Below are 72,089 nucleotides of genomic sequence, written 5' to 3' on the forward strand. Positions count from 1 at the left end.
TTTACTGAATTCAAAACTAAACACGAATTCCTATGCGGAATAAATTAGTCATTTATCTAAAATTTTGACTTCGATAGTTTTTTTGAGTTTTCTCATTACCATCCTAGAGAATATAAAACGGTATAATTTTCCTTCACTGAGTATTTACTTATTCATTTTTCCAATATTCATGGGATTTAAACATAGGATTAAAGTGAACTCTTCTTTTGATAAAAAAATTCTTTTATGCATAAAAATCAATATTGATAAAAGCAACACTTTTGTATTAAAAAAATTCTTTTATGCCTCATTTTATGCATAAAAATAAATATTAGTGAAAGTAACACTTTTACGATTAAAAAAATTCTTTTATACATCATTTTATGCATAAAAATCCATTTTAATAAAAGTAACACTTTTATAATAAAAATATTCTTTTATGCATCTATCTATGCATAAAAATCCATTTTGATGAAAGTAACATTTTTATAATTAAAAAATATTTCTTTATGCATCTATCTATGCATAAAAATCCATTTTGATGAAAGTAACACTTTTATATTAAAAAAAATATTCCTTTATGCATCTATCTATGCATAAAAATCCATTTTGATGAAAGTAACACTTTTATAATAAAAAATATATTCTTTTATGCATCTATCTATGCATAAAAATCCATTTTGATGAAAGTAACACTTTTATAATTAAAAAAATTTCTTTTATGCATCTATTTATGCATAAAATCCATTTTGATGAAATTAACACTTAATCAATATGCATCTTTCTATGCATAGAATTTAATTCTATTGAAAATCACTCTTTTATAATAAAATAATAATCAATATGCATCTTTCTATGTATAGAATTTAATTCTATTAAAAATCACTCTTTTATAATAAAAAAATAATCAATATGCATCCTTCTATGCATAGAATTTAATTCTATTAAAAGTCACTCTTTTTTTAATTAAAAGTCACTCTTTTTTAATTAAAAAAATAATCAATATGCATCTTTCTATGTATAGAACTTAATTCTATTGAAAATCACTCTTTTATAATTAAAAAAATCAATATGCATCTTTCTATGCATAGAATTTAATTCTATTAAAAATCACTCTTTTATAATTAAAAAAATAATCAATATGCATCTTTCTATGCATGAATAAAAATGACACTTTTAGAATACACAAACAATGGGGATTACTCTTTTTGATTAATAAAAGATGAAATTTATTTCATAAATTTTTAGAAAATTTCACCATAACCTCCTTTGTATGGCTGACCATTTTTTAATTTTTCTAACCTTAATCTACTTAGGAATTATCCCCAATTGGTTTAAAGCTTTCTAAACTAATCAAATTTCACTTGTAAGAGAGAAACAGTATGAAAAGTTTAATTCCAACAATTAGATCACTTAACTAGGATAAAGATGGGCTGATTTAGGAATGAGAGAGGGGGAAAAGCCTTTCCAACAAGAAGGCATAGCATCTGTTTATCATTTTAAGATAACAAACAATTTAGAAAACCATTAAAAGAATAAAAAAAAGTAAGATTTCTTACTTACATGAAGTTCTAGGAGCTTTCCTTTGGCTCGATGGTTTGAGGGATCTACTCTCGTTTGCAACAAGAGTGGCCACCAATTCTTTAGAAGAGGGAATGGTCAATAACTAGTGAATTATTAAGAAATTCACAGTTCTTGGCTCTTGGGAGGAGTAGAGTAACAGTGCATAAAACACTATTAAGCTTCAACAAAGGGGGAGGCTTCTATTTAAAGCAAAAAGTGAGCTTCTAACCAAGCAAACTGATTCTAGAATTTTTCACATCAGTTTGGTCAATTTTTTACCATTTTTAGGTCAGTTTAGCTTACTTTTTGGAACTAGACTTGAATTAGGAGAGAGGAGAGATGAAATATCTCAATTTTTTATAATTTTAAACTCCACCACACATGTGAAGTAGGCGCCTCCTTCATGAGGGGGGGGAATTCCCATTGTGAGGTGTCAAAAATCCATTTTTTTATAGTAATTCCTTTGGTCCTCAGTCCACTCTTCATCTTATGTGAGTATTTACTCATTTTTGGGGGGATTTTCTTTATTTCTTCTATTTATCTTCACATATTTGGATGAATCTAATTGGCCCCTCAAAACCTTAATTTAAAATTTTTCAAAAATCTGGACCCCTAGGATAAGGCCTCTTGAACATATTATACTTGATTTCTAATGCACCTTCTGAAAATCTTTCTGAACTTCTATTTCGGGGGAACTTATTACAATAAGAATAGATATTTTTCCATCGAAAAATATTCAAAATTTGAATAACCTCTCTCTAGAATATTTTCTCTCTCTAGAGGCCAAAAGAGGTAGAAACAAGATCTTTTATATTTCTGAAGAGGGGATTGATTACAGGGGAAGATACTGGACATCTTGAGAGGTTGGGGAGGAATCTTACAAGTAGCCCAGAGATATGGCACCAAGGGGGGTGTTGAGAAGTGTGGTGCCATAGAGCACATGTAGAGGCATGGAGTGAGTAGAAGAGCATGCAGCCACATTACACTTGGACAGTATCCCACATGAACATATTTGTCAGAGGTGTATCCTCCTCATATAAAAAGGGTCATTTCCAATCAACAATTACAAGCTACTCTTAAGCCTGTCTATGAGTACAAGTCTTAATCTTGTAACCTAACTAAGCTTAAGTCAAGTTTATAGTTAGTTTAGGGTTTTCAATATGTGTGTAATTAGGTTCCACCCACCATAGGATTAGGACACACTAATCACCTAGATTAGGGTTTGTATTTGCAATCTTCCATAGCTACATGCCTAGTATCCATGTTTATCAACATTTGGACCATCATTACTTCTCTCTATTGTTGTCATGATAAAACCCCAATGTGCTATGTGCACCTCCCACGAGCTCAACCAAGAGTCCATTGTTGAATTGAGCCTTACTGATGCAGCTTCACTAATAGGAGCAATGCGTCACTTCTTGGACGTATCTTTGTGCTCACCTTAAGATGTGGCGCACACATACTTTGTTGTGTGGGAACCATGCTCTTCTCCCAATGAAATAGGTAAAACCTCTCCCTATCTATCAGGATGTTATTTTTCCTGCTATTGAACACATGTCAAACTGCATTCTAGTTAGCCTGAGCCTCATCTGCCATGAAACCAAAGAAATATGCCTTTTCACAACAACCATGGTTTTCCATCACCTCATTAATGCACTCTGAAAATAGACATTGGGCCTCCATATCATCTGCTTTCATTTCACATGTCGCAATTGTTAGAAGATCGTGCATATTGCGTGAAAACTCAAGTCATTTACAATGTAACACACTTGACCACCCCTAACTACAATTATATTCACATTTGTAATATGCTACCTTGGATTATACACATGACAAGCTATGGTCACCCAATCTAATGTTTGTCGGGTGTGGTCAAACTACATCCATGCATGTCGTAGGTCCCTAGAGTTAGTCTGTCACATTCGATTAACCAAATCCAACCCAAAAGCGGCGCCAATGGTGGACATCTTGAAAACAAAGAACTTCTCACCTATGGACCCTTTTCCCGCAACGAGAACCTGCTTCCATGCAAAAATTCATAAAAGTGCACTCTTGTTTCAGCTTCAGAAGTGCATCCAAGCCAAATCTCCCCTTCGAAGGCTCATGTTGGGCTGTTGTTACCTGACCTCCAAAACCTAATAATCAAATTGTTCAGGTTTCACACTTCACTTATCTATATTTTTATAACTCATTTACAAAAACATAACTATCCAACCAATTTAATTTACCAGTTGTCTTCCACCACTGGTCCCATCTCCTCTACAACGTTAATAAACTCTTGTTCCCCAATGAAATGTGAGTTTCCACAGATATTTGTACCTTTCTTTCCCCAACATTGCGATCTACTCCTAACACACTGGATACCATTTTCTTAGTGCGCCTTTGATGTGCCTGCCATACATTATGTTGCTGGACACCGATGTGTATCATTAATGGGCTCATCCTCTCATCAAAGGGCATCACATAATAGATGTAGCAATTACATGTATAACTCATTTACAAAAACATAACTATCCAACCAATTTAATTTATTATTTATATTTTTTTAACTCATTTACAAAAACATAACTATCCAACCAATTTAATTTACCAGTTGTCTTCCACCACTGGTCCCATCTCCTCTACAACATTGATGAACTCTTTTTCCCCAATGAAATGTGAGGAACCACCTTCTTGCACTAGCACTGCCATCACAATTTCTTTTGCCACACACATTTGTACCTTTCTTTTCCCGACATTGCGATCTACTCCTAACACCCTAGATACCATTTTCTTTGTCCTATCAGTTAGTGCCTTTGATGTTCTTGCCCATACATTATGTTGATGGACACCGATGTGTATCATTAATGGGCTCATCATCTCATTAGAGGGCATCACATAATAGATGTAGCAATTACATGTAGTGATGCACATCACCAGCACTAAGCAGTAATTGCAAAGGAGCTTTCCAGATGAATTCATACACTCCTCTTCAGTCAGTGCCTTTAACATGCTTGTAATAAAATGTGATGTGTTTGAGATCCTGTGGTTCTTTAAGCACGGGCAAAGCTCATTCACACACTTTAAACTACCTAGGTAATGGCTTCTTCAACACACTCTAGGGAAGGCAATGTTGGAGGTTTGCAGCTTTGAATACCAGTGGGGATCATACTTATGCTCCATGGAGTCCATTCCTGCACTGATCCCATGGTTGGTGGGAACTCAAATGCAATATCACTGATTATATTCCCTAGGAATCTCCACGACCTTGATAACCTCTTTGACATTCAACAAAATATTTGTTAATGTGCTTCCCTTCTTCATGCTCTAAAGGTATTCCAAGATTCTCTTACCACATCACATCATTCCCACATCAAATCACATCTAATCGCATCATCCACACATCAATCCATATCATCCATACATCCTTCCACATCATCCACATCAATCTGCATCATCCGTACATCCATCCACATCAATCCACATTAATCCACATCAATCCACATTATCCACACATCCATCCACATCTTCCATACATCCATCCACATCATCCAAACATCCATCCACATCAATCCACATTATCCACTTCATCCATACGTCCATCCACTTCATCCACATCAATCCACATCATTCACTCATCATACACACACCAATCCACATCATCCACATCAACTTATATCATCCACTCACATTAATCCACATCAATCCACATCATCCATACATCCATCCACATCAATCCACATTATCCGCACATCAATCCACATTCATTTCATAAGCATTCCCATTCTCATCTAATCACATCTTTTTCTATCTCATCACTTATTTCCTCATTTATCCTCATCAGATCTCATCCACTTGCATCTACCCATATATCTCATCACTTCACATACATTAACATCTATCCAGTTTACATCGCATCTTATCACATTCATTTCACATCACATCTCATTCATTCACATCCCGATTCACATGCTAACACATTCATTCACGTCCCTTATCATTCATTCACATCCGGATTCACATCACATCACATCCATTCATGTCCCTTATCATTCATTCACATCCCGATTCACATCACATCACATCCATTCACATCCCTTATCATTCATTCACATCCCGATTTATATGCTATCACATTCATTCACATCCTATATCATTCATCCACATCCCTTATCATTCATATCTATCCAATTTACATCACATCTCAATATCGCCTCAATTCTCATTCATATTCATCACATTTACATCCACATATATTCTCCCACATACGTTCACATCCATACTTATCACATACACATCCTCATCTATCTTTTCTCATACATCCACATCCATACTTATCACATACACGTCCTCATCTATCCTTTCTCATACATCCACATCCATACTTATCACATACACGTCCACATCTATCCTTTCACATACACACATCCACATCCATTCTTTCACATACATCCACTTCTATTCTTCACATACATCCACATCCATCCTTTCACATACATACATCTACATCCATTCTTTCACATACATCCACTTCTATTCTTCACATACATCCACATCCATTCTTTCTTTTATAAAAATCAACTTCAGTGGGAATAACACTTTTATAAAAATCACTTTTTACATCTATTTATTCATAAATTCAATTTTAAAGAAAATAACACTTTCAAAATAAAAATAAAAATAAATTCATTTATGCATCTTTCTATGCATAAATCAAAATTAATGAGAATAACTCTTTTGAAAAAAAAAGTCTTTATGCATCTTTCTATGCATAATTGATGAGTATAACTCTTTTGAAATAAAATTAAATTCTTTATGCATCTTTCTATGCATAAAATCAAAATTGATGAGAATAACTCTTTTGGAATAAAAATAGATTCTTTATGCATCTTTCTATGCATAAAATCAAAATTGATGAGAATAACTCTTTTGGAATAAAAATAGATTCTTTATGCATCTTTCTATGCATAAAATCAAAATTGATGAGAATAACTCTTTTGGAATAAAAATAGATTCTTTATGCATCTTTCTATGCATAAAATCAAAATTGATGAGAATAACTCTTTTGAAATAAAAATAAATTTCTTTATACATCTTTCTATGCATAAAATCAAAATTTGATGAAAGTAACGCTTTGATAATAAAAATTTCTTTTATGCATCTATTTATGCATAAAAATCAATTTTGATGAAAGTAACACTTTTATAATCAAAATAATCCCAATATGCATCTTTCTTATGCATAGAATTTAATTCTAATGAAAATATCACTTTTATAATAAAAATATTTCTAATATGTATTTTTCTATGCATAGAATAAAAATAACACTTTTACAATACACGAGCGGCGGTGGGGATTACTCTTTTTGAATAATAAAAGATAAAACTTATTTCACAAAATTTAAGAAAATTTTGCCATAACCTCCTTTGTATGGCTGACCATTTTTCAATTTTTCCTATCGTTAAGTTACTTAAAAATTATCCCCAAATGGTTTAAAGCATTGTAAACTAATCAAATTTCACTTTTAAAAGAGAAATAACATGAAAAGTTTAATTCCAACAATTAGATTACTTATCTAGGATAAAGAAAGGCTGAATTTAAGAAGAAGAGAGGGGGAAAGCCTTTCCAACAAGGCATAGCATCATTTTACATTTTTAACAAAACAAAAATTAGAAAACCATTAAAAGGAATAAGAAAAAGTAGGATTTCTAGCTTACATGAATTTTTGGGAGCTTTCCTTTGGCTTGATGGTTTGAGGGATCTACTCTTGTCTACAACAAGAGTGGCCCACCACCAATTCTTTAGAAGAGGGAATGGTTACAAACTAATGAATTATTAATAAATTCGCAGTTTTTGGCTCTGGGAGGAGTAGAGTAACAGTGCATAAAACACTATTAACCATTTACAAAGGGGAAGCCTTCATTTATAGGAAAAAGTGAACCTCTAACCAAGCAAACTGATTCTAGAATTTTCCAGATCAGTTTGGTCAATTTTTGACCATTTTTAGGGCAGTTTAGCTTACTTTTTGGATCTAGTTGAAGCAGGAGAGAGGAGAGATGAAAATATCTCATTATTTGTGAGTTTAAAACTCAACCACATGTGAAATAGGCACCTCCTTCATGAGTGGAATTCCCCCACATTGAGGTGTCAAAAATGCATCATTTCTCTAAATATCTCTTCTTATTTTAACTAATATCCTTGTCCTTAGTCAACTCTTCATCTTATGTGAGTATTTACTCATTTTTGGGAGGATTTTTTTTATTTCTTCAATTTATCTCCTCCCTACATTTGGATGAATCTGATTGGCCCCTCACAAACTTAATTTAAAATTTTTCAAAAATCTGGACCCTTAAGGATAAGGCCTTTTGATTTCTAATGCACCTGAAAATCTTTTTGAACTTCTGTTTCGGGGGAATTTATTTTAATAAGAAGAGATATTTTTCCATCCAATAATATTAAAAAATTGAATAACCTCTCTCTAGAATATTTTCTCTCTCTAGGCGAAAACAGGGTAAAACAGGATCTTTATTTTATTTCAGAGAGAGGAATAATTATAAGATCAGAAGGGGAGGTTCTTACACCTGAATACCTCAAAAGCATGAGGGAGGAATCTTACATCCTATCCCACTTCAAAAACGCGAGATGTCCTCATCTCGCAAAATTAGAGGAGAAATCTTTTTCTTAAGATCCAACTAATTCTGGGGTTCCTTATAGTCTGGTGAACCCAACAAAATCCTGGGATGATAAAGATCCCTTATATAAAATTCATCCATCAGATAATAATTCACTCACATCATAACATTCAAATCGTTATCACAATAATGGTCCATTAGACCAAGATTTCTATCTGAACAGTCCTTCATGGAAATTTTCAATTTTACAGATTGTCAATTTGACACCCCTTATATAAAATTCATCCATCAGATAATAATTCACTCACATCATAACATTCAAATCGTTATCACAATAATGGTCCATTAGACCAAGATTTCTATCTGAATAGTTCTTCATGGAAATTTTCAATTTTACAGATTGTCAATTTGACACCCCTTAACTTGATCCACTGGGTCAAGTGTTAACAGCAGCAATCTACCCCAGCACAATCCACTAATCTCATAGTGATTTGTTGAAGTCATTAACGTCATTCCAGCTACGAACATTATCAAAGAGACTCGTCCCATTCATCCTCATTGTGGTTTTGCTTAGTTTATTTCATTTCAACCAAAATTCAAGAATCTTCATTTTTCAATCAGAATCCAAATCAACTCATCAGTTCTCAACCAGAATTTAAAATCATATCAACCACATTTTAATTCATCACCTGGATAGTATTAATGCTTCTAATTTCAAGTCTTAGATTTACTCATATATATTGCCAGTAAAGAGCTGTAGTTATATCCTCGGTATATACAAGTAGTCACGGTCCTTGGAACTATAAGGTAAATACCATAGTATTAATGCTTATAATTTCAAGTCCTTGGAACTATAAGGTAAATACCATCATCTGGATAGTATTAATGCTTATAATTTCAAGTCTTAGATTTACTCGTATATATTGTCAGTAAAGAGGGAACTATAAGGTAAATACCATATAGATTTACTCATATATATTGCCAGTAAAGAGCTGTAGTTATACCCTCGGTATATACGGGTAGTCACGGTCCTTGGAACTATAAGGTAAATACCATCATCTGGATAGTATTAATGCTTATAATTTCAAGTCCTTGGAACTATAAGGTAAATACCATCATCTGGATAGTATTAATGCTTATAATTTCAAGTCTTAGATTTACTCGTATATATTGCCAGTAAAGAGCTGTAGTTATACCCTTGGTATATACGGGTAGTCATGGTCCTTGGAACTATAAGGTAAATACCATCATGTCCAGGCCTCAAGCAAGTCAAGGATTCCATACAATTGTGGTACTTCCATCTGAAGACCCAATTACCAATTTACAAATTTCAGTTTGAATATCAATTTGTATGAATTTTATCACACAATTACAACCCTTTACTGCTTCTACATAAATTTTTGACATTTTTGGCTTCTCGGTTGATCCTCATTAGCCAATTTGCTCTGATACTAGCTGTGAGATCCCTTTCCCCACCGCACAACGAATTTAGGGGTGCTAGCAGGAGAAGTAGCACTTCTTGCGCGAAGCAACGTCCCACACTCGGGCCCTCGCCCACGGATATCTAGACAAGAGACTAATCCATCGGTTCTTCCAAATCCGAATCTGGAAAAACTTCCCTTGCTCAAAAAGCACCGGCGATTCCTCTAGGATAACTTTTCTCTAACGAAGTCAAAAGCCTTAACTAACTCAACTGATCTAACCGAACCCGTAAGTCCCATAGTCAGATGAGGGAAAAGATTGTACTTGGATCATAGAGACCAACGCTTTTTTCCTCATTGTGAGAGGCATAGCCTTTGATTCTTTTCCATAGAACAATTTTTGACTCGGATTTACTTCATTTATCGAACCAGAACAGAATTGAGTCTCAATTTAGGGATCCATAAGTCCAGCCTAACCCCATTGAGTCCCATGGGTTAGCCAACCGCCCAATCACTGTAGTGATGGGATCCAATTAAGAATTTTGTTAGGTTGTCCTGGGTACCAGGGAAAAGAGTTCCTAGGCCCCCTAGTAGCCAGATATTCATGCAAACTTTAAACTAGTCACACCACTTACACACCCACCAATATGAAATTGCTTTTTTCATAAATTCAACAGTCTTTAAAACAATCATTTAATGAAACCATAGTGTCACTGATCATAATCCTTTAATTATCCAGTTGAACCCTTATTTCCAACATTCCTTTATCAGTGTACCCATGGCATCATTGGCAACTAGAACGCTCACCACCTGTTCACTCAGCGGCCTTTTCGATAGTTTCTAGCTCATAGTAACCGAATAATTTCACATATCAAAATGGAATCTCCGTTGAAGATCAGCAAGGTCAACCAACGGATCCATATAAAAGAGCCATGGACTCATCTGTTGAGGACTAGCAAGGTCAACCAACCAGATCCATGCCCGAATTCAGAAAACCACTCTTACTCCTTGTTCCAATATCTTCCCCGATGTACGTGTGGGTATCTTCAGCGACCCAGAGCCCAAGCACCGTATGGTCAGCACCCTCTAGGATCCTTCACAGGTCACCTAGCGCTTCACTCATAGGCCGCTTCCTTGGTCCCTCATCCACTATACCCCACTGGAAGCTCACCATTTGAATCAAACCGAGGATGGTCAAGACCTCGGCCGACCTTGCTACGCGAGACGTCCTCTGATGACTCTTCGTCAGCAGTTGCAACTTTAACAGATAGGTCTCCACCACGACCTCATTCACAAGATGGTCGAAATGCTTTCCCAGCATTCTTGACATAAAACAGTCATTTAAAAAACAGATTTCACATACAAATACAGTTCCAACAATATTTCCATCTTTTCTCATTACTCTGCATCCTTTCACATTAGACCCCATCTTTTCTCATCTTACCACAATTTTATTTTCTTCATCGATCCCTATCACATCACATCATTCCCACATTAAATCACATCCAATAATCACATCATCCACACATCAATCCACATCATCCATACATCCATCCACATCATCCACATCAATCCGCATCATCCATACATCCATCCACATCAATCCACATTAATCCACATCAATCCGCATCAATCCGCATCATCCATACATCCATCCACATCAATCCACATTAATCCACATCAATCCACATTATCCACACATCCATCCACATCTTCCATACATCAATCCACACGTCAATCCACATCATCCAAACATCCATCCACATCAATCCATATTATCCACACATCAATCCACTTCATCCATATGTCCATCCACATCAATCCACATCATTCACTCATCATACACACACTAATCCACATCATCCACATCAATTTATATCATCCACTCATCAATCCACATCATCCAAATCAAATTATATCATCCACATCATCCATACATCCATCCACATCAATCCACATTATCCGCACATCAATCCACATTCATTTCATAAGCATTCCCATTCTCATCTAATCACATCTTTTTCTATCTCATCACTTATTTCCTCATTTATTCTCATCAGATCTCATCCACTTGCATCTACCCATATATCTCATCACTTCACATACGTTAACATCTATCCAATTTACATCGCATCTTATCACATTCATTTCACATCACATCTCATTCATTCACATCCCGATTCACATGCTAACACATTCATTCACGTCCCTTATTATTCATTTACATCCCAATTCACATCACATCACATCCATTCACATCCCTTATCATTCATTCACATCTTGATTCATATGCTATCACATTCATTCACATCCTATATCATTCATCCACATCCCTTATCATTCATATCTATCCAATTTACATCACATCTCATCGCTTGAATTCTCATTCATATCCATCACATTTACATCCACATATATTCTCCCACATACGTTCACATCCATACTTATCACATACACATCCACATCTATCCTTTCACATACATCCACATCCATACTTATCACAAACACAGCTATCCTTTCTCATACATCCACATCCATACTTATCACATACACATCCACATCTATCCTTTCACATATACACATCCACATCCATTCTTTCACATACATCCACTTCTATTCTTCACATACATCCACATCCATCCTTTCACATACATACATCTACATCCATTCTTTCACATACATCCACTTCTATTCTTCACATACATCCACATCCATTCTTTCTTTTATAAAAATCAACTTCAGTGGGAATAACACTTTTATAAAAATCCCTTTTTACATCTATTTATTCATAAATTCAATTTTAAGGAAAATAACTCTTTCAAAATTTAAAAAAAATAAATTCCTTTATGCATCTTTCTATGCATAAATCAAAATTAATGAGAATAACTCTTTTGAAATAAAAACAAATTTCTTTATGCATCTTTCTATGCATTAATTGATGAGAATAACTCTTTTGAAGTAAAAATAAATTCTTTATGCATCTTTCTATAAATAAAATCAAAATTGATGAGAATAACTCTTTTGGAATAAAAATAAATTCTTTATGCATATTTCTATGCATAAAATCAAAATTGATGAGAATAACACTTTTGGAATAAAAATAAATTCTTTATGCATCTGTCTATGCATAAAATCAAAATTGATGAGAATAACTCTTTTGAAATAAAAATAAATTTCTTTATGCATCTTTCTATGCATAAAATCAAAATTGATGAGAATAACTCTTTTGAAATAAAAATAAATTTCTTTATGCAGCATCTTTCTATGCATAAAATCAAAATTGATGAGAATAACTCTTTTGAAATAAAAATAAATTTCTTAAAATTTGATCAAAGTAAGGCTTTTATAATAAAAAAATTCTTTTATGCATCTATTTATGCATAAAAATCAATTTTGATGAAAGTAACACTTTTATAATCAAAATAATCCCGATATGCATCTTTCTTATGCATAGAATTTAATTTTAATGAAAATAACACTTTTATAATAAAAATATTTCTAATATGTATTTTTCTATGCATAGAATAAAAATAACACTTTTAGAATACACAAGCGGTGGGGATTACTCTTTTCGAATAATAAAAGATAAAACCTATTTCATAAAATTTAAGAAAATTTTACCATAACCTCCTTTGTATGGCTGACCATTTTTTAAATTTTCCTATCCTTAAGTTACTTAAAAATTATCTCCAAATGGTTTAAAGCATTCTAAACTAATCAAATTCCACTTTTAAAAGAGAAAAAATATGAAAAGTTTAATTCCAACAATTAGATTACTTATCTAGGATAAAGAAAGGCTGAATTTAAGAAGAAGAGAGAGGGAAAGCCTTTCCAACAAGGCATAGCATCATTTTACATTTTAAACAAAACAAAAATTAGAAAGCCATTAAAAGGAATAAGAAAAAGTAGGATTTCTAGCTTACATGAATTTCTGGGAGCTTTCCTTCGGCTTGATGGTTTGAGGGATGTACTCTTGTCTGCAACAAGAGTGGCCACCAATTCTTTAGAAGAGGGAATGGTCAAAAACTAATGAATTATTAATAAATTCATAGTTTTTGGCTCTCGGGAGGAGGAGTAGAGTAACAGTGCATAAAACACTATTAACCATTTACAAAGGGAGAGGCTTCATTTATAGAAAAAAGTGAGCTTCTAACCAAGCAAACTGATTCTAGAATTTTCCAGATCATTTTGGTCAAATTTTGACCATTTTTAGGTCAGTTTAGCTTACTTTTTGGATCTAGTTGAAGCAAGAGAGAGGAGAGATGAAAATATCTCATTATTTGTGAGTTTAAAATTCAACCACACATGTGAAATAGGCGCCTCCTTCATGAGGGAAATTCCCCCACACTGAGGTGTCAAAAATGTATCATTTCTCTAAATATCTCTTCTTTTTTTAACTAATATCCTTGTCCTTAGTCAACTCTTTATCTTATGTGAGTATTTACTCATTTTTGGGGGGATTTTCTTTATTTCTTCAATTTATCTCCTTCCTACATTTGGATGAATGTGATTGGCCCCTCAAAACCTTAATTTAATTTTTTTCAAAAATCTGGACCCTTAGGATAAGGCCTTTTGAACACATTATAATTGATTTATAATGCACCTTTTGAAAATCTTTTTGAACTTCTATTTTGGGAGAATTTATTTCAATAAGAAGAGATATTTTTCCATCCAAAAATATCTAAAATTTGAATAACCTCCCTATAGAACATTTTCTCTCTCTAGGCCAAAATAGGGTAAAACAAGATCTTTCTTTTATTTCAAAGAGGGAAATAGTTATAAGATCAGAAGGGGAGGTTCTTACACCTGCACACCTCAAAAGCCGGACGGAGGAATCTTACAGTTTTGGCCAAGTGGTTGATCAACACATCTCCATGAATTGGGTCGAGAATCACTTGGATGATTATCATCACTGCCTTCCTAGAGTGCCTCTATGTCACCTCCTCGCAAACCCTGCAATTGGTACGAATTAGGATTGGTACGAAGGGTTGATTAAAAGCATGGAAGAGATTACATACCAGTTAAAAATGGTGATGTTCATTCACTACAAAAGGGATTGGGCTCATACCCGCGCTCCTAGCCGCTCGTGGAAAATGACTTGTGGAAAAAAAGTAGCGGGCCCGTGTATTAGCGCGTGTATCATCGCGGCCAGAGACATGCGTGTAAAAGCCCGTGTATAGATGCAGTCAGACGCGCTGATACAAGGGCTTATACATGTGTTTTGTCAGTGTAGCTGTGCTTATACACGCGCATTTCCCAGAGTATCCGCATATATACACGTGACTTTTACAGAGTTGACGCGTCTATACACGCGAACAGAGAGCAAAAAAAAATCCAGAGAGTGCTTTGGTACCCGAATGCTGTTCCAGCATTCCAGCACCCAATAGCACTCTCTGGATTTTTTTTTTTGTGCGTTACACCATCCACGAGGAAGATTTAGTGCATTGTCATTACACGATTCAAGAACGACATGAATGTATACATTGTCAATACACGATTTAAGACAGACATGAATGCAATACTATCAATTCACGATTCAATATTACTATCAAAATTTTATGTGTACACATATATACAAGGGAGTCCATATGTCGAAGTAGCTGGCATGGCTTCAATTATAAACAAATATATACAAAATCAAATTGGTTTGTCTAAAAAAGCCCATGGCTTCAGTTACAAAAATATATATACAACCACATCCTCAATATGGAATGTGATACTATAAGTCTGAGTACTACTCAGACCCAGATGATGACCCGCTGCTCCCTCCATGATCAGATGAACTCACATCGGTATACATGTTTGATGAGTAGTGCTCACGTCCAGTAGGAGCAGTGGCGGCGGGTGGATCATCAGTGGCAGGAGCATCAGCAGGTGCAGCAGTAGCTTGTGCTTGTTCAAGTAATATATCGTATATAAGTATATATATATATAATTCAATAAACCAAAATCATTTGTTTAGAGTTTTCAAGTACCTATCGACCGTATGGTCTCATGGCCATCTCAAACTGCGCATCTGTAATACGTCCCTCGTCTCTGAAGAGGGCCCACATGTCACATCTACTATGCCGGCGAGCATACCCAGTATCGTGGGCTATGGGCTTCCTCCCCATAACCCGTCCTCGCTGTATCATAATCAACATAATTTGTAAGATTAAAACAATTATAGAATCAATGAATTAAGTAAACAATCAAATAAAGTGGCAAGATACGAACTCTGCCTCCCATGACTCGACGCCGCCAGATCCAAAATGTGAAGATCCAATGGTCTCCATCTGGATCCGTCGTGCCTCCACATGTTGCTTGCTCTTCACGCCACCCTCTGCTCGTTTCTTTGCCTCCTTCCACTCGCGTTTGTGCACAATGGCAGGTTTCTCGGTAGGATAGCCACCCGCAGCTACATTTAGCCCATCATCGTATGCGAGTTTCTTAAGGTGAGATCTTTTATTACTTAAGATCTCCCTTATTCGCGTCCTTCCCCATACATCCGAGAATGTTGCATGTGGGGGATTGGGGTACCGACTATGTACAACATCTATCACCTCCCCAACTAATCGGCTATTTTGATCTTTAAATCTAATAAAATAATTTTTGTACAAGTTTGAAACTACCCCACGCATGTACTCCATTACCTCTTTCCCTCTCGCATCCATCACTACCCCGCCCCTATCCGTCACATCATAGTAGATCACTCCCTCCACCTCTCTCACACCTCCTCATCATCACTGTCTCCTCTAACTCTTCTCCCTCTATCTCCTCTCTCACCGCGTGCCCTACTACCTCCCCCACCAAAGCACCCGCCGCATGCTCCACTCCCACTCTTCCTACTACGGTGTTTGCTCTCCTCTGTACTGTGGGTGGAGTCACGACTGGGGGATTGTGTACGTGACTGTGGCTGTGAGGGAGTACGTGATGGTGGCTGTGAGCCGTGATGTGACGGTGCCTGGGAGGGTGTGCATGAGTGTCTGGGAGACGGGGTATGTCACCTCGGTGGGCGTGGAAGAGGAGAAGCTGCATGCCGTCTCGTCAGACTCGCAGGCATAGACGGTAGTGGAGTGACATGGATACTCGAGGGCGGGTTATAGATAACAGGTAATCCAGGAGGGGGATGGGCATACATGTACTCTATAAGCTCAACTCTGTAAGCTCAACTGGACCAGGATGGCACCCAAAATGATTTAGCATCTCCATCATCCAAGTGCCGTACACAAATGGATCGGATGAAGAACCTGGATCCATGAAGAATCTGTAAAAATAAAAGTATATACATGAAGAAAAACACTCTATATATCAAAGCACAGTCGCCATGAAGGGAATCACTCTATGTATCAAAGCACAAAGATGAAGATTGAAAGCACAAACTTTATGCAGCATCTTGATCAAGGTTGTTCCTATACATGCTTGATGATTCCCCATGATGACAACATGCAAGCTAGCACATATGATTTTGTGAAGGCAAGCCATATGCAGATGGGATCATCTCTCTCTTGAGCTAGATCAACAAGCAAGACACGCAAGCATGGGTGAACTTTAAGGACAAACACAGTCGCGTGTAAAAACCCATCCAAAAACGTGTGTATCTACGCGTGAACAATGTGTGCAAACAGGGTACACGCAGACATACACACGGCCTGCGCAAAAACTTTTTCAAAAACGACCGACCACCGATAAATCTTTCTTATAAAGAAAGCCCAAACTGTCACTATCGTTCACAAAAATACTGAGGCAGGCACGACCAGAGAAGGACAGAGACAATCGCATAAGAAAAAGAGACAATCGCATAAACAAATGGAAGGAAAGAGACAGGACAAAGGACAAACTGACTCACCTCTTGAAAAGTGAGTCTTCTTTTTGGCTGGTTTCCTTCACCCGTGTCTGCTCCTTGCACCCATGTCTGCTCCTTGCACTTGGCTTTAGTTCTCTGTTGGAAGAGGGAAGATTTGGCGGTGACGAAGGAGAGGAAACATGAAGTTTGAAAATGGTTTTTTGGAGAAGGCGGCGGGTTATTTTAGGTATAGACAGGTGGTCGCATGTAGGAGCGCGTGTATATTCGCATGTCTTATAAAATAGTCGCGTTCATACACGCGATTTTAGACATCTAGACGCGATGTTACACGTGATTTAAAACAGTGAGACGTGCTATTACACACAATCAACAGAGGATATAGAGACTTTTTATACTTTCATTAAAAACTGATTATGATTATGTGTTTGCTCTTTTGTACATAGGATGTCATCAACCTCCTCAAGCAGTTCTGGTGAGGATGAGACAATGCGTCATCATAATCGCGATGTGTGGTTGGGACAAAGGATCAAGTGTATGTGTAATCGATGTCAAGGATGCATTGTACGAGCGCATCGAATTACCTTGAATCACATCTCCATGTATGGAGAATGGAATCAAACAGGTTTAGAGGTGAGTAGATGTAAATTGATAGTATTCAAATGACTCATGGTGTCTAAATTAATGGAGTTGTAATATATATACTCTAATTGAAGCAGGATGCAGTACCACACCCTAACATGGTGCCCTACTCGCTCGTGAGGAGAGCATGCAAAGCATCAACGAGATGATGCTGGAGGTTCGGGATCTATTGTCAGAGATGAGTGGGAAAGGGATGACAATAGCCCTGCACCCCACGAAGTTGTGGAAGAGGAAGTGTTTGATGATATGGTGCGGTATCTTTTTAGGGATGATCCCAAAGGTATGGACGACGATGATATGGAACAAGAGCATCTTTACAAGGCTTCATCGACACCGGTTTTTGAAGGGTGCACATTCTCTATTTTACGTGCTTCACTTGAACTACTCAATATACAAACAGTTTATGGATGAAGCAATGCAAGTCTTGATGCATTATTGAAGTAAGCATTCTAACTTGCAAATTTGAAATAGTGGTTAAGGGTTTAGGGTTTAGGGTTTAGGGCTAATTGATGATATTGGATGCAGGCTATTATTAAACATGCTTCCAAAGGGGAATAGACTACCCACCTCAAGAGACATAGAGGTGCTATGTGTGACATCTCTAGGAGGATTGGATTATGATCGCATACATGCATGCGTCAATGATTGCATTCTCTTTCGTGGGACGCATAAGGAGGCTCGACATTATCCCACTTGTGGTGAAGCAAGGTATAGAACAGATGTGAAGAGTTTTGATGTACCTCGTAAAGTCTTGCGACACTTTCCTCTAATTCCTCGCATCAGACACATGTTCAAGTGCAAATCCATACCAGAGCTCATGTCATGGCATTCCTTACATCGATCGGATGATGGCATGTGGAGAATTCCCGCAGACACTCCTGCTTGGAAGCATATTGCAGATGAGTGGCCTAGCTTTAAAACAGAGCCCAAAAACTTGAGACTTGGCCTAGGTATGGATAGAGTGAATCCATTTGGTTTCAAAAGCACCGCATACAGTGTGTGGCCAGTTGTGTTGGTGAATTACAACCTTCCACCATCAATGGCGATCAAGAAGGGAGATCTTATGTTATCCCTTCTAATTCCAGGGAAACATAAAGTCAAGCATATGGATGTTTATCTCGAACCGTTGATTGATGAGTTGGAGGAACTATGGAGAGGTGTTACGGTGGTGGACATAAGTAGGCCTCCCTCCTCTCGACACTTTGACTTAAAAGCAGTGTTGATGTGGACAATGCATGACTTCCAGGATACAACAATTGTTCTGGTAAGATTACACGCGTTTTTGAAACCAGTATACACGCGAATTTAGATGCCAATATACACGCGCTGGTACTACACGCGTTTCTGAAACCAGTATACATGCGAATGTAGATGCTAATATACACGCGCCCGATACTACTCATATACATGCGCGACCATACACGTGCCCGTAACTTATCGTGTGTATCGAACGCGTGTATGGCAGCAATGTCTTGTAGTGATTGTGTCTGAGGATTTTCCTGGCCAAGAGCCCCTTCCATTCAACCATCCAAGTGCCCCTTCCATTCAACCATCCAAGTGCAATGAGTCATGACCTATCATTGTCTGCAGAGTTTGACATGATACTAGAGCAAACAAAAAGATTGGCAACACATGGTTAGGAAGATGTTTGTTGTCTAGGATGGCAACCATCGACTCAAAGCATGGCACGAATGGGCAAAAACCACTCGAGTTGAAAGAGGGAAGGTTCCAAAGGTGATTTGTAGGGTGAGCCGATTCATGCAAGAGGAGGAGGTTGAGTTCCTATTGTGGATTGAATCTTGATGTCTTGTGATTGAAATGAACAAACATCTTATATGTCATCATTAACCTTACTTATTATGCATGCCAAATTGCTAAGGGTCACTACCGTTCATGTGCCGAACACAACAACACACGATATATTTATGATGCAGTGTGTGGGCCTTGCCAATCCACAGTCATTGTTGTCAAAGTTTAGTGACGCGAATTGTGCATGGGCCAAGAAATCTCTTAGGCATCGGGGGCCTAATAGATCCTCGGGGGGGTCACTCACAAAAAATGTGAATATCACGTGCGTTCAACAGAAGCATAATTTTAATTTATGAAACTTACAGAAATATATTTACATAAGGGTATGATTTAAATTTTTTTCAAAAAAAATTACAGATTCGTAAAGAAAAGGGGATATTATATAGATTAAAAAATTCACAAATAAGGGATTTAAAATATAGGCCTTGAACGCACGCGATAGGGATATTTTACATATAGTGACCCCCCCGAGAATAGATCGAAGTGGCTGAAGCTTCCCATGGCACTTCTCTATGAGTTGGTGTTCAAGGTATGTGCATTCCTCGTTCTCAGACTACAATAAAGCCATATTTTGATTTCCAAAGATATTTCTAAAACATAAATGCATTGCAGTCTGAGTTCGATGCCACATACCAAGCGAAGGTTGGTGGATTGCAGTCTGAGTTCGATGCCACATACCAAGCGAAGGTTGGTGGATTGCCTGAGAAAGGGAGTGAAGAAAACATTCAGAATACAGAAATGTTTGATAAGAATTATAAAGATGCCCTAAAGGAGACAGAGGTGCTATTTACAAAGAGGGGACATGAGCTGGCACAAATTCATAGCCCCGACTGTGGGGCAAAGAGTTTTTCAAGAAGGTAATCTCGTACTAGGGTTGCATTGAAAAGGCACCTCAAGCAAATTTTCTACTCCCAAGCTAGGAGAGATCGCTCGGGCGCATAGTCCAAATGAAGAGTAAGATCATACATTTTCTCTCGACGCATTAAAGTTTTTTTGATATGTATCTAGACACATAAAGCCAGTTCATACTGAAAGAAATATAGGCTTGTTGACATATTTAGAGGTGGTGATTTTGTAATGAAAGACACCTAGATTCCTCCTTCCCTGATAGAGCATTCTTTGTGTGCATACATCGTCATGTGTACTAGTTCCACTTGACCGAGTACACAATGATGTGTCGGGGGAGACCTGCCTCTATAGCTCATCCAAACACACCACCATAGGGAGGGATCTATAAACTAGCAGCACAACACTAGCACAACGTAGATCTAGAGCACCAATCCACTCAGCTGATATCCTCTATCCTCTAGCTGACATAAAGAAGCTCTCAAAACCCCTCAAACCGGTTCAGCTAACTCCTCCAAGCTATCCTCCCAAGTCAGTCCTACCTTCAATAGCTCTGATCTTCACTTAAAACCCCTCAGCTAACCTTAGCTGACTGAGTTCTAACGTATCTACTTTAGCTGATTCCGAATTAAACCTCAACACCCCAGTGTTCACTGACACCTCTAATCCCTCAAGAAAACCTTAAATCCTACCAAGATCCAATTCCACACCCCCAAGGCTGATAACAACTGTCTGCCCTACTGACCCTGGAACATTTCTCCCCTTCAATTATGCCAATCTGATTGCTACTCAGAGTGACTGAATATCTGACAGTCAGACAAAAAATGCTATATTACTTCCCTCCAACAACCCACAAAAGTATATCTACCCTTATATAACCTCAATTGACTCCTTCTGATACTGAGGTGACCCTAGCTGACACCTGTTGACCTGCATCATCTCCTCCTCACTCTGTTGATACCTAGACCACAATCCAGCCCATAATCTATCATACCGACTCTATCATACCGACTCTTGACTAAACCCAGATTGTCAAACCAGACTCTGAATGCTTTAAACAAGTTAAGATCCACCTTTCAATAACATTAGCTTACTAACCCAAACACACAGCTGACCCATCTAACTCTGTCAAATCTTGCTGACTCAAAACTAAAGCTTTATGACACAGACCTGACTTAGCAATCCTCAAATCTTACTCACACATGTGTTCTCTTAGCAATCTAAAACAGCACAATATAAACCAGAGCATAAACAACTCATCAATAAAAACTATAGGAAACTTTCTGTATATAGATGATGTAAAGAGCCTGTCTCAACAATCCTGAGACTTGGGGATTAAACACAAAAGAAAGATCATCAAGAAACCAAGGGATCCTTCATGAGATTATCCCTAGCAAAAACCCTTTCAAAAAAAAATTTCGAGAAAAATATATTTCAATTAGTTAAAGAAAAATAGCCGCAAAGGGCTAAGTACAACCACAATAGGCTAAATATACAGCCTCACCTCAAATAAGGGTGGGAGACAAATGATCAAAGGGAAAGAGATGCTTCTCCTCCGGCTGGCCACTCTGTGAGGAGAAGGCTATCTCATACAGGGGGAGGGGGGGGGAACAACCATACAAGTGGTCTGTAATGCCAAATAGGGTCACCGCCTCTATCTGTGTGAGGAAAGGGCCAAGCCTCCAAAGTCTCAAGAAGGCTTCCCGCCACTTTTGCATCACGTGGTCAGAACCTCAGCCTACGAACTTCTTTTATCTCCTCATCTCAAAGTTCTTAATGCCTTCTATAGAAAAATGTGCCAAAACCAAATCATGGAAAGACAGTAAAACTTCAGTGGCAAGATACCGTTGGCTTCTAAGTTACGCTAGCTCCTTCCTTTATATAAGTCGTAACTTTTACTTGCCGCTCGCAGTAATCTTACTTCCATCGATCTCCTTTCTTTCTTAATCTCCTTCATGGCTTGGCAGTAGGAATTGGTTTTATCCATGATGATTTCTCACCTTCAAGACGCAAGCGAGTCTGTGAAGAAGGATTTTATAGAACTGTATGAGCACTCACTTTTTCCTCACTTGGGAACTTCTGTAGCTCAGACCAAATGGCGGACCTATCAAGACATAAACTAGGGTAACACCGTGGGGTCAGCAGCACTTTCCTAATAATGTCCGCCTGGCTATGGTTATTGAAGCTTTGGGTTTGGGTCCCCAATACTATTGCGTGATGAGATCAAGGCATATTGGGTTTTCTGAGCGGGTCTTCTTACTGGCGTGTTTTCTTCCTCATCAGAAGATATATCTTTACCCCGTTTTTGGCTTGCCTCTCAGAGGTCCTTTTGTTAGATCACCTCATACCACTGAGGTAGGTGCGGCAATAACCAGCCGAATTATTCCCATAGATGAGTTACCTTATACGTGCGCAGCTTGTGAGTGCTGCTTTTGTGACCATATGATGGACGGGCTTATGGAAGTATAAAGAGTTCTTCTATCTTTACTGTATATGTTCCAAGAATGAATAAAGTTGAAATCTTGTTCTTGTCTTGAATCTTGCTCTCTTTGCCAAGACTTTTCTTGGTGGTTAATCTTAATTAAATTTTTTCTCTAAGTCTCATATTCGTGCATCTTGTGAAATTATCCCAAGTTTGCGAGATGAGGACATCTCGCATTTTTCAAGTGGGAGAGAATGTAAGATTGCTCCCTAGCCTCTTAAAATGTCCAGCATATTTCCCTGTAATCAATTCCCTCTTCAGAAATGTAAGAGATCTTGTCTCTGGCTATTTTGACATAGAGAGAGAAAATATTCTAGAGAGAGAATATTCAGATTTTGAATATTTTTAGATAGAAAAATTTCTCATATTATTAAAATGAATTCCCCTGAAACAGAAATTCAAAAAGAACTTTCCAATGTGCAATTGGAATTTATTGGAAATGGGTATAAAGGACCTTAGCCTAAGGGTCTAGATTTTCAGAAATTTTTGGATTATGGTCTAATTAAGGTTCCTATGGGCCAATAGCATCAATCCATGTGTAGGGAGGAGATAAATCCAATTTGTAAAAGAAGATATCCAAAAATGAGTAAATGCTCACATAAGATGAAGAGTTGACTATGTACAAGGTTTATTAGTAAAAAACTATGAGAAATATTAAAAATATAAGATATTTTGGGTATCCAAAAATGAGTAAATGCTCACATAAGATGAAGAGTTGAAAATGTACAAGGTTTATTAGTAAAAAACTATGAGCAATATTAAAAATATAAGATATTTTGGGTATAATGATTCCATTTTGACACATATGTAAGGAAGGGGAGTCCATTAAAGGAGGTGCATATTTCACATGCTTGAATGAGTTTAAAACTCATAAAAATTATGATATTTTTATCCCTCCTCTCTCTTGAATCAAACCAAATCAAAATGGAACCAAACCGAATCAAAAAGGAACCAAACTAGATCCAAATCTAGTCCAAACTCAACCAAACTGAATCTGGAAAATTCTAGAATTCAATTATCTTTGGTTAGAGCTTCCCTCTCCTATAAATAGAACATGAGTCCTTTGAAAAAAGGAGGAGAATTTTACTATACTAAAGTTATGCTGAAATAATGCTAATTTCTACTATTCTCTAAAATTCTCTCCAAATTGAAAAAATTGGAGCTTCTCTCTTTCTTCAATCCCCATTTTGTGACTCCATCAACATGCTAAACCAATTGATTGGTTGGGGGCCTCTACCGTGAACAAAGAATCAAGCAATTTGTAAGGTAATTAGTGAATTTTGATCATTTTCTATAATTTCTCAATGTTTCTCTCTTCTCAACCCCTCTCAAGCTTGAGAAGCTTAATTGGAATGGTTTTTGAATGCTATTGAAGTTAATTGATGAATGGTAGTACTTGAATTACATAAATTGATGAATGTTATTGAAGTTAATTGATGAAAGATAGTAAAGAATTACATAAATTTTCATTTATGCTTAATTCTAATGGTTTTTGTGTAATTTCTCTCTCTCACTCAAAGAATGGTCATTCTCATGACCTATTCTCAATCCAAGTGAAGCTTTTCATAAAGCTTTTCCCTAATTTAAGATTAATCTATGCTTGTTGAGGCCAAATTAATGGCTTTTTTCTATGCTTTTAGTTTATGTATTTCTTGAATATTGATGATTCAATCCATTATGGATTAATGATCCAATTAGGGATCATTCTAATCATTCCCTTAATGATAAGCTTTATCCTTCAAAATAATTTGAGATTTATCAGTCATAGCAGCGGAGCTATGGTAAAATTTTTATAAAAATTACACATAAAATAATTTCATTCAAAGCATGAAAAGAGGACTTCCTACCATATTCTAGGAATTATCATCCTAGATTAATTGAAAGATATTCATTGTAATCATAGAGAAATTGATTTTTATATTATGCTTAATTGGATTTCATGCATAGAGGTATGCATAAAAGATTATTATTTTAATGTAAAAGTGTTACTTTTATCATAATTGGATTTCATGCATAGAGGTATGCATAAAAGATTATTATTTTAATGTAAAATTGTTACTTTTATCATATTTGAATTTCATGCATAGAGGTATGCATAAAAGTTGATTATTTTATCATAAAAGTGTTACTTTTATCATATTTGAATTTCATGCATAGAGGTATGCATAAAAGTTGATTATTTTATCATAAAAGTATTACTTTTATCATAATTGAATTTCATGCATAGAGGTATGCATAAAAGATGATTATTTTATCATAAAAGTGTTACTTTTATCATATTTGAATTTCATGCATAGAGGTATGCATAAAAGATGATTATTTTATCATAAAAGTGTTACTTTTATCATATTTGAATTTCATGCATAGATGTATGCATAAAAGTTGATTATTTTATTATAAAAGTGTTACTTTTATCATATTTGAATTTCATGCATAGAGGTATGCATAAAAGTTGATTATTTTATTATAAAAGTGTTACGTTTATCACAATTGAATTTCATGCATAGAAGTATGCATAAAAGTTGATTATTTTATTATAAAAGTGTTACTTTTATCATATTTGGATTTCATGCATAGAGGTATGCATAAAAGATATTCTTTTTATACTAAAAGTGTGATTTTCATCATAAATGGATTTTATGCATAACTTAGATGCATAAGAGAAATTCTTTTATTCTAAAAGTGTAATTCCTACCAAATTGAATTTATGCATAAGAAGATGCATAAAAGATTGATTTTTAATTCAAAAGTGTCATTCTCATCTAAATTGATGCATAGGAAGATGCATAAAAGATTGAAATTTAATTCAAAAGTGTCATTTTTATTTTAAATGAATTTATGCATAGGAAGATGCATAAAAGATTGATTTTTACTTCGAAAGTATTAACCTCCTTAAATAGAATTTATGCATAAATAAATGTGTAAAGAAATCTTATATCAAATATAAGAATGCTCTTGTATTCTATAAATAGATATGAGATGTGATAGGATGTGATAACAGGTGTATAAGATGTGATAAGAGGTGATAAGATACTTATGAAATAAGTTAGGAGGTGATAAGATGAATTAAGATGTGATTAGATGTGTATGGGATGAGGTAAGAAGTGTAGGTGATAGGATAAGATGTATATGGGTTGTGATAGGGCGAGAATGGATGTGATGTAAAAGATTAGATGTGAAGGCATATGGGGTTATATGAATGGGAATGTGGAAATGGATGTATGTATGTGGATGTGTGGATGTGGAGATGGGAGTGTGGATGTATGAATGTGAAAATGGATGTATGCATGAAGATGTATATGCATAGATGTGAATGTGGATGTAGATGTGGATGTATAGATGTGAATGGGAATGTGGATGTGGATGTATGTGAATGTGGATGTAGATGTGGATGTGGATGTATGTGAATGTGGATGTATAGATGTGAATGTGTAATGTGGATGTGGATGTATGTATGTATGTGGATGTAGATGTGGATGTATAGATGTGAATGAAGATGTGGATGTGGATGTATGTGAATGTGGATGTAGATGTGGATGTATAGATGTGAATGTGGAATGTGGATGTGGATGTATATATGTATGTGGATGTAGATGTGGATGTATAGATGTGAATGAGAATGTGGATGTGGATGTATGTATGTATGTGGATGTGGATGTGGATGTATGAATGAGGACGTGATAGTGGATGTATGCATGTGGATGTGGATGTGGATGTATGGATGTGGATATGGATGTGTATGTATGAATGTGGATATGGGATGTGGATGTATAAATGAGGATGTGAAAATGGAGGTAAGCATGTAGATGTGGATGTATGCATGTGAATGTGGATGTGGATGTGGATGTATGGATGTGGATATGGATGTGTATGTATGAATGTGGATATGGGATGTGGATGTATAAATGAGGATGTAAAAATGGATGTATGCATGTAGATGTGGATGTATGGATGTGAATGTGAATGTGTATGTGAATTAATGTGTCGTCGATATGAGGAAATAGATGAGAATAAGTACACATTGGAATGGAATGTGGAATAAGTAATGTGGACTAAGGAGGGATAATGTGGACTAAGGAGGGATAATGTGGAAAGACGAGAGTTCAATTTAGAAACTGTATTTTGTGACTGTTTGTAAATGACTGTTTCATGTCAAGAATGCTGGGGAAGCATTTTGACCATCTTGTGGATTAAGGTCATGAAGACCTAACTGTTAAAGTTGCAACTGCTGACGGAGAGTCAATGGAGGACGTCTCGCGTAGCAAGGTCGACCGAGGTCTTAACCAGCCTCAGTTCGATTTAAATGGTGAGCTTCCGGTACGGTGGATGAGGGACCAAGGAAGCGGCCTATGAGTGAAGCGCTAGGTCACCTGCGAAGGATCCTAGAGGGTGCTGACCATACGGTGCTCGGGCTCTCGGTCGCCAAAGATACCCACACGTGCGTCGTGGAAGATATTGGAACAAGGAATAAGAGTTGTTTTCTGAAACCGGGCATGGATCTGGTTGATTGACCTTGCTGGTCCTCAACGGATGAGTCCATGGCTCTTTTATATGGATCTGTGGGTTGATCTTGCTGATCTTCCACGGAGATTCCATTCTATTACATGAATATATTGCCGGTTACTATGAGCTAGGAACTATGGAAAAGGCCCCTCTGAGAGTGAATAGGTGGTGAGTGTTCTGGTTGCCAATGATGCCATAAGTATACCGATGAATGAATGACTGGAAATAGGGATTCAACCAGAGACTTTGAGGATTGTCATCAGTGACATACTGGTTTCATTAAAGGATTGTTTTAAAGTTAGCTTATGCTAAGAAAAAGGCAATTTCATATTGGGTGTGTAAGTGGTGTGACTAGTTTTATGTTTGCATGAACTTCCGGCTAGGGGGCCTTGGAACTCTTTTCCTTGGTACCCGGGACAAAACCTAACCAAATTCTTAATTGGATCCCATCACTACAGTGGTTGGGCAGTTGGCTAACCCATGGGACTGGATGGGGTTAGGCTGGACTGATGGATCCGTAAATCGAGACTCAATTTCTATTATTATGATAGAAAAAGTAAATCCCGGATAGTAATTGTTCTATGGATAGGAATCAACGGCTGTGCCTCTTGATGGGGAAAAAAGAGTTGCTCCCAATGATCCAAGTGCAAGTTTCTTCCTTGATCCGACCGAGTATCTTTATAGGTGCAGTCGGATCAGCGTGATCAGTAATGATCTTGACTACGTTAGAGTAAAAAGTTATCCTGGTGGAATCGCCCGTGCTTTCCGGGTAAGGGAAGTTTTTCCGGGTTCAGTTTTGGAAAAACCGACGGATTAGTCTCTTGTCCAGATATATCCGTGGACGAGGCCCCGAGTGTGGGACCCTGCCCCGCGCATGAAGTGCTACTTCTGCTGCTAGTACCTCGAATCCATTGCGCGGTGGGGACAGGGATCTCACAGTTGGTATCAGAGCCAGGTTGGCTAATAAAGATCAATTGAGAAGCCAAATATGTCAAAAATTTATCAAGAAGCACAAAAAGGTTGTAATTGTGTGATATAATTCATACAATTTGATATTCAAACTGAAAATTCGTAAATTAATAATTGGGTCTTCAAATGGAAGTACCGCAATTGTATGGAACCCTGACTTGCTTGAGGCCTAGACATGATGGTATTTACCTTATAGTTCCAAGTATCATGACTACCGTATATACCGAGGGTATAACTGTAGCTCTTTACCGGCAGTATATACGAGTAAATCCAAGACTTGAAATTATAAGCATTAATGCTATCCAGATGATGATTTCGAATGTGGTTGATATGATTTTTTAATTCTGTTTGAGAACTGATGAGTTGATTTGGATTCTGATTGAAAAATGATGATCCCTGAAAATGGATTGAAATGTAATAAACTGAGCGAAACCACAATGTGGATGATTGGGACGAGTCCCTGTGATGATATTCATAACTAGAATGATGATAATGAATTCAGCAAATCACTATGAGATTAGTGGATTGTGCTGTCAAATTGCTACTGTTAACACTTGACACGGTAGATCAAGTTAAGGGATGATAAATTGAGAACTTACTTAACTGAAATTCCCGTGGAGAAATGTTCAGAAGGAAATTTTTCGGTCTAATGGACCATTATCGTATGAATGATATGATCTAAATGAATTGTTATCTAATGATGAGTTCTATATAAGGAATATTTATCCCACTATTCTGTTGGGTTGACCAGAATATAAGGAACCCCAAAATAAATTGGATCTTAAGAAAAAGAGTTGTCCTCTACTTTGCGAGATGAGGACATCGCGCACCTTTTTAAGTGGGGTAGAATGTAAGATTCCTCCCCCAACCTTCGAGGTATACAGAAGTAAGAATCTCCCTTTCTGATCTTAAAATTATTCCCTCTCTAAAATAAAAAAAAGATTCTGTTTAAAAAGGGAAGACACTTTCCCCAGAATACCTTATCAGGAACCCACTTGTTTTAAGGATTCACAACAATGAGTTCAGAAGTGAGAACCGGTGTTTTGGATGCCAAGGTTTTGGTCATCAGTTAAAAGACTGCCTGACTCTTGCCATGACAAGGGCACAGGGAAGTCAAGAACACAAATTCTGAGACCAAATCCTTCATACCAATCTAATCATGGTCCGTCTCGGACAAGATTGCTTAACTCCATTAACTAGGTCCGACCCATTGATTAGGGTCGAGATAACCAGTCAAATGCTTGACGACATAGAGCAACAGATGCAGGTAATTCTTAAAGATATAAAAGCTGCCCAGGATCGACAGAAACAGTATACAGATAAGAAGAGGACAGTCAGAGAATTCAAAGAAGCAGATATGGTCTTCATTTGAGTATGGACCAAAAGAAGTTCTTTATCTCTTGGAGAGTATAAGTAGTTATCTCCCAGATATTGTGGACCAAAGAAAGTAGGTGACTTAGCCTACGAACTTCTTTTATCTCCTCATCTCAAAGTTCTTAATGCCTTCTATAGAAAAATGTGCCAAAACCAAATCATGGAAAGACGGTAAAACTTCAGTGGCAAGATACCGTTGGCTTCTAAGTTACGCTAGCTCCTTCCTTTATATAAGTCGTAACTTTTACTTGCCGCTCGCAGTAATCTTACTTCCATCGATCTCCTTTCTTTCTTAATCTCCTTCATGGCTTGGCAGTAGGAATTGGTTTTATCCATGATGATTTCTCACCTTCAAGACGCAAGCGAGTCTGTGAAGAAGGATTTTATAGAACTGTATGAGCGCTCACTTTTCCCTCACTTGGGAACTTCTGTAGCTCAGACCAAATGGCGGACCTATCAAGACATAAACTAGGGTAACACCATGGGGTCAGCAGCACTTTCGTAATAATGTCCGCCTGGCTATGGTTATTGAAGCTTTGGGTTTGGGTCCCCGATACTATTGTGTGATGAGATCAAGGCATATTGGGTTTTCTGAGCGAGTCTTCTTACTGGCGTGTTTTCTTCCTCATCAAAAGATATGTCTTTATCCCGTTTTTGGCTTGCCTCTCAGAGGTCCTTTTGTTAGATCACCTCATACCACTGAGGTAGGTGCGGCAATAACCAGCCGAATTATTCCCATAGATGAGTTACCTTATACGTGCGCAGCTTGTGAGTGCTGCTTTTGTGACCATATGATGGACGGGCTTATGGAAGTATAAAGAGTTCTTCTATCTTTACTGTATATGTTCCAAGAATGAATAAAGTTGAAATCTTGTTCTTGTCTTGAATCTTGCTCTCTTTGAGACTTTTCTTGGTGGTTAATCTTAATTAAATTTTTTCTCTAAGTCTCATATTCGTGCATCTTGCGAAATTATCCCAAGTTTGCGAGATGAGGACATCTCACGTTTTTCAAGTGGGAGAGAATGTAAGATTCCTCCCCAGCCTCTCAAAATGTCCAGCATATTCCCCTGTAATCAATTCCCTCTTCAGAAATGTAAGAGATCTTGTCTCTGGCTATTTTGACATAGAGAGAGAAAATATTCTAGAGAGAGAATATTCAGATTTTGAATATTTTTAGATAGAAAAATTTTTCATATTATTAAAATGAATTCCCCTGAAACAGAAATTCAAAAAGAACTTTCCAATGTGCAATTGGAATTTATTGGAAATGGGTATAAAGGACCTTAGCCTAAGGATCTAGATTTTCAAAAAAAATTAGATTATGGTCCAATTAAGGTTCCTATGGGCCAATAGCATCAATCCATGTGTAGGGAGGAGATAAATCCAATTTGTAAAAGAAGATACCCAAAAATGAGTAAATGCTCACATAAGATGAAGAGTTGACTATGTACAAGGTTTATTAGTAAAAAATTATGAGCAATATTAAAAATATGAGATATTTTGGGTATCCAAAAATGAGTAAATACTCACATAAGATGAAGAGTTGAAAATGTACAAGGTTTATTAGTAAAAAACTATGAGCAATATTAAAAATATGAGATATTTTGGGTATAACGATTCCATTTTGACACATATATAAGGAAAGGGAGTCCATTAAAGGAGGTGCATATTTCACATGCTTGAATGAGTTTTAAACTCATAAAAATTATGATATTTTTATCTCTCCTCTCTCTTGAATCAAACCAAATCAAAATAGAACCAAACCGAATCAAAAAGGAACCAAACTAGATCCAAATCTAGTCCAAATTCAACCAAACTGAATCTGAAAAATTCTAGAATTCAGTTAGCTTTGGTTAGAGCTTCCCTCTCCTATAAATAGAACATGAGTCCTTTGAAAAAAGGAGGAGAATTTTACTATACTAAAGTTATGCTGAAATAATGCTAATTTCTACTATTCTCTAAAATTCTCTCCAAATTGAAGAAATTGGAGCTTCCCTCTTTCTTCAATCCCCATTGGTGACTCCATCAACATGCTAAACCAATTGATTGGTTGGGGGCCTCTACCGTGAACAAAGAATCAAGCAATTTGTAAGGTAATTAGTGAATTTTGATCATTTTCTATAATTTCTCAATGTTTCTCTCTTCTCAACCCCTCTCAAGCTTGAGAAGCTTAATTGGAATGGTTTTTGAATGCTATTGAAGTTAATTGATGAATGGTAGTACTTGAATTACATAACTTGATGAATGTTATTGAAGTTAATTGATGAAAGATAGTAAAGAATTACATAAATTTTCATTTATGCTTAATTCTAATGGTTTTTATGTAATTTCTCTCTCTCACTCAAAGAATGGTCATTCTCATGACCTATTCTCAATCCAAGTGAAGCTTTTCATAAAGCTTTTCCCTAATTTAAGATTAATCTATGCTTGAAGCCAAATTAATGGCTTTTTTCTATGCTTTTAGTTTATGTATTTCTTGAATATTGATGATTCAATCCATTATGGGTTAATGATCCAATTAGGGATCATTCTAATCATTCCCTTAATGATAAGCTTTATCCTTCAAAATAATTTGAGATTTATCAGTCATAGCAGCGGAGCTATGGCAAAATTTTTATAAAAATTACACATAAAATAATTTCATTCAAAGCATGAAAAGAGGACTTCCTACCATATTCTAGGAATTATCATCCTAGATTAATTGAAAGATATTCATTGTAATCATAGAGAAATTGATTTTTATATTATGCTTAATTGGATTTCATGCATAGAGGTATGCATAAAAGATTATTATTTTAATGTAAAAGTGTTACTTTTATCATAATTGGATTTCATACATAGAGGTATGCATAAAAGATTATTATTTTAATGTAAAAGTGTTACTTTTATCATATTTGAATTTCATGCATAGAGGTATGCATAAAAGTTGATTATTTTATCATAAAAGTGTTACTTTTATCATATTTGAATTTCATGCATAGACGTATACATAAAAGTTGATTATTTTATCATAAAAGTATTACTTTTATCATAATTGAATTTCATGCATAGAGGTATGCATAAAAGTTGATTATTTTATCATAAAAGTGTTACTTTTATCATATTTGAATTTCATGCATAGAGGTATGCATAAAAGTTGATTATTTTATAATAAAAGTGTTACTTTTATCATATTTGAATTTCATGTATAGAGGTATGCATAAAAGTTTATTATTTTATTATAAAAGTGTTACGTTTATCACAATTGAATTTCATGCATAGAAGTGTGCATAAAAGTTGATTATTTTATTATAAAAGTGTTACTTTTATCATATTTGGATTTCATGCATAGAGGTATGCATAAAAGATATTCTTTTTATACTAAAAGTGTGATTTTCATCATAAATGGATTTTATGCATAACTTAGATGCATAAGAGAAATTCTTTTATTCTAAAAGTGTAATTCCTACCAAATTGAATTTATGCATAAGAAGATGCATAAAAGATTGATTTTTAATTCAAAAGTGTCATTCTCATCTAAATTGAATTTATGCATAGGAAGATGATGTATAGATGTGAATGTGGAATGTGGATGTGGATGTATGTATGTATGTGGATGTAGATGTGGATGTATAGATGTGAATGAAAATGTGGATGTGGATGGATGTGAATGTGGATATAGATGTGGATGTATAGATGTGAATGTGGAATGTGGATGTGGATGTGGATGTATGTATGTATGTGGATGTAGATGTGGATGTATAGATGTGAATGGGAATGTGGATGTGGATGTATGTATGTATGTGGATGTATAGATGTGAATGTGGAATGTGGATGTGGATGTATGTATGTATGTGGATGTGGATGTATGAATGAGGACGTGATAGTGGATGTATGTATGTGGATGTGGATGTATGGATGTGGATATGGATGTATATGTATGAATGTGGATATGGGATGTGGATGTATAAATGAGGATGTGAAAATGGAGATAAGCATGTAGATGTGGATGTATGGATGTGAATGTGGATGTGGATGTGAATGTATGGATGTGGATATGGATGTGTATGTATGAATGTGGATATGGGATGTGGATGTGTAAATGAGGATGTAAAAATGGATGTATGCATGTAGATGTGGATGTATGGATGTGAATGTGAATGTGTATGTGAATTAATGTGTCGTCGATATGAGGAAATGGATGAGAATGAGTACACATTGAATGGAATGTGGAATAAGTAATGTGGACTAAGGAGGGATAATCTGGAAAGATGAGAGTTCAATTTAGAAACTGTATTTTGTGACTGTTTGTAAATGACTGTTTTATGTCAAGAATGCTGGGGAAGCATTTTGACCATCTTGTGGATTAAGGTCATGAAGACCTAACTGTTAAAGTTGCAACTGCTGACGAAGAGTCAATGGAGGACGTCTCGCGTAGCAAGGTCGACCGAGGTCTTAACTAGCCTCGGTTCGATTTAAATGGTGAGCTTCCGGTACGGTGGATGAGGGACCAAGGAAGCAGCCTGAGTGAAGCGCTAGGTCACCTGCGAAGGATCCTAGAGGGTGCTGACCATACGGTGCTCGGGCTCTGGGTCATCGAAGATACCCACACGTGCGTCGTGGAAGATATTGGAACAAGGAATAAGAGTTGTTTTCTGAAACCGGGCATGGATCTGGTTGATTGACCTTGCTGGTCCTCAACGGATGAGTCCATGGCTCTTTTATATGGATCTGTGGGTTGATCTTGCTGATCTTCCACGGAGATTCCATTCTATTATATGCATATATTTCCGGTTACTATGAGCTAGGAACTATGGAAAAGGCCCCTGAGTAAACACGTGGTGAGCGTTCTGGTTGCCAATGATGCCATAAGTATACCGATGAATGAATGACTAAAAATAAGGATTCAACCAGAGACTTTGAGGATTGTCATCAGTGACATAATGGTTTCATTAAAGGATTGTTTTAAAGTTAGCTGATGCTAAGAAAAAGGCAATTTCATATTGGGTGTGTAAGTGGTGTGACTAGTTTTATGTTTGCATGAACTTCCAGCTAGGGGGCCTTGGAACTCTTTTCCTTGGTACCCGCCGGGACAAAACCTAACCAAATTCTTAATTGGATCCCATCACTACAGTGGTTGGGCGGTTGGCTAACCCATGGGACTGGATGGGGTTAGGCTGGACTGATGGATCCGTAAATCGAGACTCAATTTATGTTATTACGATAGAAAAAGTAAATCCCGGATAGTAATTGTTCTATGGATAGGAATCAACGGATGTGCCTCTTGATGGGGAAAAAAGCGTTGATCCCAATGATCCAAGTGCAAGTTTCTTCCTTGATCCGACCGAGTATCTTTATAGGTGCAGTCGGATCAGCGTGATCAGTAATGATCTTGACTACGTTAGAGTAAAAAGTTATCCTGGTGGAATCGCCCGTGCTTTCTGGGTAAGGGAAGTTTTTCCGGGTTCGGTTTTGGAAAAACCGACGGATTAGTCTCTTGTCCGGATATCCGTGGACGAGGCCCCGAGTGTGGGACCCTACCCCGCACAGGAAGTGCTACTTCGACTGCTAGTACCCCGAATCCATTGCACGGTGGGGACAGGGATCTCACAAAGAGACTAAATTAATCATAGGACCGTCAGTGGATACCTTGCCCTTACTAGGACATTGCTTAGGGACAATCTAATAAACCTTCCATAACAAAAATTGGCTTGACAAAAATAAAAGAAAAGTGTATATGTTTGTGGCCTATTGCCTTGTTAATTATGGTAGGCGAGGGAGGTCTATACCTTTCCCAGACCAATGCCTTGTGTAGTAGGGAATAGCCATACCGCGGGTGCACAAACATACTCTTGAAGAGAGCCCTGTCCAAAAAAAAAAAAAGGAAAAGAAAAGAAAAAGAAAACAAAAGAAAGGACAGAAAGGCACCAAGAGAAACACTTGTGTAATCCAGGATGGTTGCCGTTGTGCTTAAAATATTAAACCAAAACACTAAGCAATATCATAATTATGTTAGATTTATTAGTATTGAACCGACATCTTTGACTTAGCATAGGCTCAGTATACTACTTGATAGTCCCTCGATTAACTGTTGTCTTTTGCCTTCTAGGAAAAGGACAATACATTTGGCATAAAACATTCTTTACTTTAGTTAGCTGCAGGTAGTAATTATTAAGGCTTGAACTAACCTATTCAATCTCTACACTGCTTCAATGTTTCCTTCCTCTAACTAATTGGACGTTTATCGCCATGTCTTATTCAGTAACATTGCTTGTTTTGTTATTGTCTGTCAGTACTTTTGCTTTCAAAAAAAAAAAAAGAACACACAAACCACCTATCTTTTGCTTATAGGTACGCACTGGTGGAGATGCTATTATTCCTTGGCGTCTACGTGCTCGAGGATGTGCGCAAAATAGGAAGGGGGGAATGTTGCGTGATGAGTGGTGATCAATGCAAGGATGCAACACAAAGATGGAAACAGGAAAACAAGAGACTTGACATTCTTATTTAGGGCTCTTGTAGAGAGTTTCAAGTTGTAGGTGAGTGTGGGAGTGGGCTTGAGAATAATCCCACATGGGGAGTTTTGGGAGTTTTAGGAGTCTTAGTATAAATAGTGGCTCATTTGAGAGCTCACACACAATTTGGGCTAAGTTCATGCAAGAGCTCCTTTGAGAGAGCTACTCTCCCTCTTCTCCATAGAGGTGAAGACTCTTCTCTCACCCCATCTACATCTTTGTATGAGGTAAATCTCTTCATTGAATCAATAGCAATGTCATGAGTCTTTCTCATCCTCTTCTCTAATCATTTTACTCTTATGCATGCTTTTAGTATTTCGTTTTTGTGTATGTGGGCTGATTTGAAGCTTTCATGGAAGCTTGATGCTTGAGTGTGTGCATGCTTGTAGGAAGATAGGAGTGGAGTGAGGAAACACATTCACATTCAGGAGAACAGCTGCCTATCTATCCCGAGCTGGCACTCCTAGTAACTAGTAACAAAAAGAAACCCACAGATGGAGGGGATGATGAGAAATCTCCTCCACAAACTCACTTCCCACAGCAGATTTTGTTGAGATATCGAGCTCAACTAGTTGCTACGGCGGACATTAATGATCTGCCTGGGTGATAGCTTCCGCATCTACACCATTGGCATGATTGCACTGGCATGATTGGTAAGATTATGGGTGATATGCGGCCAGTGGAATGACAGGCTGTGTGAGCCATTTTGGATTACTAGAGACTAGCATAGTTATAGTGCCAGCTCATTTAGTCGGGTTCACATTATGGACCAACTCTTGTATGTTGTAGTAGTTGAGTACTAATCCATATAGTGTGTACTCTTATCTTTATGTTATGTTGGTTGAGTAGAGAAGAAGAAGATAGAAGAAAATTCAGCTATCCATATCTCTCTTGTATCTTACTCTCTCTTGTGTGTGTGTTTACTTGCTAGGGTTTGAAGCTCTCCCTCTCCCCCACATTCTCTTTATGGTATGAGAGCCTAGTTTGTGTGAGAGCTAAGGAGGCAAGCAAGAGGCAAGAACAAGCAAGGAAGCAAGCGGTACTACCATCATCTCTTTCCCCTTCTTGGTTTAGGTACAACACCCCCTCAGTAGCTCTGGGAGCTACACATCTCTGATTGAGGAGCTGTCTTCGCGGGAGCGGACCTACAGGGCATTGTTGAATCCCTTCAGTCTATCAATGTATCAGTGAGGATGATGATTAGGTGAGTGTCAGTTTTAATGGGCTTGGCAAAGAGTACAAGCCATTCAAGACCTCCATTGCAGTTAGGGAGAATATTTCCAACTTTCGGGACTTCATATCTATGCTGATCATAGAAGAAAAGGCTTTAGGTGAGGATTCTTCTTCACAAAGAAAGAACACATCGGAATATACCGTTTACTCTAATTCAAGTAGAGGTAGAGGTAGAGGCCGTGGTCAAAGCCAAGGTGGTGGCCGACAAGGAAATCAAAATTCTGGACAACAATAGTCCAATGATTCACAGCAGCAATTATACTCAAGTGGAAGAGGCCAGTATAGAGGCAAGGGGAGCCAAAGAGGCTGAGGTGGTTGGCAAAGAAATCAAAATGAAAATAGCATAGAGTACTATTACTGTGGCAAACCACTAGGACACATGCAAAGGTTTGCTATAAAAAGTAGAATGACATTAAAAGTGAGAAGTTACAGCAAGGCAACTATACATCATCTAGCAAACATGGAGGTGATGACAAAAGTGAGTAGCTGTTTGTGATGTAGCACATGCTTAGTTCCATAACAGGGGATGTGTCAAAATCTCAAGATATATGTTATGTGGATTCTGGCGCCTCTAACCACATGACCAGTCATGCTGAGTAGTTTTAGAGATATGCAAAAAATGAAAAAACCAGGTTATGTAAAAATAGATGATGATATTGCGCATCCCATTGCGCATGTTAGTAAAGTGCCATTGTCTATGTAGGATGGCAAAATGAAGTACTTGGCTGATGTACTTCATGTTTCGAATATTACAAAGAACTTGGTTTTTGTTGGAGAGATGGTTGAGCAGGGTCTGCAAGTTACGTTTAATCCTCAAGGATGTTTTGTGGAAGACTTCAGAAATAAGTGTCACTTGGTTGCAAAGGGTAACAAAAATAACAGGATGTTTACTTTGGATGTGAACATGCTTGAGATAAAGGCAGCCATGTTTGCGCATAGAACAGGTGTCATTATAGATATTGACATATGGCACAAGCGCATGGTCATGTAAATGTACAGTGACTAAAGTCTATGTAGGCCCAAAATATTGTTGCAGGTTTGCCAAAGTTTAAGGTTGATGGTATGTATAAGGTATGTGAAGCATGCCAACTTGGTAATAAGCAGGCCAAACATGCTTTCCCACATGAAAAGCATGTCAGTGCAAGGCCATTGGATGTCATACATTCAGATGTATGGGAACCGACCAAGACTGCAACAATTTCAGGTTGTAGGTACTATGTTACATTCATTGACCACACTAGGAAAGTACGGGTTTATTTCATGAAAGAGAAAAGTGAGGCATTTGCTCACTTTTAGATATTTAAATCCTTGGTCAAGAAGGAAAAAGGCATGCAAATAAAATGCCTAAGATTAGATGATGGGGGAGAATATTTCTCCAATGAGTTCAACGATTTCCTAAGAAAGCAAGAAATCAAGAGGCAGTTTATGTGCAGGTACACTCCGCAACAGAATGGTATTGTAGAAAGGAAAAGCAAGCACATTGCAAAAGTGGCACGTACCTTAATGAATGAAAAGAATATGCCACATTACTTTTGGGCAGAAGCAGTAGCAACTACTATGTACATTATAAATATGACACTCACTGCAGCTGTTCATGGTAAGACTCCTGAACAGAAGTTTACAAGCATAAGACCGGATGTGTCTCACTTGAAAGTGTTTGGGTGTATTGCATATGTACATGTTCTTGATGAAGTGAAAACAAAGTTAGATCCAAAGACAGAGAAATGCATCTTCATTGGTTATGCTATGGAGCAAAAACGTTATAGATGCTATAACCCTACCACTCGTGAGATGCGAGTAAGCAGAGATGTCTTCGATGAGATGAGTAGCTGGTATGCACCAGTAGTGAAGACAATAGAAGATGCAGATGTAAGAAGTGCTGATGTCACACCACATGTAGAGCAGCAACAATCACAGGTGGTGCTGAGTGGCCTGGGAAGTCCTCGAGCAGTGGATCCAATGTTAGCCCATGGTAGCCCATGGTCAGGCAGGTTGAGGAATGATACATGTACACATGTATCATGGAAAGGGAAGGAAAAGGTAGATCAACCTTTTGTGCCTGATCTGTCAGTAGGTCACTCATATGTGGATGGTGACTCTAGTGGCTCTGAGCAGAGCCTTGATGAGGAGCTTGGCATTCTGTATGTGGTTACTCCTGGTGTAAGGAGAACCAAGGTTGTTTTGAGGACACCTGGTAGTGATCCAGGTGTACATAGGTCTATGAGGGTTAGATACCCTGTTTTGACAGGTTGAGATACGATGGATATACAGCCCATCATTATACTTACATGGTAAAATCAATACAACAGGTTGAGCCCCCTTGCTTTGAGCAGGCAATTGAAAATAAGAAATGGGAAGATACCGTGGATGAGGAGATGGCAGCATTGAATGAAAATGCAACATGGGAGTTAGTGCCTTTGCCTAAGGAAAAGAAGGCAATTGAATGTAAGCGGGTGTATAAAGTCAAGCACAATGCTGATGGTTCAGTGAGCAGGTACAAGGCAAGATTGGTTGCCAAGGGCTATGCGCAGACTTATGGCATAGACTATGAGGAGACATTCAGCCCGATTCCAAGAATGGCAACCGTGAGTGTAAGATTCCTCCCTAGCCTCTCAAGATGTCCAGCATCTTCCCCTGTAATCAAATCCCTCTTCAGAAATATAAAAGATCTTGTTTCTACCAGTTTTGGCCTAGAGAGAGAAAATCTTCTAGAGAGTGGTAATTCAGTTTTTAAATAGTTTTGGATAGAAAAATATCTCATCTTATTAAAATAAGTTTCCCTGAAACAGAAGTTCAAAAATATTTTCAGAAGGTGCATTAGAAATTAAGTATAATCTGTTCAAGAGGCATTATCCTGAGGGTCAAGATTTTTTTCAAAATTTTAAATTAAGGTTCCTATGGACCAATAAGATTCATCCAAATGTAGAGAGGAGATAAATAGAAGAATAAAATAAAAATCCCCCAAAAATGAGTAAATACTCACATAAGATGAGGATAAGGTTAATAGTTAAAAAAGAGAGATATTTAGGTGAAAGGATGCATTTTTGACATCTCAGTATGGGGGAATTCCCCTCATGAAGGAGGCACCTATTTCACAAACTTGAATGAGTTTTAAACTCCCAAATAATGAGATATTTTTATCCCGAGCCTCTCTCCTGTTTCAACTAGATCCAAAAAGTGAGCGGTCACAAATTGACCAAACTGATCTGGAAAATTCTAGAATCAGTTGGCTTGGTTAGAAGCTCACTTTTTCCTATAAATAGAATCCTTTCCCTTTGTTGAAACTCAATAGTGTTTTGCATTGTTACCCTGCCTCTCCCAAGTGCCAAAAACAATGAATTTTATTCATAATTCATTAGTTTTTGACCTTCCCTCTTCCAAAAGATTGGTGGCCACTTTTGTTTCCAAACAAGAGTAGAACCCTCAAACCATCAAGCCAAAGGAAATCTCTCAAATTCCTTAGTAAGTTGGAGATTCTTCTCTTTTCCATTCATTTTATGGTTTTTATGGTTTTTTATGATTTTTGTCTACTCTAAATTGCAAATGATTTTATGCCTCATTGAAAAAAGGCATTCCCTTCTCTTCTTTAGTAAATCCAACCATTCTTATCCTAGATGAATGATTAATGAATAAAATCAAGTTTTTCATAATATTTCTCTTTGATTGTTTACATTAGAATGATTTAAATACTCTTGGTAAACTTCTAATTAATTTTAGTAAGTTAAAATTTGAAAAATGGTCAGCCATACAAAGGAGGTTATGGTAAAATTTTTTGAAAAATTATGAAATAAATTTCATCTTTTATTAATCAAAAAGAGTAATCCCCATCGTTAGAGTATTCTAAAAGTGTCATTTTCATTCATGCATAAAAAGATGCATATTGATTAATTTTTATAAAAGATTGATTTTCAATAGAATTAAATTCTATGAAAGATACTTATTGATATTTTTTTTTATTATGAAAGTGTTACTTTCTTCATTATGGATTTTTATGCTTAAAATAATGCATAAAAGTATAATTTTTTTATAACAAAAGAGTTACTTTCATCATATTGATTTTTATGCATAAAAGAATATTTTTTAATTATAAAAGTGTTACTTTTATCATTATTGATTTCTATGCATAAAAGTATGCATAAAAGAATATTTTTTTATTATAAAAGTGTTAGTTTTATCATTATTGATTTCTATGCATAAAAGAATATTATTTTTATTATAAAAGTGTTACTTTTATCATTATTAATTTTTATGCATAAAAGAATATTTTTTTTATTATAAAAGTGTTACTTTTATCATTATCGATTTCTATGCATAAAAGTATTCTTAAAAGAATATTTTTTTATTATAAAAGTGTTACTTTATCATTATTGATTCTATGCATAAAAGTATGCATAAAAGATATTTTTTTATATTAAAAGTGTGATTTTCATCATAAATGATTTTTATGCAAAAACCTATGCATAAAAGATATTTTTTTATATTAAAAGTGTGATTTTTATCATAAATGATTTTTATGCTTAAAATAATGCATAAAAGTATATTTTTTATTACAAAACAGTTTCTTTCATTATATTGATTTTTATGCATAAAAGAATATTTTTTTTAATTATAAAAGTGTTACTTTTATCATTATTGATTTCTATGCATAAAAGTATGCATAAAAGAATATTTTTTAATATTAAAAGTGTTACTTTTATCATTATTGATTCTATGCATAAAAGTATACATAAAAGATATTTTTTTATATTAAAAGTGTGATTTTCATCATAAATGATTTTTATGCATAAACATATGCATAAAAGATAATTTTTATATTAAAAGTGTGATTTTCATCATAAATGATTTTTATGCATAAACCTATGCATAAAAGATATATTTTTTTATATTAAAAGTGTGATTTTTATCATAAATGATTTTTATGCATAAAAGATATTTTTTTATATTAAAAGTGTAATTTTTATCATAAATGATTTTTAGGGCATAAACATATGCATAAGAGATATTTTTTTAATTAAAAGTGTGATTTTCATCATAAATGATTTTTATGCATAAACATATGCATAAAAGATATTTTTTTAATTAAAAGTGTGATTTTCATCATAAATGATTTTTATGCATAAACATATGCATAAATGAAATTCTTTCATGATAAAAGAGTGATTTTCAACATAAATGATTTTTATGATGATAAAAGTGTGACTTTCATCAGAATTGGATTTTATGCATAATAAGATGCATATAGAATCTTTATAATTAAATAAGGGTTCTCCTTAATCCTCTGTTTAAGTTCCATAAAAATTGAAAAAATGAATAAGTAGATAATCTGTGAGAAGAAATGCTACCGTTTTATATTCACTAAGATGGTAATGAGAAAATTCAATTAAACTATCGAAGTCGGAGATCGAGATAAATGATTATTTTATTCCTCCTAAGAAATTCATGTTTTAGAAATCTGTAAGCAAATATTCGTCGAACGAAATTTAGAAAAAGAGAAATTGAAATAGTACCTTTCGAGTCAGACCCAAACTCTGATTCAGACTATTGACCAAGACCTAATTCCTTCGTCAATTTCAATCAATGACAATGTGCCCAGTTCTGGAAAAATGTACTCAAATCTCCCACCGAATCTGAAACTAAGTTAAGACTTTTGATTTTGATTTGAGGATCAAGTTAACAAAATTCGAGAAATTCTATTTGGAATTCAGACCTGGATCTAGAAGTATTGGGATACGTATTTAAGATTTATTCATGGTATTCAAACAAAATCAAAAGTGTAAACTTGCATAGAAACCCTATTTTCTTAAAGGACTGTCTTACGCCAAAATGCTAGAGGGAGCATTTGGCATATATGTTTATCTAAGGGAAGTTCGGTTGCAACAGCTGGCGGGGAGTGTTCGAGGGACAGCTCACGCGGCAAAAACCTGCCCAGGTCTTGACCAGCCTGGGTATGGTGAAAAATGGTGTGCTTCCGGTACGATGGGCGAGGGCCGAACGACGAAGCGGTCCCTGAGTGAAGTACTAGGACACCTAAGGAGAATCCTAGAGGGTTCTGACCAGGCGATGAACGGGCTCGCGGTGCTTAGGACATCCATTCGTATGTCGAGGAAGATATATATATGTATGTTGACGAAATGATTATTGTAATCTGTTATTGGATCTCGTTGCTGACCAGTTGGTCCCAACGGAGAGTCCAGAGTGGTACTATTTTTGTGAAACAAAGGATTGAATGGAAATTTTGAGTTATGAAATCCGTGATCATATCTGTTTCGTCAATGGATTATTTTTATATTAAAGTTTTAAAGAGGAGTGTGTGCGTACCTGTTTTCTAAAGCTAAAGTTAAGAAAGGCATTTCAATTATGGGTGGGTGAGTACTTGTTTGGATCTACCGATTCGAGTGGCAAGGTGGTGGCTTACCCATGGGCCGGATGTAGGCTGGAATCAGTGGAGTTTTAATAATCAAACTAAAAAATCTTAGGTTTACGTTAGGATTCGAGTAGTTAGTTAATTCCCTGATAAATTTCTCAATTGAGTGAATCAACGGCTGTGCCTAATCTTGATTAGGAAAAAAGCGTTGAATTTACTCAGATGATCAAATTATATCAGTGATAGTTTCCTTCTATCTGGTTTATTCAGGTGAAGGAGGATAGTTTAGAATTGATCTCGTTAAAAAAAAATCGTTAAGAAAAATTCAAAAAGGTGGAATCGTCCCCGCTTTCCGGGCATGGAAAATTTTCCCGGTTTCGGTTTTCGGACTGACCAGCCTAGTCTCGTGCCCGGACATTCGTGGGCAAGGCCCCGAGTGAGAAACCCTGCCCCGCACATGAGGGGGCTGCTTCCGCTGTCAGCTACCTAGAGTTTGGAGCGTGGAGGGGGGGCAGAGGGATCTCACAGTTGGTATCAGAGCCTAGTTGAAAGCTAATAAGGATAAACAAATTCTTATCAGAAATTGATAAAATAAAAACTCAAAAAAAGCATATTTCATAATGTATTTTCATTCCATAAGCTTCTTTAATGAAGAATTTTTAATCAAAGAAATTGTTTTTATAGATGGAAGTTCCCTATTTATCTGGTATTCCCGACCTCACCTAGTCTCAAGATATGACTGCTTCGCCTTCGAGCATCTCATTTCTTCCGCTTCAACTCGATCAAGCCGAGCTAGACTCGCATGCCATTTCGAGGATTTATATTTTTCTAACCCAGTGGAGAAACTACAGCATAAGTGGTTTGCAGGGCAGTATGTCCACGCCTCTTGTGACCGCCGTGCAATGCTGTGGCAGAACCTCTCATTGGCTATGATTCTGTTAAAACTGAAAATGGTGCGTGGCATCATTCTATATCATTCGACGCCTCGGAATTTCAGACTTTCATGCCAAGTCTACAGACTCCTTAGTTGTTTTACTCCTAAGGAGAAAATAATACCTCCCTTGTCAGTAAGTGAACATTTGTATCAGGGCATGGCTATGGCCCAATAGCGTTGTCTTATGCGACTCCCGAGGAGATTTTGAATTTTGGAGCCGAGCTGCTCTATGTACATATTGCAACTTTTATATAAATAAATAAATGTTTTCCGGAGAAAATTCCCTGTTGTATAAGTGATTGTTTACGGACGATCTAATAAAGAAAAATCTGTTATCGGACATATGTCATAGATCTCCAATAAGATCATTGTCTTGTTTAAGAAATTATTTTTCGATCTCTTAAGTCTTAGGATCTCGTAGATGATATCAGAATAAAAATTTAATAATATATAAATTTTTGGCAGAATCATGAGACGAGGAAACTGTGGCCGTCAGCCAGATCCTCTCTCTGAAGATGGCGAGCTTGACCCTGATGTTCGCAAGGCTCTTCATAGGACTCAGCCAGGACCCTTCTCAAAGGAGAAGGGGAGAACCTAGGCGAGGCTGTGGAGAAATGGATGGAAGCCATGGAAGAATATTTTGACGTCACAGGCTACAATGAGCGGAGAAAAATGGCTCTTGCCCGGTTGAAAATAGTGGAAACAGCCAGGGTAGCATGGAGGAACCACTGTGACACCAACCGTCTGGACAGAAATACTCAGTCCTAGAATGACCTAAAAATCTATGTAAGAAAGAGATTTTGTCCCCCTAGATTTTTGGAAACCAAAATGAACGAATTTTTAGAGCTAAAGCAGAAGAGCAAAACCATCGAGGAATATCACCAGGCCTTTGCTCTTCTACTCAAATATTCACCACCTCTAGATGAAGAATAACTCATGGCCAGGTTCATTCGGGGACTGAACGAACCCTTGGACACACTGGTCAAAAATGCCAAGCCAGTGTCCATGGCTGAAGCAGTAAGAATGGCAAAAGATTTTGCCAAAGCCTTTGTAGTAAAGGTCCTGCCAAAGCCCGCACCCTCTAACTTTAAAAGATTCCAAGCCCAGGGAAGTACTTCAAACTTTCCACCCCCGAAGAGGCAGCAAGGCCCAAATCATAATCAGGATGCAAGAAGGTTCCGAAGTGAAGGAAGACCCTTCCCCCAGAATACTTTCTCAGGAGCCCCACCTCTTTCAAGAAATCAGAGGGATGAACTCAGAAGTGAAAACCGATGTTTTGGGTGCCAAGGTTTTGGTCACCAACTGAAAGACTGCCCGACTCCTGCCATGTCAAGGGGACAGGGAAGTCAAGGACCCCGAGTTCAGAGACCAACCCCTTCATACTAGTCTAATCAAGGTCCATCTCGCCCAAGCCAGGGAAACCCCAAAAGAACTCCAGCCCAGCCATCTGCCTCTGTCCAGAGCAACCTCAAAACTCCTTCCCAGAACTGGGGCAACCAAAGAGAAAGATTTCCACCTCAGACTGCAGTAGCCAGAGCAGTCACAATTTCATATGTAGTAGAAGAGGAAAGAGGGCAGATTTATGCTGCAATTGAAAACCAAGGGCCTAACCAGTTCTCAGTCATCCATACTCCAGCAGAGTATCAGGGTAAGCCTTTTAAGCTTTTGATTGATTTAGGCAGTTCTCATTCATTCATTTCCCCTAGATGCTTGCGTAAGCTAGTCTTAGAACAGAAATCAGGGAAACCTATGCAAGTTGAATTGGCCAGTGGGAAGACTCTTTTCACTCACCATGAGATAGATCTGATCCAGTTCAATCTAGATGGTAATGTAAGCGACTGTCAGTTCAAAGTCTTACCTCTGGGAGTTTTTGACGGGATCCTTGGAATGGATTGGCTCCACAAAAATCAAGCTGGCATACATTGTCACAATGGAACCATTTCCTTCCATGACCTTCACGGGAACAAAGTTCAAGGAACTGGAGTTTTCGGATCCCCATACCTTCAGTTAGTAAAAGCTTCCAGGTTGCTGAAGGACTTAGGAAGAAGCAGCAAATTTATGTTGTCAAAATGAACCCAGTAGACTCAAAGCTTAAGACTAAAGAACCAAAATGGTTAAGTGAATTTGATGATCTATTCCCAGCAGAACTAACTGAAATGCCTCCAATTCGGGAAGTAGATCATGTGATTGAATTGACCCCCGGAGCTCAGCCAGTAGCCCTACGCACGTACAAAATTCCAGTTCCTGAAGCCATCAAACTCAAGGAATAGCTTAGACAACTGTTAGAACAAGGGTTTATAAGACCCAGTGTTTCACCTTGGGGTGCGCTAGTTCTCTTTCAGAAAAAGAAAGATGGAATGCTTAGACTCTGTGTGGACTACAGAGGTCTAAATCAGCTGATAGTTAAAGAATAAGTATCCTATCCCAAGAATTGATAAGCTTCTGGACAGGCTAAATGAAGCCCAGATCTTCACAAAGATAGATCTCAAATCCAGTATTACCAGATCAGGATCAATGATCAAGATATACCGAAAACAGCCATCAATACTCGCTATGGGCATTATGAATTTATTGTCATGCCGTTTGGATTAACTAAGGCCCCAGCTACATTCAATCGCCTTAATGCAGGACATCCTCAAAGAATACTTGGATGATTTTGTTAGATAGTTTTCTTTGATGACATTCTCATTTACTCAAGGAATGCAGCTGACCATGAGACTCATGTCCGAAAAGTCCTTGAGATTCTAAGGAAGCACCAACTCTTTGCCAAAAAGAGCAAATGCACTTTCTCTGCCGACCACATTGAATACTTGGGCTTTTTGGTATCCAAAGATGGAATTTCTCCAGATTTCGCAAAAGTCCAAGCAGTCATAGATTGGCCTGAACCAAAGACAGTGAAAGAAGTCAGAGGATTCTTCGAATTGACTGGTTGGTATAGAATTTTTATACCAAAGTATGCTCTCATAGCTTCCCCCCTGACTAACCTTCTCAAAAAGAATACCCCATTTCAATGGTCTGCCAGGTGTGAGAGCGCTTTTGATAAGCTGAAGACCGCCTTGGTAACCAGTCCCGTTCTGAAGGTGCCAGATTTCTCTCTACCCTTTGAGGTAGTAACTGATGCAAGTGGTTTTGCCCTGGGAGGTGCACTCACGCAGGAAGGTCATGCAGTGGCCTATGAATCCCGAAAGCTCAGAACGCATGAGAGGAATTATGTTGTTCATGACCTGGAATTACTTTCAGTAGTCTATGCCTTAAAGTTGTGGAGATACTACCTACTGGGAAAAAGATTCACTTTGATGATAGACCATCAGAGTTTAAAGTGGATAATCACTCAGAAGGACCTCAACATGCGCCAAAGAAGGTGGATGCAGACCCTGTAGGAATTTGATTTTGAAATCAAGTACCACCCAGGCAAAGAAAATGTGGTAGCAGATGCCCTCGGCAAAAAAGCCTCCTTGCTTGCAATTACTATAATATCAAATCCTTTGATTATTGAAGCAAGTGAGAAGATCATGCAGGATAGATTCTTTGGCCCTATTGCTACCCTACTTATGCAAGAAAGCAAAACTCTTCAAGAGTTGAACAGAGTTCAAGGGTATAGCCTGGGATGATGGCATTATGTATTATAATCGCAGGCTATGCATTCCCAATGATGAGGGAACCAAGGACCAAATTCTAAAAGAAGCCCATGACAGCCTTATAGCAAGACATCCAGGTTTCATCAAGACTTACATGTCTGTAAAGAAAAGCTTCTGAAAAAGGATGTACTGAATCATGTACGTCAATGTCTGACATGCCAGAGTGTCAAAGCTGAAAGAGTAAAAATGCCTGGGAAGTTACATCCATTGGACATCCCCCAGATGAAGTGGGAATGTATCAGTATGGACTTTATTACTGGATTACCTTCAGTGCAATCAAGTTACAACTCCATTTTCGTGGTGGTTGATGGACTAACCAAAGTTGCCCATCTGATCCCAGTAAAAGAAACCTACACTGCAGTGGATGTGGCTAGAGTGTTCCTCAAAGAAATCTTCAGATTGCATGACCTACCCAGGAGAATAATAAGTGATCGAGATCCCAAGTTTACTTCAAGGTTTTGGACTGCATTTTTAATTCTCTGTTTAATTTCCACAAAAATTGAAAAAATGAATAAGTAGATAATCTGTGAGAAGAAATGCTACCGTTTCATATTCACTAAGATGGTAATGAGAAAATTCAATTAAACTATCGAAGTTGGAGATCGAGATAAATGATTATTTTATTCCTCCTAAGAAATTCATGTTTTAGAAATCTGTAAGCAAATATTCGTTGAACGAAATTTAGAAAAAGAGAAATTGAAATAGTACCTTTCGAGAAAGATAGTTTAGGAAGAACCTTTCCAGACCCAAACTCTGATTCAGACTATTGACCAAGACCTAATTCCTTCGTCAATTTCAATCAATGACAATGTGCCCAGTTCTGGAAAAATGTACTCAAATCTCCCACCGAATCTGAAACTAAGTTAAGACTTTTGATTTTGATTTGAGGATCAAGTTAATAGAATTCGAGAAATTCTGTTTGGAATTCAGACCTGGATCTAGAAGTATTGGGATACGTATTTAAGATTTATTCATGGTATTCAAACAAAATCAAAACTGTAAACTTGCATAGAAACCCTGTTTTCTTAAAGGATTGTCTTACGCCAGAATGCTGGAGGGAGCATTTGGCATATATGTTTATCTAAGGGAAGTTCGGTTGCAACAGCAGTTGGCGGGGAATGTTCGAGGGACAGCTCACGTGGCAAAAACCTACCTAGGTCTTGACCAGCCTAGGTATGGTAAAAAATGGTCTGCTTTCGATACGATGGGCGAGGGGGGCCGACGAAGCAGTCCTTGAGTGAAGTACCAGGACACCTAAGGAGGATCGTGGAGGGTTCTGACCAGGCGATGCACAGGCTAGCGATGCTTAGGACACCCATTCGTATGTCGAGGAAGATATATATATGTACGTTAACGAAATGATTATTGTAACTGGATCTCGTTGTTGACCAGCTGGTCCCAACGGAGAGTCCAGAGTGGTACTGTTTTTGTGAAACAAAGAATTGAATGAAAATTTTGAGTTATGAAATCCGTGATCATATCTGTTTCGTCAATGGATTATTTTTATATTAAAGTTTTAAAGAGGAGTGTGTGTGTACCTGTTTTCTAAAGCTAAAGTTAAGAAAGGCATTTCAATTATGGGTGGGTGAGTACTTGTTTGGATCTACCGATTCCAGTGGCAAGGTGGTGGCTAACCCATGGGCCGGCGGATGTAGGCTGGAATCAGTGGAGTTTTAATAATCAAACTGAAAAATCTTAGGTTTACGTTAGGATTCGAGTAGTTAGTTAATTCCCTGATAAATTTCTCAATTGAGTGAATCAACGGTTGTGCCTGATCTTGATTAGGAAAAAAGCGTTGAATTTACTCAGATGATCAAATTATATCAGTGATAGTTTCCTTCTATCTGGTTTATTCAGGTGAAGGATAGTTTAGAATTGATCTCGTTATAGAAAAAAATTCGTTAAGAAAAATTCAAAAAGGTGGAATCATCCCTGCTTTCCGGGCATGGGAAATTTTCCCGGTTTCGGTTTTCAGAGTGACCACCAACCTAGTCTCGTGCCCGGACATTCGTGGGCAAGGCCCCGAGTGAGAAGAAGTGTACATGATCCAGCACCAGGTTATGAGAGTGATGCACATCCAGATTTTGTGTGCAGGTTACGCAAAGCCTTGTATGGCTTGAAGTAGACACCCAGAGCAAACAAGATCAAGGAGTATAGTAAGAAGTAGCAAACAGTTGCCTTGTCGAGTACAGAGGGAGAGTACAGGAATGCTACTATGGCAGCTTGTGAGGTAGCTTGGTTTCAGAAGCTACTTGGTGACATGGGAGAGCCCGTGGATAGGGCAATTGTCATATATTGTGACAACATGAGTAGCACACAATTGGCCACATACAGTTGGCCAGTAACCCAGTATATCATACAAGAACGAAGCGCATTGAGGTGCATTATCACTTTGTGAGGGAGAAGGTTCTAGCAGGAGATGTAGATCTGGTATATGTCAGCACAGAGGATCAAGTGGCTGGCATCTTCACGAAGACATTGGACATAGAGAAACTCCACAAGTTTAGGAGCTTACTTGGAGTGTAGTGTGTAGAGTTGAGCTCGAGGGGGAGTGTTGAGATATCGAACTCAACTAGTGGTACGGTGGATATTAATGACCCGCTTGGGTGATAGCTTCCGCATCTACACCACTGGCATGGTTGGTGAGATTATGGGTGATATGCGGCCAGTGGGATGACAGGTTGTATGACAGCCATTTTGGATTACTAGAGACTAGCAAGTGCAGAAAAAACACCAATGGAGAGAGGCGTGTAACTCTACTATATATATACAAGATACAAAGTGGCAAGGGCTGTGGGGCCATTTTATATGGCCCCCAAGTGGCAGTTAGCCTCCTCTAAAGGCAACTGACAAGACCATATACTCCATGACCAACATAAAGCATCAGTCGGCCAGCTATCCCAAATCCGCCAGCAACTGAAAAAAGGTCCACGACCTGTCCAAGACAGCCGGCCACCTCCAGCATAAACAAATGTAGTCGGCCAGCATCAGGGGTCCACTTGCCATCACAGGACTGCCTCCCAAGCCACAGAAAAAATGAAAAAAATATGGGAAAAATGCGAGGGGTGAGGAAAAATGAGAACATCACCTACAAGGGCGGGCACACCTACAACAAAGGCCCTGGTGTCTACATAAAGATAGGAGACAACTTCTAACACCCCATCTCAGCTCTTGGCTATGAAACCAACCACAAGGAGCTGGGGTGCCACCTGAGCAAATCCTGAGATAGCGACTTCGTGAAGAGATCCACCGTATTGTCCTCCATTGAACAAAACTCTAGCAAGATGTCATCAGCAACGATCTGTTCATGAACAAAGTGCCTCTGGATGATCGTGGGTTCCTCAAGTGGAAGCCCAATCCTTCCATGCAACCTTTGCAGCCTTAGCACCTCACAAGTAGCATCACAAGCAGCCCGGTACTCTGCCTCTGCTGAGACGACAAGGCAAAAGATGACTGCCTCTTACTGCTCCATAAAACTGCTCCTGGGCCTGAAGTAGATCTCCTCCTGTCTCGATCTCCTCCCCAATCTGAGTCACTCCAACCGTGGAGTCGGACTCCATCCATCAATCCCCCTCCTGTGTAAAAGAGTCCATGATCCTTCGCATGCCGCAGAAACCACAAGATACACAATCCTATCTCCCAAAGAGTCGTCTGCAACCATGAGCTCAACTGCCTCATCAGGAAGCTCCCGTCCAATTTGGTATCCATCAACCAAATCAATGAACCATTCTGCTTCCGAGTCAAAGAGGCATCACACTGCTCACAAGGATCAACACCTGTTACGGTGGAAAGCCAAATCTTGGAAACCTGCTGAAGACCACGCAAGGTCTTCTGAAACCTGTCAACCACCCCCTCTAAATCCGGAACCACAAAGCCTGGAGAATCCACCTCCTTCTGCAAGTAATCAACTGCCACCTGCCTGACTTTCCAAGAGGTCCCCGTGGAAAGAACATCCTCATCTACAAGAGTTTCTTTATCCTGAATACTACGAGACATCAGATCATAAGTTACCTGTTCAATTTCCTCTGACTGACGAACAGAAGAATCAAAAACATCAGTACTCGAAAGTTCCTACCAACTGCTGCCATACTGGCAAGCTATCCTCCATTTGGTCTCGGAAAGCCTGCACCTGCAGCGTATCCACACTTAAGTGGCCATTACCAGATTGCCACTCATCACAAACCTGAGGACCTGGGAGAGAGAGTGTTGAAAGCTTGTAAACTCCATTCTCCACTCCGCCTTCCCAAACTACCTGGCCTGTTGCCTTGTCCCAGAGAGCAACAAAATGCTCCATCAAACTCCACCCATACGCCAGTCTTGCAAACCTGATGCACTGACAACAAATGAAAACCAAGTGATGAAACATACACCACTTGGGAGGAATGCTTCCCCCCTCTGCCATCGGGAACTATCTCCAACCTGCCCTCACTGTGAACTAGGATAGTGGATGTATCCCTAGTAAGAATACGACCAAAGTACCTGCAGAGATCCTGTAAATCTAAATGGGAAGGAGTCATGTGCCTGGAAGCACCACTATCTAGAACCCACTCCCGAGTATCCGTAGCGGCGAGTCCTCCACAACCTCCTCCCTGCCTGAAGAAAATGAAGCATCGGTGCCCATCACCTCCAAGTGCACAAAAACCGGAGTCTTCATGATTGCTACTGAGGAATCTTCACCCTTCTCAGTCTTTCGCTTGGGACACTGCCTCCAATAGTGGCCTTTCTCGTCACAATCATTACAGGTCCTCTCTGCCTTTAGTTTCTCGCGGTCAGCGTCGGACTTCTTCTCAGAAGACTTCTCCGATGAAGCCTTCCCTTTGCCCTTGTTACGGCCTTGCGACCGTTGGCCAATTAAGGCCTCCGAACCTCCACCCTAAGGAAGATTCGAGAATCCTTCCTGCTCGTCCAAGACCATGGGCACAAGCTCCTTCCAAGTAATGGTACTGAGCCTGCCACCACTGGTAATCAAAGAAGAGTAGAAAGCGAAAGCAGGCAAGTGAAACAGCAAAGTGATGGTCATATCTTCTAACGATATCTCCTTCCCAGCCTGAAGGACTTCCTGCTGAAGGACCTGTAGCTTGTCAATATGCTCCCGTATCGTCGACGACTTTACAGGGTTCATAATGTTAGAATTACAGCAATGTGATGAGCTATGGTGGATCAAATGCTAGAATCAATATCATTAACAAAGTGATTAGATGATAATTAAGACGTGATTAGTAAGCAATTAACTAATAGCTTAATATAGGCATGGATAATCAAAAACCAGCAAATTCTCATTAGGCCAATGCCTCAATTTATAGGGTTCCAAGCATCTAATCCCACTCATTTCTCCTTGATTCACTCCACCTCTTTTGCTTGATTCTCTCCACCTCTCCCAGAATATCTCCACACTTCCTAAATCTTCTCATGCTACCCTTTATTCTCTCCCAGTAGATTCTTCTCACCTTTTCACAGGTTCTCTCACATTTACACATTCTCTTTTACAACCTCTAACCAAGGGCTTGTTCCTACACACACCCTATTCACTTGTATATTTCAACACTTCCCCTCAAGTGAATACTCCTAGCACACCTGGACCCTATACCAAGTTTCCCTCTTACTTGGTCCGCGACGACCAGTGTCTAGCACACTTCCCCTCAAGTGAACTTAGCACACCTGGACCCTGTACCAAGTTTCTCTCTTACTTAATAGCCCGCGACCAGTGCCTCAAGTCCCTAAACTCATAGTCCTTGACACTCTCTCTCTCTATGTGTCCAAGGCTACTACAAGTGCCCGCAACCTTGACTAAAGTGCTCACACATACATCTACCACGTGGCCTACATCATCGGTGGCTCAGAGGTGGTTTTACTTTGTTGGGGCAGGTTACATTGGGTTGTGGGGTTTCTCTCTCTCTCTCTCAGAGATTTTCACATGGCTCCTCCCTCTTTGGAGCCTCACATCTTCTCTTGTCTTCAGTCTTCTTGTCGTGGCAGCTTCTCTTCACGCGTCCATGTCTTCCTCTTCTTTTAGTCTTCTTGTTGTGGCAACTTCTCTTCTCGTGTCCATGTCTTTCTTCAATGCTTCCTCTAGATCTTCTTCTCGGTGTGGATCCTCTTCTTGGAAAGAGATGTTCTTCTTCTTTCATGGCTGGGGCCATGAGCTTGTCCGTCAGGTCTTCTTGCTCCATGTAAGCAACATGTTTAAATGTTTGTTTGACAGTTCTTTTGGGCCTTTGATGTTTATCTTGTGTCATTATGCAATGCAAACCCAAATCTATGCGGGAGGTCTTACCTCTTGCCTTATTCTGGACAAGAGCAGTGTTTGATCCCATTTTTACACTAATGTAATGTGCCCAATACATAACGCATATAGCATTCATTCTTATGCACATTCCCAAATGCAACTCTGGCTGTGAATAATCTTGAATTTGAGTGTGATTTGCAGGCATTAACCAAGGATTAAATGCAAAATGATGATTACCACAAATTTATCAGCATAATTTTCCCAGAAATTACATTAAATCAAGGATAACCAATTTGTACGGAATGGTTGGAGTATCAAACCAACTCTGAGTTGCAATCTGAAGTTATAGGGATCTGTATCAGATACTAATGGTTAATTTGAACCCTCAATTGTACCAAAATATAGTGATTAGCATTGATTAATCACTGATTAGCAAATTAATCCTCTGTTTTGTGTGCAAAAAATAGAGTATGCGGGGAGTCCAGATCTGAGGCCTTAGAGTTCAAATGAGCTCAAATCCTTTCAAGGCCATCAATAGCAATTAGTCTAGTAGAGGATTAAGCCAAGAAACACAAGATTTGACCAAACATTGAATGCTTAATCTTTGTTTTACCAAAGTCACCTGCAGATTTGATGAAGAGCTTGGATCTCACTGTAGACTTGATAAAATCAAATTCTGACTTCACCAGCTTGTAAAGCATGCTTGAAAATCCCCGGGGCTAAGAGAAACTAGACCCATTTGATTGGATGAATTAGAGATCTTATTTTTCACTCAGAAAACAGGCGCCAGTGAATCTGTAAATTTCTGGAGTTCTAGGCGGCGGTTTGCGCTTCTGATTAGGTTGGTTGGAGCGCCATTGAAGTGGCTATCTATGGCTAGAAGAGTTTGAGCTAATTTGATGTGCACAAGGAGAGGGAGCTCCTCCACTGGCTGGGGGTACAGAGGGTTAGTTGAAAATAACTAAAACATTGATTATTTTCTAATTATCTACTAATCCTAATTAACTAGATAATGAGCTCATAAACTTGATGGATTCTAGGCTTGGCTCTGATACCATGTTAAAATTAGAGCAATGTGACGAGCTATGGTGGATCAAATGCTAGAATCAACATCATTAACAAAGTGATTAGATGATAATTAACACGTGAGTGATTAGTGAGCAATTAACTAATAGCTTAATGTAGGCATGGATAATCAAAAACCAGCAAATTCTCATTAGGCCAATGCCTCATTTTATAGAGTTTACATCCAAGCATCTAATCCCACTGATTTCTCCTTGATTCACTCCACCTCTTTTGCTTGATTCTCTCCACCTCTCCCAGAATATCTCCACACTTCCTAAATCTTCTCATGCTACCCTTTATTCTCTCCCAATAGATTCTTCTCACCTTTTCACAGGTTCTCTCACATTTACACATTCTCTTTTACAGCCTCTAACCAAGGGCTTGTTCCTACACACACCCTATTCACTTGTATATTTCAACACTTCCCCTTAAGTGAATACTCCTAGCACACCTCGACCCTATACCAAGTTTCCCTCTTAGTTGATAGTCGGCGACCAATGTCTAGCACACCTCCCCTCAAGTGAACTTACCACACCTGGACCCTGTACCAAGTTTCTCTCTTACTTGATAGCCCGCGACCAGTGCCTCAAGTCCCTAAACTCATAGTCCTTGACACTCTCTCTCTCTATGTGTCCAAGGCTACTACAAGTGCCCGCGACCTTGACTAAAGTGCTCACACATACATCTACCACGTGGCCTACATCATCGGTGGGCTGAGAGGTGGTTTTACTTTGTTGGGGCAGGTTACATTGAGTTGTGGGGTTTCTCTCTCTCTCTCTCTCTCTCTCTCTCTCTCTCTCTCTCTCAGAGATTTTCACATGGCTCCTCACTCTTTGGAGCCTCACATCTTCTCTTGTCTTCAGTCTTCTTATCGTGGCAGCTTCTCTTCACGCGTCCATGTCTTCCTCTTCTTTTAGTCTTCTTGTTGTGGAAGCTTCTCTTCTCGTGTCCATGTCTTCCTTCAATGCTTCCTCTAGATCTTCTTCTCGGTGTGGATCCTCTTCTTGAAAAGAGATGTTCTTCTTCTTTCATGGCTGGGGCCATGAGCTTGTCCGTCAGGTCTTCTTGCTCCATGTGAGTAACATGTTTAAATGTTTGTTTGACAGTTCTTTTAGGCTTTTGATGTTTATCTTGTGTCATTATGCAATGCAAACCTAAATCTATGCGAGAGGTCTTACCTCTTGCCTTATTCTGGACAAGGAAAGTGTTTGATCCCATTTTTACACTGATGTAATGTGCCCAATACATAATGCATATAGCATTCATTCTTATGCACATTCTCAAATGCAACGTGAATAATCTTGAATTTGAATGTGATTTACAAGCATTAACCACGAGTTAAATGCAAAATGATGATTACCACAAATTTATCAGCATAATTTAAATCAAAAATCATACACATTCCCAAATGCAACTCTGGCTGTGAATACGTCGATATGAGGAAATGGATGAGAATGAGTACACATTGAATGGAATGTGGAATAAGTAATGTGGACTAAGGAGGGATAATCTGGAAAGATGAGAGTTCAATTTAGAAACTGTATTTTGTGACTGTTTGTAAATGACTGTTTTATGTCAAGAATGCTGGGGAAGCATTTTGACCATCTTGTGGATTAAGGTCATGAAGACCTAACTGTTAAAGTTGCAACTGCTGACGAAGAGTCAATGGAGGACGTCTCGCGTAGCAAGGTCGACCGAGGTCTTAACCAGCCTCGGTTCGATTTAAATGGTGAGCTTCCGGTACGGTGGATGAGGGACCAAGGAAGCAGCCTGAGTGAAGCGCTAGGTCACCTGCGAAGGATCCTAGAGGGTGCTGACCATACGGTGCTCGGGCTCTGGGTCGTCGAAGATACCCACACGTGCGTCGTGGAAGATATTGGAACAAGGAATAAGAGTTGTTTTCTGAAACCGGGCATGGATCTGGTTGATTGACCTTGCTGGTCCTCAACGGATGAGTCCATGGCTCTTTTATATGGATCTGTGGGTTGATCTTGCTGATCTTCCACGGAGATTCCATTCTATTATATGCATATATTTCCGGTTACTATGAGCTAGGAACTATGGAAAAGGCCCCTGAGTAAACACGTGGTGAGCGTTCTGGTTGCCAATGATGCCATAAGTATACCGATGAATGAATGACTAAAAATAAGGATTCAACCAGAGACTTTGAGGATTGTCATCAGTGACATAATGGTTTCATTAAAGGATTGTTTTAAAGTTAGCTGATGCTAAGAAAAAGGCAATTTCATATTGGGTGTGTAAGTGGTGTGACTAGTTTTATGTTTGCATGAACTTCCAGCTAGGGGGCCTTGGAACTCTTTTCCTTGGTACCCGCCGGGACAAAACCTAACCAAATTCTTAATTGGATCCCATCACTACAGTGGTTGGGCGGTTGGCTAACCCATGGGACTGGATGGGGTTAGGCTGGACTGATGGATCCGTAAATCGAGACTCAATTTATGTTATTACGATAGAAAAAGTAAATCCCGGATAGTAATTGTTCTATGGATAGGAATCAACGGATGTGCCTCTTGATGGGGAAAAAAGCGTTGATCCCAATGATCCAAGTGCAAGTTTCTTCCTTGATCCGACCGAGTATCTTTATAGGTGCAGTCGGATCAGCGTGATCAGTAATGATCTTGACTACGTTAGAGTAAAAAGTTATCCTGGTGGAATCGCCCGTGCTTTCTGGGTAAGGGAAGTTTTTCCGGGTTCGGTTTTGGAAAAACCGACGGATTAGTCTCTTGTCCGGATATCCGTGGACGAGGCCCCGAGTGTGGGACCCTACCCCGCACATGAAGTGCTACTTCGGCTGCTAGTACCCCGAATCCATTGCACGGTGGGGACAGGGATCTCACAAAGAGACTAAATTAATCATAGGACCGTCAGTGGATACCTTGCCCTTACTAGGACATTGCTTAGGGACAATCTAATAAACCTTCCATAACAAAAATTGGCTTGACAAAAATAAAAGAAAAGTGTATATGTTTGTGGCCTATTGCCTTGTTAATTATGGTAGGCGAGGGAGGTCTATACCTTTCCCAGACCAATGCCTTGTGTAGTAGGGAATAGCCATACCGCGGGTGCACAAACATACTCTTGAAGAGAGCCCTGTCCAAAAAAAAAAAAGGAAAAGAAAAGAAAAAGAAAACAAAAGAAAGGACAGAAAGGCACCAAGAGAAACGCTTGTGTAATCCAGGATGGTTGCCATTGTGCTTAAAATATTAAACCAAAACACTAAGCAATATCATAATTATGTTAGATTTATTAGTATTGAACCGACATCTTTGACTTAGCATAGGCTCAGTATACTACTTGATAGTCCCTCGATTAACTGTTGTCTTTTGCCTTCTAGGAAAAGGACAATACATTTGGCATAAAACATTCTTTACTTTAGTTAGCTGCAGGTAGTAATTATTAAGGCTTGAACTAACCTATTCAATCTCTACACTGCTTCAATGTTTCCTTCCTCTAACTAATTGGACGTTTATCGCCATGTCTTATTCAGTAACATTGCTTGTTTTGTTATTGTCTGTCAGTACTTTTGCTTTCAAAAAAAAAAAAAGAACACACAAACCACCTATCTTTTGCTTATAGGTACGCACTGGTGGAGATGCTATTATTCCTTGGCGTCTACGTGCTCGAGGATGTGCGCAAAATAGGAAGGGGGGAATGTTGCGTGATGAGTGGTGATCAATGCAAGGATGCAACACAAAGATGGAAACAGGAAAACAAGAGACTTGACATTCTTATTTAGGGCTCTTGTAGAGAGTTTCAAGTTGTAGGTGAGTGTGGGAGTGGGCTTGAGAATAATCCCACATGGGGAGTTTTGGGAGTTTTAGGAGTCTTAGTATAAATAGTGGCTCATTTGAGAGCTCACACACAATTTGGGCTAAGTTCATGCAAGAGCTCCTTTGAGAGAGCTACTCTCCCTCTTCTCCATAGAGGTGAAGACTCTTCTCTCACCCCATCTACATCTTTGTATGAGGTAAATCTCTTCATTGAATCAATAGCAATGTCATGAGTCTTTCTCATCCTCTTCTCTAATCATTTTACTCTTATGCATGCTTTTAGTATTTCGTTTTTGTGTATGTGGGCTGATTTGAAGCTTTCATGGAAGCTTGATGCTTGAGTGTGTGCATGCTTGTAGGAAGATAGGAGTGGAGTGAGGAAACACATTCACATTCAGGAGAACAGCTGCCTATCTATCCCGAGCTGGCACTCCTAGTAACTAGTAACAAAAAGAAACCCACAGATGGAGGGGATGATGAGAAATCTCCTCCACAAACTCACTTCCCACAGCAGATTTTGTTGAGATATCGAGCTCAACTAGTTGCTACGGCGGACATTAATGATCTGCCTGGGTGATAGCTTCCGCATCTACACCATTGGCATGATTGCACTGGCATGATTGGTAAGATTATGGGTGATATGCGGCCAGTGGAATGACAGGCTGTGTGAGCCATTTTGGATTACTAGAGACTAGCATAGTTATAGTGCCAGCTCATTTAGTCGGGTTCACATTATGGACCAACTCTTGTATGTTGTAGTAGTTGAGTACTAATCCATATAGTGTGTACTCTTATCTTTATGTTATGTTGGTTGAGTAGAGAAGAAGAAGATAGAAGAAAATTCAGCTATCCATATCTCTCTTGTATCTTACTCTCTCTTGTGTGTGTGTTTACTTGCTAGGGTTTGAAGCTCTCCCTCTCCCCAACATTCTCTTTATGGTATGAGAGCCTAGTTTGTGTGAGAGCTAAGGAGGCAAGCAAGAGGCAAGAACAAGCAAGGAAGCAAGCGGTACTACCATCATCTCTTTCCCCTTCTTGGTTTAGGTACAACACCCCCTCAGTAGCTCTGGGAGCTACACATCTCTGATTGAGGAGCTGTCTTCGCGGGAGCGGAGCTACAGGGCATTGTTGAATCCCTTCAGTCTATCAATGTATCAGTGGGGATGATGATTAGGTGAGTGTCAGTTTTAATGGGCTTGGCAAAGAGTACAAGCCATTCAAGACCTCCATTGCAGTTAGGGAGAATATTTCCAACTTTCGGGACTTCATATCTATGCTGATCATAGAAGAAAAGGCTTTAGGTGAGGATTCTTCTTCACAAAGAAAGAACACATCGGAATATACCGTTTACTCTAATTCAAGTAGAGGTAGAGGTAGAGGCCGTGGTCAAAGCCAAGGTGGTGGCCGACAAGGAAATCAAAATTCTGGACAACAATAGTCCAATGATTCACAGCAGCAATTATACTCAAGTGGAAGAGGCCAGTATAGAGGCAAGGGGAGCCAAAGAGGCTGAGGTGGTTGGCAAAGAAATCAAAATGAAAATAGCATAGAGTACTATTACTGTGGCAAACCACTAGGACACATGCAAAGGTTTGCAATAAAAAGTAGAATGACATTAAAAGTGAGAAGTTACAGCAAGGCAACTATACATCATCTAGCAAACATGGAGGTGATGACAAAAGTGAGTAGCTGTTTGTGATGTAGCACATGCTTAGTTCCATAACAGGGGATGTGTCAAAATCTCAAGATATATGTTATGTGGATTCTGGCGCCTCTAACCACATGACCAGTCATGCTGAGTAGTTTTAGAGATATGCAAAAAATGAAAAAACCAGGTTATGTAAAAATAGATGATGATATTGCGCATCCCATTGCGCATGTTAGTAAAGTGCCATTGTCTATGTAGGATGGTAAAATGAAGTACTTGGCTGATGTACTTCATGTTTCGAATATTACAAAGAACTTGGTTTTTGTTGGAGAGATGGTTGAGCAGGGTCTGCAAGTTACGTTTAATCCTCAAGGATGTTTTGTGGAAGACTTCAGAAATAAGTGTCACTTGGTTGCAAAGGGTAACAAAAATAACAGGATGTTTACTTTGGATGTGAACATGCCTGAGATAAAGGCAGCCATGTTTGCGCATAGAACAGGTGTCATTATAGATATTGACATATGGCACAAGCGCATGGTCATGTAAATGTACAGTGACTAAAGTCTATGCAGGCCCAAAATATTGTTGCAGGTTTGCCAAAGTTTAAGGTTGATGGTATGTATAAGGTATGTGAAGCATGCCAACTTGGTAATAAGCAGGCCAAACATGCTTTCCCACATGAAAAGCATGTCAGTGCAAGGCCATTGGATGTCATACATTCAGATGTATGGGAACCGACCAAGACTGCAACAATTTCAGGTTGTAGGTACTATGTTACATTCATTGACCACACTAGGAAAGTACGGGTTTATTTCATGAAAGAGAAAAGTGAGGCATTTGCTCACTTTTAGATATTTAAACCCTTGGTCAAGAAGGAAAAAGGCATGCAAATAAAATGCCTAAGATTAGATGATGGGGGAGAATATTTCTCCAATGAGTTCAACGATTTCCTAAGAAAGCAAGAAATCAAGAGGCAGTTTATGTGCAGGTACACTCCGCAACAGAATGGTATTGTAGAAAGGAAAAGCAAGCACATTGCAAAAGTGGCACGTACCTTAATGAATGAAAAGAATATGCCACATTACTTTTGGGCAGAAGCAGTAGCAACTACTATGTACATTATAAATATGACACTCACTGCAGCTGTTCATGGTAAGACTCCTGAACAGAAGTTTACAAGCATAAGACCGGATGTGTCTCACTTGAAAGTGTTTGGGTGTATTGCATATGTACATGTTCTTGATGAAGTGAAAACAAAGTTAGATCCAAAGACAGAGAAATGCATCTTCATTGGTTATGCTATGGAGCAAAAACGTTATAGATGCTATAACCCTACCACTCGTGAGATGCGAGTAAGCAGAGATGTCTTCGATGAGATGAGTAGCTGGTATGCACCAGTAGTGAAGACAATAGAAGATGCAGATGTAAGAAGTGCTGATGTCACACCACATGTAGAGCAGCAACAATCACAGGTGGTGCTGAGTGGCCTGGAAAGTCCTCGAGCAGTGGATCTAATGTTAGCCCATGGTAGCCCATGGTCAGGCAGGTTGAGGAATGATACATGTACACATGTATCATGGAAAGGGAAGGAAAAGGTAGATCAACCTTTTGTGCCTGATCTGTGAGTAGGTCACTCATATGTGGATGGTGACTCTAGTGGCTCTGAGCAGAGCCTTGATGAGGAGCTTGGCATTCTGTATGTGGTTACTCCTGGTGTAAGGAGAACCAAGGTTGTTTTGAGGACACCTGGTAGTGATCCAGGTGTACATAGGTCTATGAGGGTTAGATACCCTGTTTTGACAGGTTGAGATACGATGGATATACAGCCCATCATTATACTTACATGGTAAAATCAATACAACAGGTTGAGCCCCCTTGCTTTGAGCAGGCAATTGAAAATAAGAAATGGGAAGATACCGTGGATGAGGAGATGGCAGCATTGAATGAAAATGCAACATGGGAGTTAGTGCCTTTGCCTAAGGAAAAGAAGGCAATTGAATGTAAGCGGGTGTATAAAGTCAAGCACAATGCTGATGGTTCAGTGAGCAGGTACAAGGCAAGATTGGTTGCCAAGGGCTATGCGCAGACTTATGGCATAGACTATGAGGAGACATTCAGCCCGATTCCAAGAATGGCAACCGTGAGTGTAAGATTCCTCCCTAGCCTCTCAAGATGTCCAGCATCTTCCCCTGTAATCAAATCCCTCTTCAGAAATATAAAAGATCTTGTTTCTACCAGTTTTGGCCTAGAGAGAGAAAATCTTCTAGAGAGTGGTAATTCAGTTTTTAAATATTTTTGGATAGAAAAATATCTCATCTTATTAAAATAAGTTCCCCTGAAACAGAAGTTCAAAAATATTTTCAGAAGGTGCATTAGAAATTAAGTATAATCTGTTCAAGAGGCATTATCCTGAGGGTCAAGATTTTTTTCAAAATTTTAAATTAAGGTTCCTATGGACCAATAAGATTCATCCAAATGTAGAGAGGAGATAAATAGAAGAATAAAATAAAAATCCCCCAAAAATGAGTAAATACTCACATAAGATGAAGAGTTGACTAAGGATAAGGTTAATAGTTAAAAAAGAGAGATATTTAGGTGAAAGGATGCATTTTTGACATCTCAGTATGGGGGAATTCCCCTCATGAAGGAGGCACCTATTTCACAAACTTGAATGAGTTTTAAACTCCCAAATAATGAGATATTTTTATCCCGAGCCTCTCTCCTGTTTCAACTAGATCCAAAAAGTGAGCGGTCACAAATTGACCAAACTGATCTGGAAAATTCTAGAATCAGTTGGCTTGGTTAGAAGCTCACTTTTTCCTATAAATAGAATCCTTTCCCTTTGTTGAAACTCAATAGTGTTTTGCATTGTTACCCTGCCTCTCCCAAGTGCCAAAAACAATGAATTTTACTCATAATTCATTAGTTTTTGACCTTCCCTCTTCCAAAAGATTGGTGGCCACTTTTGTTTCCAAACAAGAGTAGAACCCTCAAACCATCAAGCCAAAGGAAATCTCTCAAATTCCTTAGTAAGTTGGAGATTCTTCTCTTTTCCATTCATTTTATGGTTTTTATGGTTTTTTATGATTTTTGTCTTCTCTAAATTGCAAATGATTTTATGCCTCATTGAAAAAAGGCATTCCCTTCTCTTCTTTAGTAAATCCAACCATTCTTATCCTAGATGAATGATTAATGAATAAAATCAAGTTTTTCATAATATTTCTCTTTGATTGTTTACATTAGAATGATTTAAATACTCTTGGTAAACTTCTAATTAATTTTAGTAAGTTAAAATTTGAAAAATGGTCAGCCATACAAAGGAGGTTATGGTAAAATTTTTTGAAAAATTATGAAATAAATTTCATCTTTTATTAATCAAAAAGAGTAATCCCCATCGTTAGAGTATTCTAAAAGTGTCATTTTCATTCATGCATAAAAAGATGCATATTGATTAATTTTTATAAAAGATTGATTTTCAATAGAATTAAATTCTATGAAAGATACTTATTGATAATTTTTTTTATTATGAAAGTGTTACTTTCTTCATTATGGATTTTTATGCTTAAAATAATGCATAAAAGTATAATTTTTTTATTACAAAAGAGTTACTTTCATCATATTGATTTTTATGCATAAAAGAATATTTTTTAATTATAAAAGTGTTACTTTTATCATTATTGATTTCTATGCATAAAAGTATGCATAAAAGAATATTTTTTTATTATAAAAGTGTTAGTTTTATCATTATTGATTTCTATGCATAAAAGAATATTATTTTTATTATAAAAGTGTTACTTTTATCATTATTGATTTTTATGCATAAAAGAATATTTTTTTTATTATAAAAGTGTTACTTTTATCATTATCGATTTCTATGCATAAAAGTATTCTTAAAAGAATATTTTTTTATTATAAAAGTGTTACTTTATCATTATTGATTCTATGCATAAAAGTATGCATAAAAGATATTTTTTTATATTAAAAGTGTGATTTTCATCATAAATAATTTTTATGCAAAAACCTATGCATAAAAGATATTTTTTTATATTAAAAGTGTGATTTTTATCATAAATGATTTTTATGCTTAAAATAATGCATAAAAGTATATTTTCTATTACAAAACAATTTCTTTCATTATATTGATTTTTATGCATAAAAGAATATTTTTTTTAATTATAAAAGTGTTACTTTTATCATTATTGATTTCTATGCATAAAAGTATGCATAAAAGAATATTTTTTAATATTAAAAGTGTTACTTTTATCATTATTGATTCTATGCATAAAAGTATACATAAAAGATATTTTTTTATATTAAAAGTGTGATTTTCATCATAAATGATTTTTATGCATAAACATATGCATAAAAGATAATTTTTATATTAAAAGTGTGATTTTCATCATAAATGATTTTTATGCATAAACCTATGCATAAAAGATATATTTTTTTATATTAAAAGTGTGATTTTTATCATAAATGATTTTTATGCATAAAAGATATTTTTTTATATTAAAAGTGTAATTTTTATCATAAATGATTTTTAGGGCATAAACATATGCATAAGAGATATTTTTTTAATTAAAAGTGTGATTTTCATCATAAATGATTTTTATGCATAAACATATGCATAAAAGATATTTTTTTTAATTAAAAGTGTGATTTTCATCATAAATGATTTTTATGCATAAACATATGCATAAATGAAATTCTTTCATGATAAAAGAGTGATTTTCAACATAAATGATTTTTATGATGATAAAAGTGTGACTTTCATCAGAATTGGATTTTATGCATAATAAGATGCATATAGAATCTTTATAATTAAATAAGGGTTCTCCTTAATCCTCTGTTTAAGTTCCATAAAAATTGGAAAAATGAATAAGTAGATAATCTGTGAGAAGAAATGCTACCGTTTTATATTCACTAAGATGGTAATGAGAAAATTCAATTAAACTATCGAAGTCGGAGATCGAGATAAATGATTATTTTATTCCTCCTAAGAAATTCATGTTTTAGAAATCTGTAAGCAAATATTCGTCGAACGAAATTTAGAAAAAGAGAAATTGAAATAGTACCTTTCGAGTCAGACCCAAACTCTGATTCAGACTATTGACCAAGACCTAATTCCTTCGTCAATTTCAATCAATGATAATGTGCCCAGTTCTGGAAAAATGTACTCAAATCTCCCACCGAATCTGAAACTAAGTTAAGACTTTTGATTTTGATTTGAGGATCAAGTTAACAAAATTCGAGAAATTCTATTTGGAATTCAGACCTGGATCTAGAAGTATTGGGATACGTATTTAAGATTTATTCATGGTATTCAAACAAAATCAAAAGTGTAAACTTGCATAGAAACCCTATTTTCTTAAAGGACTGTCTTACGCCAAAATGCTAGAGGGAGCATTTGGCATATATGTTTATCTAAGGGAAGTTCGGTTGCAACAGCTGGCGGGGAGTGTTCGAGGGACAGCTCACGCGGCAAAAACCTGCCCAGGTCTTGACCAGCCTGGGTATGGTGAAAAATGGTGTGCTTCCGGTACGATGGGCGAGGGCCGAACGACGAAGCGGTCCCTGAGTGAAGTACGAGGACACCTAAGGAGAATCCTAGAGGGTTCTGACCAGGCGATGAACGGGCTCGCGGTGCTTAGGACATCCATTCGTATGTCGAGGAAGATATATATATGTATGTTGACGAAATGATTATTGTAATCTGTTACTGGATCTCGTTGCTGACCAGTTGGTCCCAACGGAGAGTCCAGAGTGGTACTATTTTTGTGAAACAAAGGATTGAATGGAAATTATGAGTTATGAAATCCGTGATCATATCTGTTTCGTCAATGGATTATTTTTATATTAAAGTTTTAAAGAGGAGTGTGTGCGTACCTGTTTTCTAAAGCTAAAGTTAAGAAAGGCATTTCAATTATGGGTGGGTGAGTACTTGTTTGGATCTACCGATTCGAGTGGCAAGGTGGTGGCTTACCCATGGGCCGGATGTAGGCTGGAATCAGTGGAGTTTTAATAATCAAACTAAAAAATCTTAGGTTTACGTTAGGATTCGAGTAGTTAGTTAATTCCCTGATAAATTTCTCAATTGAGTGAATCAACGGCTGTGCCTAATCTTGATTAGGAAAAAAGCGTTGAATTTACTCAGATGATCAAATTATATCAGTGATAGTTTCCTTCTATCTGGTTTATTCAGGTGAAGGAGGATAGTTTAGAATTGATCTCGTTTAAAAAAAAATCGTTAAGAAAAATTCAAAAAGGTGGAATCGTCCCCGCTTTCCGGACATGGAAAATTTTTTCGGTTTCGGTTTTCGGACTGACCAGCCTAGTCTCGTGCCCGGACATTCGTGGGCAAGGCCCCGAGTGAGAAACCCTGCCCCGCACATGAGGGGGCTGCTTCCGCTGTCAGCTACCTAGAGTTTGGAGCGTGGAGGGGGGGCAGAGGGATCTCACAGTTGGTATCAGAGCCTAGTTGAAAGCTAATAAGGATAAACAAATTCTTATCAGAAATTGATAAAATAAAAACTCAAAAAAAGCATATTTCATAATGTATTTTCATTCCATAAGCTTCTTTAATGAAGAATTTTTAATCAAAGAAATTGTTTTTATAGATGGAAGTTCCCTATTTATCTGGTATTCCCGACCTCACCTAGTCTCAAGATATGACTGCTTCGCCTTCGAGCATCTCATTTCTTCCGCTTCAACTCGATCAAGCCGAGCTAGACTCGCATGCCATTTCGAGGATTTATATTTTTCTAACCCAGTGGAGAAACTACAGCATAAGTGGTTTGCAGGGCAGTATGTCCACGCCTCTTGTGACCGCCGTGCAATGCTGTGGCAGAACCTCTCATTGGCTATGATTCTGTTAAAACTGAAAATGGTGCGTGGCATCATTCTATATCATTCGACGCCTCGGAATTTCAGACTTTCATGCCAAGTCTACAGACTCCTTAGTTGTTTTACTCCTAAGGAGAAAATAATACCTCCCTTGTCAGTAAGTGAACATTTGTATCAGGGCATGGCTATGGCCCAATAGCGTTGTCTTATGCGACTCCCGAGGAGATTTTGAATTTTGGAGCCGAGCTGCTCTATGTACATATTGCAACTTTTATATAAATAAATAAATGTTTTTCGGAGAAAATTCCCTGTTGTATAAGTGATTGTTTACGGACGATCTAATAAAGAAAAATCTGTTATCGGACATATGTCATAGATCTCCAATAAGATCATTGTCTTGTTTAAGAAATTGTTTTTCGATCTCTTAAGTCTTAGGATCTCGTAGATGATATCAGAATAAAAATTTAATAATATATAAATTTTTGGCAGAATCATGAGACGAGGAAACTGTGGCCGTCAGCCAGATCCTCTCTCTGAAGATGGCGAGCTTGACCCTGATGTTCGCAAGGCTCTTCATAGGACTCAGCCAGGACCCTTCTCAAAGGAGAAGGGGAGAACCTAGGCGAGGCTGTGGAGAAATGGATGGAAGCCATGGAAGAATATTTTGACGTCACAGGCTACAATGAGCGGAGAAAAATGGCTCTTGCCCGGTTGAAAATAGTGGAAACAGCCAGGGTAGCATGGAGGAACCACTGTGACACCAACCGTCTGGACAGAAATACTCAGTCCTAGAATGACCTAAAAATCTATGTAAGAAAGAGATTTTGTCCCCCTAGATTTTTGGAAACCAAAATGAACGAATTTTTAGAGCTAAAGCAGAAGAGCAAAACCATCGAGGAATATCACCAGGCCTTTGCTCTTCTACTCAAATATTCACCACCTCTAGATGAAGAATAACTCATGGCCAGGTTCATTCGGGGACTGAACGAACCCTTGGACACACTGGTCAAAAATGCCAAGCCAGTGTCCATGGCTGAAGCAGTAAGAATGGCAAAAGATTTTGCCAAAGCCTTTGTAGTAAAGGTCCCGCCAAAGCCCGCACCCTCTAACTTTAAAAGATTCCAAGCCCAGGGAAGTACTTCAAACTTTCCACCCCCGAAGAGGCAGCAAGGCCCAAATCATAATCAGGATGCAAGAAGGTTCCGAAGTGAAGGAAGACCCTTCCCCCAGAATACTTTCTCAGGAGCCCCACCTCTTTCAAGAAATCAGAGGGATGAACTCAGAAGTGAAAACCGATGTTTTGGGTGCCAAGGTTTTGGTCACCAACTGAAAGACTGCCCGACTCCTGCCATGTCAAGGGGACAGGGAAGTCAAGGACCCCGAGTTCAGAGACCAACCCCTTCATACTAGTCTAATCAAGGTCCATCTCGCCCAAGCCAGGGAAACCCCAAAAGAACTCCAGCCCAGCCATCTGCCTCTGTCCAGAGCAACCTCAAAACTCCTTCCCAGAACTGGGGCAACCAAAGAGAAAGATTTCCACCTCAGACTGCAGTAGCCAGAGCAGTCACAATTTCATATGTAGTAGAAGAGGAAAGAGGGCAGATTTATGCTGCAATTGAAAACCAAGGGCCTAACCAGTTCTCAGTCATCCATACTCCAGCAGAGTATCAGGGTAAGCCTTTTAAGCTTTTGATTGATTTAGGCAGTTCTCATTCATTCATTTCCCCTAGATGCTTGCGTAAGCTAGTCTTAGAACAGAAATCAGGGAAACCTATGCAAGTTGAATTGGCCAGTGGGAAGACTCTTTTCACTCACCATGAGATAGATCTGATCCAGTTCAATCTAGATGGTAATGTAAGCGACTGTCATTTCAAAGTCTTACCTCTGGGAGTTTTTGACGGGATCCTTGGAATGGATTGGCTCCACAAAAATCAAGCTGGCATACATTGTCACAATGGAACCATTTCCTTCCATGACCTTCACGGGAACAAAGTTCAAGGAACTGGAGTTTTCGGATCCCCATACCTTCAGTTAGTAAAAGCTTCCAGGTTGCTGAAGGACTTAGGAAGAAGCAGCAAATTTATGTTGTCAAAATGAACCCAGTAGACTCAAAGCTTAAGACTAAAGAACCAAAATGGTTAAGTGAATTTGATGATCTATTCCCAGCAGAACTAACTGAAATGCCTCCAATTCGGGAAGTAGATCATGTGATTGAATTGACCCCCGGAGCTCAGCCAGTAGCCCTACGCACGTACAAAATTCCAGTTCCTGAAGCCATCAAACTCAAGGAATAGCTTAGACAACTGTTAGAACAAGGGTTTATAAGACCCAGTGTTTCACCTTGGGGTGCGCTAGTTCTCTTTCAGAAAAAGAAAGATGGAATGCTTAGACTCTGTGTGGACTACAGAGGTCTAAATCAGCTGATAGTTAAAGAATAAGTATCCTATCCCAAGAATTGATGAGCTTCTGGACAGGCTAAATGGAGCCCAGATCTTCACAAAGATAGATCTCAAATCCAGTATTACCAGATCAGGATCAATGATCAAGATATACCGAAAACAGCCATCAATACTCGCTATGGGCATTATGAATTTATTGTCATGCCGTTTGGATTAACTAAGGCCCCAGCTACATTCAATCGCCTTAATGCAGGACATCCTCAAAGAATACTTGGATGATTTTGTTAGATAGTTTTCTTTGATGACATTCTCATTTACTCAAGGAATGCAGCTGACCATGAGACTCATGTCCGAAAAGTCCTTGAGATTCTAAGGAAGCACCAACTCTTTGCCAAAAAGAGCAAATGCACTTTCTCTGCCGACCACATTGAATACTTGGGCTTTTTGGTATCCAAAGATGGAATTTCTCCAGATTTCGCAAAAGTCCAAGCAGTCATAGATTGGCCTAAACCAAAGACAGTGAAAGAAGTCAGAGGATTCTTCGGATTGACTGGTTGGTATAGAATTTTTATACCAAAGTATGCTCTCATAGCTTCCCCCCTGACTAACCTTCTCAAAAAGAATACCCCATTTCAATGGTCTGCCAGGTGCGAGAGCGCTTTTGATAAGCTGAAGACCGCCTTGGTAACCAGTCCCGTTCTGAAGGTGCCAGATTTCTCTCTACCCTTTGAGGTAGTAACTGATGCAAGTGGTTTTGCCCTGGGAGGTGCACTCACGCAAGAAGGTCATGCAGTGGCCTATGAATCCCGAAAGCTCAGAACGCATGAGAGGAATTATGCTGTTCATGACCTGGAATTACTTTCAGTAGTCTATGCCTTAAAGTTGTGGAGATACTACCTACTGGGAAAAAGATTCACTTTGATGATAGACCATCAGAGTTTAAAGTGGATAATCACTCAGAAGGACCTCAACATGCGCCAAAGAAGGTGGATGCAGACCCTGTAGGAATTTGATTTTGAAATCAAGTACCGCCCAGGCAAAGAAAATGTGGTAGCAGATGCCCTCGGCAAAAAAGCCTCCTTGCTTGCAATTACTATAATATCAAATCCTTTGATTATTGAAGCAAGTGAGAAGATCATGCAGGATAGATTCTTTGGCCCTATTGCTACCCTACTTATGCAAGAAAGCAAAACTCTTCAAGAGTTGAACAGAGTTCAAGGGTATAGCCTGGGATGATGGCATTATGTATTATAATCGCAGGCTATGCATTCCCAATGATGAGGGAACCAAGGACCAAATTCTAAAAGAAGCCCATGACAGCCTTATAGCAAGACATCCAGGTTTCATCAAGACTTACATGTCTGTAAAGAAAAGCTTCTGAAAAAGGATGTACTGAATCATGTACGTCAATGTCTGACATGCCAGAGTGTCAAAGCTGAAAGAGTAAAAATGCCTGGGAAGTTACATCCATT

This window comes from Cibotium barometz, chromosome 7, assembly GCF_041138505.1.
Source record: "Cibotium barometz isolate CiBa-2024 chromosome 7, ASM4113850v1, whole genome shotgun sequence".
NCBI classification, from domain to species: domain Eukaryota; kingdom Viridiplantae; phylum Streptophyta; class Polypodiopsida; order Cyatheales; family Cibotiaceae; genus Cibotium; species Cibotium barometz.